Raw genomic sequence first — 72,089 nt, 5'->3', positions numbered from 1 at the left:
GGTGGAGCGCAAGGGACACACAAACAATAAGAACCATCGAAGAGCCAAAACAGAGTCTACATGTGCCGCTGAATGCCAGTCTGCTGCTGAAAGACAGTTTGACATGTTTTCCAGTAAATACAAACATGCTGCGCAATTTTATACAAAAAATGTGACGATGAAGGGCAATATAAGATGAATACACTGCTGTCAGAGCGTTTCATAACAAGATAATCATGCGTAATCGTTATTAGCGTAGCGTCGCTTTAAACATTTCAGTATATAGCCACCACCACCGATCGCCTATGCTGGTTAACGCTCCGACCGTGCTGCCAACTCTAGCTCAAACTGGCGGCGAATACGCTCCGTGCGATAAAAAAAAAATGTTATTCGACATGAAAACACACCCACACGGTATAATGGTTCCAAAACATTAAACGTGACGAGTTAAAAGGGACACATAAAGGTCACACTGATGTGTACTCATTGACGCGTTTACCGCATAGCTGACGCCACATTGAGGCAAAAATAATTTGCGCCGTTTTTAAGAATGATTTCTATGTAAGTTTTCTTTACCCTTCGCGCCCAAGTTGTCACAATTATGCACTCGTATGGGCGCATTTGCTGGCTCTATGAGTTTACCCCTATACTTACCATTGAAGAAGACGCACAGCAGAGGCACGGGAAGGAGCGTGAACCAGAAAGTCTTTTCGGCGCGAGGACATGGGAGATACAACTATGCTTTAAGCACATGCAAAACCAGGTCACTGACATCCATAGAGCGGGAGAAAACATCTCGAGAGACACTTTTGTCCCATCTGCTCTCGCAGATGTCGGCCCATTGAAGTGAGTTTTTATCGCACACTGCTAGAGATACATGCTTCATGCGGGTGTCTAAGCCGTAGAACGAAAATAACTTGTTTACAAAGCACTCCGCTTGGAAGCACGTGACTGATAAAAAAATATTAAGTGGTAGAATTTTGTCCGTCGGCTTGGTGTTTTTTGTATGTCCGCTAGAGGGGTTCAGCTAGAGGGGTTCAGCTAGTGCAGGCGGTTATTTTGGAAACTGAGCTTGTCACACACATAGAACGTCATCTCTCGTGTGAACACTCGGATTCCTGCTGCGGCACGTATCCTTGAATAATTTTTTGGCTGTTACGAGCCTAAAAGCATACCGTTGTTACCTACCTTTTGCGGTGGTGAAACTTGTGCAGGTACAGAACTACATGGGCTTACTCCGTACGATGCTCTCCTGCGCTCCGACTCGGCAGTCGAGATATTTTAACGTTGAAGCAGTTATCTGACGGAGAGCTAGGGTGCGATCTTGTACGCGCTCCAAAATAGAACGGAGGCCGTTCGTTCCACCGAGCCAAATACGATTCGTCAATTTGAACCGTGCCGAACGCCATGGCGTCAATTGTGACGTGATATCTGCTGTCAATCATTATGTGTCGTCTGCTATCGGACGAACGGAACGGAACATACCGCCTATTTCGTGGCGTAAAGAACGAACCGCCTCCGTTCTATTTTGGAACGCGTGCAAGATCGCACCCCTAATCGGTTACGCGGGTGTCTTTTCAGGCCTCGCGCAGTAGCGACGTCACAACCAACTAGATAAAAAAGGCCACTGTCCGTGGTGTCGGAAGAGGAGAAAGATAAGTTTAGACGGAAAGGAAGAAACAAACTTGATAAACATACTGCAGAGTGTTCTCACGTTAGAACAAACTCACTTTTTTGTTTGCCTTATCCTGTTTATTGCACACATATAATTGAATGAAACCAGCTAAAGCACGCTGCCTCAGCGCGTACAGTCCTGCTTATAGTTTGTGGCAGAATGCATGCGCTTTCATTTTGATGATGAAATTGCGACGAATGCCTTTTTGTTGCGTAGTAATTCATAGGTAGGTATAAGACTGTCTTTTTGTCCTTGTCATCTTGAAATTTTTGACTTTCTGTAATGACAAAATTACGGAGCTGCACTGTGGCAGCAAGCCATAGAAAAGTTGCAACAGAAGCCCTAAAGAAGTCTGAAACCATGTTTTTTTTTCAGGTTGGTCCCCTCGGAACTTAAAAAATTCTTTTCGCAGAGCAGGCTATCTTTCCCCATTCCCTGGAAGTTTATAGCAGCAGCAAATTGTCGACAGCTTCGGACAACAAATTTTCGCGCCTGGAAAGCTCGCGCCCGCATCTTTATTAGCTCTTCCAGCGATATAAATGGGCGAGTGGTGGTTGTCGAATTATGCCTACGGTGAGGTAACGGTTCATTCTTCGTTTACTGGCAGCTCTTTTCAAATGTTTGCCTCCAACTTGCAGTGAAGGGGCTCTGCACTACATTGTAGCAAGTCCACGATAGAGACAAGCACTGAAAATATCCAACTCATGCAACTAGAAACGACGAGGATGAGATATTGCCAGATATCCCAGTGTCTTACGATAACTCCAGGTCACATGGCGCTCACACTTTGTGGAAAAGGGGGATGTACTACGTGTATTGCGGTGGAAACTGTAGCGTTTGAGGCTTGATATAATCTTTATTATGATTCTTTATTACATTTATTTTACAGCACTTATTATTTTATTCATCTCTCCCAGCACACTAAATCTGCACGCTTAGAGTGTCGCCTGGCATCGGCGAAAACGCCGAGAGTAAGTGGGGCTATACTAATACAGGTACAATCAAATTAGGAAGACCCTCTAAGCTTTAAGACGCTTCTTCACCAGAACGGGAATTGGCCTCCCTGAAGGGGAGGCCAAGGGAGACCAACGACTCATTCGATTAACCAATGACCCTCAGTCCCGAGCACTTGCTGAGCATCTGCCCAAGGCGGCGGTCACACCTGTAATGCAGCAGAGGGTGCTAAGGATCTCTGGACCTAGACAGGCCGCCAATAGAAACTGACCCTTGCAATGTTTAACACCCGAACTCTCTCGAGTGAAGCTAGCCTAGCAGGACTCTTTGAGAAACCACCAGGCATTGTTTAAGATATCAATCGGCTCAGTGAGGTTAGAAGAACTGGTGAGGGTTATACAGTGCTGACAAATGGCCACGTCCTCTGCTATAGAGGACTACCAGATAAGAAGCAGTTCGAAGTAGGCTTCCTAATTGATAAGGACAGCACGTAACTCTGACTAATTATACAGCATTATTGAGAGGGTAGCAGTAGTCATAATAAGGCTGAATAAGAGGTATAGAATAAAGGTAGCACAAAGCTATGCTCGAACATCCAGTCACGATGATGAAGAAATAGAACAGTTCTATGAAGATGCTGAATTAGCGATGCGAAAAGTGAAAACTCAGTATACAGTAGTCATGGGTGACTTCAATAGAAAATTGGGGGAAAAGCATGCAGGTGAACAAGCAATTGCCAACTACTGCGTGGATTCTAGGAACACGCAAGGAGAGATGTATGTAGAATTCGCCGAAAGAAATAAGCTGCGAATAATGAACACCTTCTTCAGGAAGTGTGGGAGCAAAAAGTGGACCTCGAGAAGCCCCAATGTTGAAACAAGAAATGAAATTCGTTTCATACTTTGTGCCGATCTCAGCACAGTGCAGGATCTACAAGTGTAAGATACGGTAAAGGGCAGTGATCACACGTTAGTGAGGGCTAAGATTCACCTCAATTTAATGAGAGAAGCAGTTAAATTTGTCAAGAAGAAAGAGCCAACCTAGACGCAATAAAGGTAAAAGTAGGCCAATTCACAGTGGCACTTACAAACAAATATGGAGCCTTAGATTAGAGAGATGATGATGACATAGAGGTAATAAATGAAACCGTAACTAGGCTAGATGCAGAGGCAGCAATTGAAGTGGGAGGCAACGCACAAAGGCAAGCTCTCCCAACTAACAAAGGACCTAATGAAGAAGCGACAAACAATGAAAGTGCCCATCTCAAGAGATGGTCACTGGTCAGCAAGGCGGAAATAAGGGATATTCGAAATCATAATGCGACAAAGACTGAGGAAGCAGTAAAAAATAGGCGCAGCCTGAAATAGGTGAGAAGGAAACTTGGTATAACACAAACCAAGATGTATGCACTGAAAGATAAGCAGGGTAATATCATCAGCAATCTTGAATATATAGTAAAAGCAGCGGAAGAATTCTATAGTGACCTCTACAGTACTATGAGCAGCCACGATAGCTCCATTCGAAGCACCGATGAACAGGTTGCCCACTCCTCCTATAACTAGCGATGAGGTCAGAAGGGCCTTGAAGACATGAAACGGGGAAAATCGACAGGAGAAGATGGAATAACAGTCGATATAATCAAAGATAGAAGAGATATAATTATTGAAAAAGTGTAAGCTCTTTATACGAAGTGTCTACAGACTTAAGAGTCTCAGAAAACTAGAAGAATGCAAAGAATACTAATCCACGAAAAGGGGGACGCTGAAGAATTGAAAAATTATAAGCCCATTAGTTTACTTCCAGTATTATATAAAATATTCACCAAGATAGTCTCCAATAGAATAAGGGCAATAATGTACTTTAGGAAAACGAGGGAACAGGCAGGCTTCAGGAAGGGATACTCTACAATGGATTACATCCATGTCATCAATCAGGTAATCGAGAAATACACAGAGTACAATCAGCCTGTCTATATGGATTTCATAGATTATGAAAAAGCATTTGATTCAATAGAGATACCAGCAGCCGTAGAGGCATTACGTAATGAAGGAGTACAGATCACTTACGTCAATATGTTTGAAGATTTCTACAGATTGCACAGCTGCCTTAGTTCTACAGAAGAAGAATAGCAAGGTACTTACAAAGAAAGGGGTCAGGCTAGGAGACTCAATCTCTCCAATGCCATTCACTGAGCGCTTGGAAGAAATATTCAAGCTAATAAATTGGGAAGGCTAAAGAGTAAGGATTGACGGCGATCATCTCAGCAATATTCGGTTTGCAGATGACATTGTTCTGTTCAGCAACACTGGAGACGATTTACAACAAATGATTGAGAGCCTTAATCGAAAGAGTTTAAGAGTGGGGTTGAATATTCATATGCAGAAGACACAGGTAATCACGAATAACCAGGCAAGGGAACAAGAGCTCACGATAGCCAGTCAGCCTCTAGAGTCTGTGAAGGAGTACGTTTACCCAGGTCAATTAATCACCGGGAACGCTGACCACGAGTAGGAAGCTCACAGAAGAATAAAAATGAATTGGAGCGCATACGGCAGGCATTGTCAGCTCCTCACTGGAAGCTTAACATTATCATTGAAAAGGAAGGTGTACAATCAGTGGATTTTACCGGTACTGACATATAAGGCAGAAACGCGGAGACTGACAAGGAAGCTTTAAAACAAGTTAATCACCGTGCAAAAGCGATAGAACTAAGAATGGCAGGCTTAACGTTAAGAGACAGAAAGAGAGCAGGTTTGGATCAGACAGCAAGCGGGTATAGCCCATATTTTAATTGACATTAAGAGAGAAAAATGGAGCTGGGCAGGTCATGTAATGTGCCGGTTGGATAACTGTTGGACCATTAGGGTTACAGAATGGGTACCAAGAGAAGGAAGACGCCATCGAGTACGATGAAACGAGTACGATGAGTACGAGCGATGAAATTAGGAAATTCCCGAGCGCTAGTTGGAATCGGTTGGCGCAGGAAAGGGGTAATGAAAATTGCAGGGAGAGGCCTTCGTCCTGCACTAGACATAAAATAGGCTGATCATGATGATGATGATAAATACACGTTTTTCACACGTTTCACGGCGACAGAAGTGAAGTTTCCCGAAAGAAAAGGGCACGAACAAAGCAAGCTTGCGTCCTTACTGGGCGCCATGATTATTTATTATCATTCTTCTTATTCTTGTTCTTAGTGTTGTTGTTGCAAGGAATTCTTGAATTATCAATATCGCCCTATTTTCACGCGTTACAAGATGTGTTGGCCCTGTTTTTGCTGGAATGAACAAGGCAGTTTATTTTCTTATCTGGTTATTATAGGGGTCGCGTCCTAAGGGATCAGTAGTCAAATGCCAAAGACTAATAATCAACGTCACTTTTCGCAGTTGAGAACATTTTCAAGGGCTGAAGGGAGGTAAAAGCGTGTCGTAAGTGCGGTGAAGGAGGTAGTTAGCTGCACTCGAGGAACAATAAGAGCTCTTGGTATCGAATTTTGCAGATATGTGGTGTTACGTTTCGCCTACAACGCGCGGTAATGCCGGCGCGGATGCAACGGACGCCGGGGCTTTGTTCAAAGCGGCGGACATTTTGGCCCGTCCGACGCCGCCGCAACGCCTACCCGCCAAGCGTGCCCAGGCGTGTTTCAGTGCCACGTGTCTTCGTGTGTGCGTGTGTGTGTGTGTGCCCTCGCTTGTCAAAGCGCGGCAGCCGGGGAGCGGAGTTCCCCGAATGAGGAGCCTGGAGGTCTCTCGGCTCAACTGTTCGCGCCGTCGTGTGGGTGAGGGTTGGCAATGCGTCACTACACTCGGTTCAGCAGGTCTCTCGGCCCGACAGTTCGCGCCGTCGTGGGCTCCTGCTGCGCCGTCCCGTGACCTTCATCCCGTGACCTTCCCTCCTTCCCTTTTTGACCGCGACGCCGAGGGTATAAGAGCAGCTGCCCCCGGACGCCAGAGGAGAGGCTCCGATTTGTACTGTTGAGTTACGTGCTCTCCCGTCTCTCCAATTCGGTCGACCTGACCGGCCGCTCTTTTGCTATGTTAGAATAAACAAGTTGTTCTGTTACCAGTCTTCTCATGCTTTGCCGGGACCTTCGGATGCTTCCAGTGCCCCAGGCCGCCAGGCCAACGCTACCCTTGGGGCGGGCTTGCGACCCATTGGCAATAACGGGCGTCAGCACCGAGACCCCAATAACTCGGGCCAGCGGTACGATTACAACATCTGGTTGCCAGCGGTGAGATCGCGACAACGGAGGCCAGCAGCGAAGAGATGCGGTTGAATGTATGCTGAGCAGCACAACGACCATCCGGGAGCAGCGCAACGAGCCCTGTGTGATGACTGGTTGCCTGCAGCGGAACGACTGCGCTGAAGTCTTGGCTGCAAGGTTTGGTGAGTGCGGGACTTTCTTCTTCTGAGTTTTGCCAGGCTTTTGTTAGTGTTAGAAACAGAGCTGGTAATTGTGGTTGTCGTTGCTACCGGGTTAGTTTGCGGCAAGACAATAGTAGGCAGTAGAGAAAGCAGCATTCAGAGCAGCCATGGATTTGAAGTCGTTGCGCAAACCGATATTACTGGAGCTTGCAAGAGAGTTGGGTCTGGATGTCTCAGACAAACTCAGAAAACCAGAACTGCTAAGGGCTATTCTTGAGTTAGAAGCTGAGGATGACGAGCTGTCGGATTGCCTTGAGACCATTGAGGAGCGGGCAAAAAGACATGAGCGCGAACTTATAGAACAGAAAGAAAAAGAAGAGCGTGAACACGCTTTGGAAATGAAGCGTCTCGAGTTAGAGATGGAACGCGCTCGTAATGGAAGTCAGGCACACGGTGCAGGAGAACGAGTATTGTTCAAAATGACTGACCTGATGCGGCCGTTTAAGCTTGGAGAGGACATTGGTTTGTTCCTGGTTAACTTTGAGCGAACGTGCGAGAAGCAGGGGTTCTCTCGGGAAACGTGGCCACAGCGCTTGCTCACTTTGTTACCCGGCGAGGCGGCCGACGTAGTCGCTCGCTTGGAGAGAGAGGAGGCAGAGGATTTCGACAAAGTGAAATCGAGTCTGCTAAAAAAGTACCGGCTGTCAGCGGAGGCGTTCCGTCGGAAGTTTCGGGAAAATGAGAAAGGCAGAAGTGAGTCATATACAGAGTTTGCGTACAGGCTTATGTCAAACATGCAGGAGTGGCTCAAAGAAGAGAAAGCGTTTGGTGACCACGAGAAAGTTCTGCAGTGTTTCGGGCTAGAACAGTTTTATAGTCGGTTACCTGAGAACGTGCGGTACTGGGTCTTGGATAGGCCAGACGTTAGTACGGTGGCTAGAGCCGCTGAGTTAGCCGAGGAGTTTGTGACGCGTCGGGCTCGCGGAGCTAAGGACGGTCAAAAGGGTGAATTTGGCTCCAAGTTTGAGAGGCCAAAGTTCACGCCCATGAGAGCAAAGGGGGACACACGTAGTTCGGATGCGAGTGAAAGCAGTCCGACCGAACGTAAGGAGACGGCGGCAACCGAAGCCGAACGCAGAAAGCGGTTCGAGATGAGGCAAGTGCGCGTGTGTTATACGTGTCAGAAGCCGGGTCACTTTTCGGCGCAGTGTCCAGAAACAAAACCAAAAGTGGTGTTTTTGTCATTATGCAGCACTGACGAGAACATCAAGCTTCTCGAGCCTTACATGCGAGACCTCCTCGTGAACGGGAAAGAGTGCCGAGTGCTTCGCGATACCGCAGCTACGATGGATGTAGTTCATCCCTCTTACGTAGAGCCCTATATGTTCACGGGCGAGTGCGCATGGATCAAGCAAGCAGTGGAAGCTCATAGCGTGTGTCTGCCGGTAGCAAAAGTGCTTATTGAAGGACCTTTCGGAGCACTTGAGACGGAGGCCGCAGTGTCATCTATGCTGCCCCCCCAGTACCCGTACCTATTTTCGAACAGGTCCGATCACCTCCTGCGCGAGAAGGGGCTTTTGTTTGGTGAGGCTAGCGTTCAGGCCTTAACCAGATCGAAGGTTCGGGAGCTCGCTGCAAAGGCGGTAGTTGCGGGGCCGACGTTGTTGAACGATGAGAAAGGGTCAGAGGCGCAGCAAGCTAGTATTCAGAGCACGCCCGAACGGGATAAAATTGAGCCTGTAGCGTTAAAGGCACCAGATACTGGAGAGGAAATTCCCGATGCGGGAAAGTTAGTCGAGCTTCCGGGACTAGGCTCAGTGACGAACAGGAAAGACACCGATCAAGTCATTAGTGACTTAATAAGTAAAGCATCGCTGTCGCCTGAGCAGAAAACCGAACTACACCAGCTCTTACAAGAGTTTCAAGGTCTGTTCTCTGAGAGGCCTGGCAGGACTTCTGTCCTTACTCATGACATAGAACTTACCTCCCCAGAGCCAGTACGATCCAAGGCGTACCGGGTGTCACCCCGCCAGAGCGATATTATGGAGGCTGAGGTAAAGAAAATGCTACAGCTCGGTGTTATTGAAGCGGGTGAGAGTGATTATACCTCCCCTTTGATTTTAGTTGAGGTACCGGGCAAGGAACCTCGTCCTTGCGTCGACTACCGCAGGCTTAATTCCATCACTAAGGATCAAATTTATCCGATCCCTAACATCGAGGAGCGCCTTGAGAGAGTGAGTAGCGCTCAGTTTATTTCCACCCTAGATCTTGTCAGGGGTTATTGGCAGGTTCCACTTACAGAAGAGGCTAGTAGGTATGCGGCGTTCATTTCACCAATGGGGACATTCCGTCCTAAAGTTTTGAGTTTTGGTTTGAAGAACGCGCCATACTGCTTTTCAAGCCTCATGGATAAAGTGTTGCGGGGACAGCAAGAATTCGCTTTACCGTATCTAGACGACGTAGCGATATTCTCCGCATCCTGGCCGGAACATATGGCGCACTTGCGGGCAGTGCTAACCCGCCTGCGCGATGCGGGCTTGACAGTCAAGGCTCCCAAGTGCCAGTTAGCACAGGCCGAGGTTGTCTACCTCGGACACGTGATTGGTCGGGGTCGTCGCCGCCCCTCTGAAATAAAAGTGGCCGCTGTGCGAGACTTCCCGCAACCGCGCACGAAGACCGATATTCGGTCGTTCTTAGGTGTCGCCGGCTATTATCAGAGGTACATTCCCAGGTACTCTGATATCGCGGCTCCCTTGACGGATGCTCTAAGAAAGACAGAGCCGCAAACAATCGTCTGGGATGAGACGAAGGAAAGAGCTTTTAGCGCCCTAAAGAGCGCCCTAACAAGCCAGCCTGTGCTACGATCGCCCGACTACACAAAAGGGTTCGTTGTTCAGTGTGATGCTAGTGAGCGAGGCATGGGCGTTGTACTGTGCCAACGGGAAAATGGAGAAGTAGAACACCCCGTCCTGTATGCTAGTCGTAAGCTGACCAATCGTGAGCAGGCGTATAGCGCCACCGAGAAAGAGTGTGCGTGTATCGTGTGGGCCGTTCAGAAATTGTCATGTTACCTAGCTGGCTCGAGGTTTATCATTGAAACGGGTCACTGCCCTCTCCAATGGCTGCAGACCATCTCTCCCAAAAATGGCCGCCTCCTGCGCTGGAGCCTCGCTTTGCAACAATATTCCTTTGAGGTGCGTTACAAAAAGGGGAGTCTCAACGGTAACGCCGATGGCTTAAGTCGAAGCCCCTAACGTGGGAATCAGCCTCAAAATTGCTTGTTACTGATGTTTTTCTTCCTGAGGCAGGATTTTTTTTAACTTATTGCTTTTGTGTAGTGTTTCAAAGTGATGATGTGCTTTTTAGTGCAATTTTTCCGATTTGTGGACGCGTTCTGAGTGCTGCTAAACTACTGTAAGGAACTAGGCAGCAGTATAAAAGGGGAAAGAGCCTGGCAGGGCTTAGTGAGGGTTGTGCCGTGCTTGCTAACTGAGCGGTTGACTTTTGGCGTGGTTCTAACGCTTTCCGGAAACGAGAACAAAAATGTCAACTCTCCCGAAGTCACTTTGCAGTGTCCTGTGTGCACCTGAACGTGAGAACGAGGCCTTCTCTGTGCGCTGCGCTCAAGAAACGCCCAAGGACGCCCAACTTCGGTTATGAGCATCATCGAGCGACATCCCTCCGGACAGCGGATGCAGTCCCCTGACCATCGGGATCTCCTTCCCCCGGCGGGGCGGTCTGTTACGTTTCGCCTACAACGCGCGGTAATGCCGGCGCGGATGCAACGGACGCCGGGGCTTTGTTCAAAGCGGCGGACATTTTGGCCCGTCCGACGCCGCCGCAACGCCTACCCGCCAAGCGTGCCCAGGCGTGTTTCAGTGCCACGTGTCTTCGTGTGTGCGTGTGTGTGTGTGTGCCCTCGCTTGTCAAAGCGCGGCAGCCGGGGAGCGGAGTTCCCCGAATGAGGAGCCTGGAGGTCTCTCGGCTCAACTGTTCGCGCCGTCGTGTGGGTGAGGGTTGGCAATGCGTCACTACACTCGGTTCAGCAGGTCTCTCGGCCCGACAGTTCGCGCCGTCGTGGGCTCCTGCTGCGCCGTCCCGTGACCTTCATCCCGTGACCTTCCCTCCTTCCCTTTTTGACCGCGACGCCGAGGGTATAAGAGCAGCTGCCCCCGGACGCCAGAGGAGAGGCTCCGATTTGTACTGTTGAGTTACGTGCTCTCCCGTCTCTCCAATTCGGTCGACCTGACCGGCCGCTCTTTTGCTATGTTAGAATAAACAAGTTGTTCTGTTACCAGTCTTCTCATGCTTTGCCGGGACCTTCGGATGCTTCCAGTGCCCCAGGCCGCCAGGCCAACGCTACCCTTGGGGCGGGCTTGCGACCCATTGGCAATAACGGGCGTCAGCACCGAGACCCCAATAACTCGGGCCAGCGGTACGATTACAACATCTGGTTGCCAGCGGTGAGATCGCGACAACGGAGGCCAGCAGCGAAGAGATGCGGTTGAATGTATGCTGAGCAGCACAACGACCATCCGGGAGCAGCGCAACGAGCCCTGTGTGATGACTGGTTGCCTGCAGCGGAACGACTGCGCTGAAGTCTTGGCTGCAAGGTTTGGTGAGTGCGGGACTTTCTTCTTCTGAGTTTTGCCAGGCTTTTGTTAGTGTTAGAAACAGAGCTGGTAATTGTGGTTGTCGTTGCTACCGGGTTAGTTTGCGGCAAGACAATAGTAGGCAGTAGAGAAAGCAGCATTCAGAGCAGCCATGGATTTGAAGTCGTTGCGCAAACCGATATTACTGGAGCTTGCAAGAGAGTTGGGTCTGGATGTCTCAGACAAACTCAGAAAACCAGAACTGCTAAGGGCTATTCTTGAGTTAGAAGCTGAGGATGACGAGCTGTCGGATTGCCTTGAGACCATTGAGGAGCGGGCAAAAAGACATGAGCGCGAACTTATAGAACAGAAAGAAAAAGAAGAGCGTGAACACGCTTTGGAAATGAAGCGTCTCGAGTTAGAGATGGAACGCGCTCGTAATGGAAGTCAGGCACACGGTGCAGGAGAACGAGTATTGTTCAAAATGACTGACCTGATGCGGCCGTTTAAGCTTGGAGAGGACATTGGTTTGTTCCTGGTTAACTTTGAGCGAACGTGCGAGAAGCAGGGGTTCTCTCGGGAAACGTGGCCACAGCGCTTGCTCACTTTGTTACCCGGCGAGGCGGCCGACGTAGTCGCTCGCTTGGAGAGAGAGGAGGCAGAGGATTTCGACAAAGTGAAATCGAGTCTGCTAAAAAAGTACCGGCTGTCAGCGGAGGCGTTCCGTCGGAAGTTTCGGGAAAATGAGAAAGGCAGAAGTGAGTCATATACAGAGTTTGCGTACAGGCTTATGTCAAACATGCAGGAGTGGCTCAAAGAAGAGAAAGCGTTTGGTGACCACGAGAAAGTTCTGCAGTGTTTCGGGCTAGAACAGTTTTATAGTCGGTTACCTGAGAACGTGCGGTACTGGGTCTTGGATAGGCCAGACGTTAGTACGGTGGCTAGAGCCGCTGAGTTAGCCGAGGAGTTTGTGACGCGTCGGGCTCGCGGAGCTAAGGACGGTCAAAAGGGTGAATTTGGCTCCAAGTTTGAGAGGCCAAAGTTCACGCCCATGAGAGCAAAGGGGGACACACGTAGTTCGGATGCGAGTGAAAGCAGTCCGACCGAACGTAAGGAGACGGCGGCAACCGAAGCCGAACGCAGAAAGCGGTTCGAGATGAGGCAAGTGCGCGTGTGTTATACGTGTCAGAAGCCGGGTCACTTTTCGGCGCAGTGTCCAGAAACAAAACCAAAAGTGGTGTTTTTGTCATTATGCAGCACTGACGAGAACATCAAGCTTCTCGAGCCTTACATGCGAGACCTCCTCGTGAACGGGAAAGAGTGCCGAGTGCTTCGCGATACCGCAGCTACGATGGATGTAGTTCATCCCTCTTACGTAGAGCCCTATATGTTCACGGGCGAGTGCGCATGGATCAAGCAAGCAGTGGAAGCTCATAGCGTGTGTCTGCCGGTAGCAAAAGTGCTTATTGAAGGACCTTTCGGAGCACTTGAGACGGAGGCCGCAGTGTCATCTATGCTGCCCCCCCAGTACCCGTACCTATTTTCGAACAGGTCCGATCACCTCCTGCGCGAGAAGGGGCTTTTGTTTGGTGAGGCTAGCGTTCAGGCCTTAACCAGATCGAAGGTTCGGGAGCTCGCTGCAAAGGCGGTAGTTGCGGGGCCGACGTTGTTGAACGATGAGAAAGGGTCAGAGGCGCAGCAAGCTAGTATTCAGAGCACGCCCGAACGGGATAAAATTGAGCCTGTAGCGTTAAAGGCACCAGATACTGGAGAGGAAATTCCCGATGCGGGAAAGTTAGTCGAGCTTCCGGGACTAGGCTCAGTGACGAACAGGAAAGACACCGATCAAGTCATTAGTGACTTAATAAGTAAAGCATCGCTGTCGCCTGAGCAGAAAACCGAACTACACCAGCTCTTACAAGAGTTTCAAGGTCTGTTCTCTGAGAGGCCTGGCAGGACTTCTGTCCTTACTCATGACATAGAACTTACCTCCCCAGAGCCAGTACGATCCAAGGCGTACCGGGTGTCACCCCGCCAGAGCGATATTATGGAGGCTGAGGTAAAGAAAATGCTACAGCTCGGTGTTATTGAAGCGGGTGAGAGTGATTATACCTCCCCTTTGATTTTAGTTGAGGTACCGGGCAAGGAACCTCGTCCTTGCGTCGACTACCGCAGGCTTAATTCCATCACTAAGGATCAAATTTATCCGATCCCTAACATCGAGGAGCGCCTTGAGAGAGTGAGTAGCGCTCAGTTTATTTCCACCCTAGATCTTGTCAGGGGTTATTGGCAGGTTCCACTTACAGAAGAGGCTAGTAGGTATGCGGCGTTCATTTCACCAATGGGGACATTCCGTCCTAAAGTTTTGAGTTTTGGTTTGAAGAACGCGCCATACTGCTTTTCAAGCCTCATGGATAAAGTGTTGCGGGGACAGCAAGAATTCGCTTTACCGTATCTAGACGACGTAGCGATATTCTCCGCATCCTGGCCGGAACATATGGCGCACTTGCGGGCAGTGCTAACCCGCCTGCGCGATGCGGGCTTGACAGTCAAGGCTCCCAAGTGCCAGTTAGCACAGGCCGAGGTTGTCTACCTCGGACACGTGATTGGTCGGGGTCGTCGCCGCCCCTCTGAAATAAAAGTGGCCGCTGTGCGAGACTTCCCGCAACCGCGCACGAAGACCGATATTCGGTCGTTCTTAGGTGTCGCCGGCTATTATCAGAGGTACATTCCCAGGTACTCTGATATCGCGGCTCCCTTGACGGATGCTCTAAGAAAGACAGAGCCGCAAACAATCGTCTGGGATGAGACGAAGGAAAGAGCTTTTAGCGCCCTAAAGAGCGCCCTAACAAGCCAGCCTGTGCTACGATCGCCCGACTACACAAAAGGGTTCGTTGTTCAGTGTGATGCTAGTGAGCGAGGCATGGGCGTTGTACTGTGCCAACGGGAAAATGGAGAAGTAGAACACCCCGTCCTGTATGCTAGTCGTAAGCTGACCAATCGTGAGCAGGCGTATAGCGCCACCGAGAAAGAGTGTGCGTGTATCGTGTGGGCCGTTCAGAAATTGTCATGTTACCTAGCTGGCTCGAGGTTTATCATTGAAACGGGTCACTGCCCTCTCCAATGGCTGCAGACCATCTCTCCCAAAAATGGCCGCCTCCTGCGCTGGAGCCTCGCTTTGCAACAATATTCCTTTGAGGTGCGTTACAAAAAGGGGAGTCTCAACGGTAACGCCGATGGCTTAAGTCGAAGCCCCTAACGTGGGAATCAGCCTCAAAATTGCTTGTTACTGATGTTTTTCTTCCTGAGGCAGGATTTTTTTTAACTTATTGCTTTTGTGTAGTGTTTCAAAGTGATGATGTGCTTTTTAGTGCAATTTTTCCGATTTGTGGACGCGTTCTGAGTGCTGCTAAACTACTGTAAGGAACTAGGCAGCAGTATAAAAGGGGAAAGAGCCTGGCAGGGCTTAGTGAGGGTTGTGCCGTGCTTGCTAACTGAGCGGTTGACTTTTGGCGTGGTTCTAACGCTTTCCGGAAACGAGAACAAAAATGTCAACTCTCCCGAAGTCACTTTGCAGTGTCCTGTGTGCACCTGAACGTGAGAACGAGGCCTTCTCTGTGCGCTGCGCTCAAGAAACGCCCAAGGACGCCCAACTTCGGTTATGAGCATCATCGAGCGACATCCCTCCGGACAGCGGATGCAGTCCCCTGACCATCGGGATCTCCTTCCCCCGGCGGGGCGGTCTGTTACGTTTCGCCTACAACGCGCGGTAATGCCGGCGCGGATGCAACGGACGCCGGGGCTTTGTTCAAAGCGGCGGACATTTTGGCCCGTCCGACGCCGCCGCAACGCCTACCCGCCAAGCGTGCCCAGGCGTGTTTCAGTGCCACGTGTCTTCGTGTGTGCGTGTGTGTGTGTGTGCCCTCGCTTGTCAAAGCGCGGCAGCCGGGGAGCGGAGTTCCCCGAATGAGGAGCCTGGAGGTCTCTCGGCTCAACTGTTCGCGCCGTCGTGTGGGTGAGGGTTGGCAATGCGTCACTACACTCGGTTCAGCAGGTCTCTCGGCCCGACAGTTCGCGCCGTCGTGGGCTCCTGCTGCGCCGTCCCGTGACCTTCATCCCGTGACCTTCCCTCCTTCCCTTTTTGACCGCGACGCCGAGGGTATAAGAGCAGCTGCCCCCGGACGCCAGAGGAGAGGCTCCGATTTGTACTGTTGAGTTACGTGCTCTCCCGTCTCTCCAATTCGGTCGACCTGACCGGCCGCTCTTTTGCTATGTTAGAATAAACAAGTTGTTCTGTTACCAGTCTTCTCATGCTTTGCCGGGACCTTCGGATGCTTCCAGTGCCCCAGGCCGCCAGGCCAACGCTACCCTTGGGGCGGGCTTGCGACCCATTGGCAATAACGGGCGTCAGCACCGAGACCCCAATAACTCGGGCCAGCGGTACGATTACAACAGTGGCGAAAAACATGGCCTATCCACATGAGTAGGTAAATGACCGTGGTGAAGGAACTGTATTTGCTAAATCTTCTTTTTAAGAAGTGTTTGAAAGCACTAATGTGTGGGCGACGTTCTAAAGAGGAGAGCCAAATGCAGCCATTATTATAGTGCGTGGCCTAATTTCAGGCAAATGAAATTCCCGTTGGAATTGCGCGACACAGCTTTGCTGTAAATTTGCCTGGGATTCTTCAAGGTTACGCAACTATTCTATCTTTTTGAAAGTTGTTTACAAAAATTTCATTAGAGATTGCGAAATTTACCTGTGTTAGTTTCAGGCAGCTTGATTTAAAAGGAGGAAAGGTTGCTCAGATGAACTCTTTCTAATTCTTAGCCTACATAGTCCTTGCAGCGAATAATGTTCATTAGTAACTCCAGAATTCTGGGGACAACGAAGAGCCTTTCTTAGAAGCTGATTATTTACACGCATGAGACACGCCACAGTCCTCGTGATGCTCTCGACCGGTGGTCATTTATAACTTCGCTTTGCATTTTACCTAACGTTCATAAACATTGTGTGTTCTCCTAGTCTAAGTGGTCTTTTGTCCCGCTCTGCGTAATGTTTATAAAAAAAGTTATGTGGATCACAAGCGCGGTTGAAATCTTTTTAAGCGAAGATTTCTGTGCTGTTTGCTTTGATCGACGGTAATTAGCGCGGATGTTGACGGCGAATCAAGCTATCAAGAGCCCCGATGCCGGGGCGCAGCTATGGGCTGTCCAGAGGGCCCACGATGCGGCGGTCGGGCATGGCCTGACTGTCCCAACGTGGGAGCGGCCCGCAGCGCGCTGAGTCGCGTACCTCAGGACCTTTATTAAAGTTTTGCATCCTTCCATCCATTGACGGCGAATGTTTAATTCATTACGCGTTTAGTACAATACTAGAGTGGTGAAATGATGTTAAACCTTACGCTACGTGCAAAACTGCTGTTTGTGCAACCCACAGAAATACGTGTTTGCTTGATGCGTTGTTGTGTGCCGTTGTTTAAAATCTCCGAGAAGGCTAGCTTTGTCACTGCCTCGCACGGCACTTCGCATCGTGACAGTGCTGTTAAACATTAATTGATAAAGGGGCGATACGTGCCCAACTACAATCGGATTATGAGGCACGACGTACCGGCAGACTCCATATTTATTTTTACCACTTGGAGTTCAATAACGTGCACCTCAATCTAAGTGCAAGATCATTCTTTTATTTCGCCATCGTCGAAATACGGCTGCCGCGGTCAGGATCAAACTCTCAGCTTCTAGCAATGTCTAAGCCACAAAGCTGCGTGTGCTATTCTTTACCTTTCTGTCTCCTCTTATCCTTTCCCGAGTACAGGGTAGCAACTTGGATACCTACAGTATCTTCCGGTTAACTTCCCGGCCTTTCACATCTCATTTATTTTTTTCTCTCTCTCTCTTTTCTCTCCTTCTGCACAAGCCTCAATAGCCGAAACTAAAAAGGAGGTGATCAAGTAACGGTCGAAGGAGATGCTAAAGTATGGTACAATTTAGGTTGCCAATGTACGCAGACTAGTAAAACAAGTGCTTCATTATTGGCTACCACAGATGCACGTGTATTCTGTGCACTTGACGGTTTAATGCCAACAAGACACAGTGCCCGCATGCCTGCGGTGTGGAAGGTCATACTGTTTGACAATGATAACGTTGAAGTGGGATGCTGAGATGTTATAAAAAAGTATACTGTGGTCACGGGCGATTTCAAAGCCCTGATTGTACGCATGCAAATTTTGCGATAGCAGAATACGGGTGCATGTAGTCATTTAAATAAGGAGCATATTCTTACAATTTGGTGCTGCGAAACTCGATGTTATAATGAAGGAAGCCTAGGAGCTCCATTTTTTATTTATTTATTCATTTATAATTTATATATTAGCATCACTGCATACTCCAAAAGAGCTTTATTGTTGTCAGGGTTCCTTACAAAAGGAATGAAAATATAGAATGAATCTTGAAAGTCGGCCGAATGTAATAAACTGTAGATATGTGCTTAATAAAGCCCGAAACAGGTTTGGTTGCAGGAGCAGCTGTCAAAGAAATAGTAAATAAATTACTCATCAATATTTTAGGAAGTCTCCACAGAAAGTGCACAGTTACCGCAATTCTTCGCATATAGGCGGTAAAATGCATACTAAAAGTTACAGATAGACAGCGTTAATCCCTACAGTGCTATTCAAGTCATTCCTACGAGAGGTACTAGAGATGCTGCATTAGGAATAAAATACGAAAGAGACCAGCAGGAAGCACCTCAAGAACCTATGTATTACAGACGATTGTCCCCAACACAGAAATGGTGTAGGTGAATTAATACAGATGATTGTTGTCTCAACCACGGAAGGTATGACATGAATTTTAAAGCACAAGAAATTTCGGCACGAATATGCATGAGTAGAGGATGTTCGAGGCGAAGGGTACTGGCAGAACTGTCCATAAAAGCTGAATGCGCCGTAAGAAAGTTCAGTCAGAGGATTAGGTAAGGGGGACAATTGGTCAGCACAGTAATAAGAACAGGAACTTGGCGGTCTGCGATACTGATACGGGAAGTACACATTTCAGTGACTTCAACAGTGCTACCATCGGCCACGCGCACCGCTCCAGTAGTAGGAGACGTGAGAACCTTCTTCAGTCGACGACGGAGGTTACAACTCATTATGCATACCTGGGCTCCAGAATCTATTAATGCCGTCAAAGGGACACCGCCGACGTGAACATCAAGCAAGCTCTGGTTCTTTGGGAGCGTCAGTGCAGAGTTTCGACACGACGAAGATAATGCAGCACTACCCCCTGGAGCCTGCATCGTCTAGTTTTCTGTCCGGGAGGGTCCATAATTTGGCGGCAACGGGGACCGACAGCGCTTAGGTGACGGTGGACGAGCAGGACGACTGTCATCGACGGATACGCCTGAGGTAGGAGGCATGCGGTGAGGCGAGTAACGGCGTGGGTCGGCATATAGGTGAGGAGACAAGGAAAAGGAGCTCGAATACGGCAACGTCCAGGAAGTTCGGCAGTGGCGAGCGACGTGGCCAATGCGGAGGCAAGGGAATCAAATGGGCTTGTAATAAGTAGTTCTCCACTCGGTGGAGTTGCAGTATCTGGGAGGGGAATACAGATCGCTGTGAGGCGGAGCTGTCGGCACCGGTCGGGCGTCAGGTCGGGAGACGGAGCAGGCAGCACGAAAACCGAGATTGGCAAATTCTCGCCGCACCACTGCCTTAATGAGAGAGATCACTGAGGCCGGTTCGTGAAAGGTGGGGTCAACTGGGTGTGGATGGAGTGGCGTAGGACTTGTAGCCTTGAGTTCGTGGTGCACAATATGTGTGACGTGCTCATTTAGGGGTGGTGAAGCTGGCAGGTCGAAGCAAGACGACGTTGTAGCCCTGTTAGGGAGCTGTGAGAACTGTGAAATGACGTGGTGGTTTTTGGCGACCTCAAAGCGGCGGCATTCCTTGACAATGACGTCGATGGTGGACAGATTGTTGCATACCAACAAGTTGAAGGCGTCGTACGCGATCCCTTTGAGTACGTGGTTGACTTTGTCAACCTCAGCCATTTGTTCGTCGACTTTCCGGCAAAAGCAAGAACGTCTTGTATGTACGAGACATATGATTCTGTAGAAGACTGAACTCGGGTAGCAAACTCTTTTCTTGCAGCCAGCTGCCGACCGGTGGGATTGCAAAAGAGGTTGCTGAGCTTCTCCTTGAAAGCATCTCGGCTAGAGATCTCGTCCTCCTGTGTCCGGAACCAGACACGAGAATTTCCGCCCAAGTTGAATAGGACATTCGCTAGCATAATGGTGGGGTCTCAGCTGTTGTTTTGGCTAACACGCTCATACAGGTTGAGCCACTCATCAACGCCGACATTATCTTGGCCAGACAATATGCAAGGATCGCGGGGTTTGGTAACAGTAAAGTACGTTGTTGGCGGCGTCGCAGGAGTAGAAGTAGACGAGGTATCGTCACCGGGAGCCATGGCGGAAAGCAGGACGGTGCGGCCGCTGCGGAGATCAGTGGCGAGGACGGGGAACGGCACCCTCTTCCAAAATGTGGCGCGAACGAAAGAATACCAACAGGAGACTATTTACAAAGTATAATTACAAAGGATAATGCAGCGCTGGCCAGTTGAGCTGACCGCTCGAGAGCCAGGGAGCCTTCGTCGTCTTCGTCGGGGTGCCCGCGTGCATTGTCACAAGAACCTCGCAATATGCATGTATCAATATGAACAAGAAATAAAAGACGGGTCTGCATTGATCCTTGAAGTGCGCAGTACACGCCGAGCTACAGGGAAGTCACATTTCTTAGCTGTAAGCAACAGGAAGTAACACACAGGAAGGGATCCGAGAGGTAAGCCCGGGTCCAATGTATACTTGCGGGTAAATGTTTAACGCGCTCAGTTTATCTGAGGGCAATTATTGAATCACTTTATCGACAACCTTGGAAAAATTTTGAAAAGTACAGTCCACGGTATGAACGCATTCAATATATACATGCGACACTTGCAGCAGACAGCTGGCTAGTTGTATTTTTGATAACTAATACAATGTCTAATGCACACATGTAAGCCGTTTCTGAAAGCTGTAAGTTGAGTTTCGCAGAAGATAAACTTGTGGAATACATGTTGCGTGGACTAGAAAATACTGCCATCTACTAGAAAACTAACAAGACAATAAAAATGACATGTTCATGCATTTAAGATGGAACTGACAAAAGTGAAATACGTCAAGAAATTGATTGGTTCCTTACTTTCACGTCTTCGACTGAAGAACCTAAGTCGTATGATTATAAAAATGCACTTGTAAAGGCGTTTATTAGTCACCGGCGTTATGGACCGACCAAGGAGCTCACGAAGATTCAAGGAATCAACCATACCATCTACGCATATGACATCACCATCTGGTGCGTCGGCGGGAGCGACGGCCAAGTTGAGGCCGCTATGCCGAGCGCCATCGATGCGACCGAGCGCTTTCTCCGCCCCACTGGACTCAGATGTTCTCCATCCAAATCTGAACTACTTCTCTACAAAAAAAGACCCAGAGGCGGTGGCCATCGTGATTGGAAGCCGGCGTCCAAAAGCGAAATACGGCTTTTCTCTGGTGACGGGTCCCGGTGCCCAGAGTGGGCTCGCTCCAAATATTGGCGATGTATATCGAGTCTAATGTTACCAATGGAACCGCACTCAGAAAGATTACCGCCAAGAGGGAGAGTGCTTTCGGCCTCATCCGGAGGATCGCCAACAGGCACCGGGGGATCAAGGAAGACAATCTCATCCACATTATACGTGATTTTTTTTCTCTGACACCTTTCATACTCGGCGGCCTTGCATAATTGGCATCATGCAGAGACGAATAAGTTCAATTCCCTCATCAGAAAGGTCTTCAAGCTTTCGCTCGGCTTACATGTAAGCACCCGGGCCGAAATCCTGCTCAAGCTCGGAGTCCACAGCACGCTCGAAGAAATAATCGAGGCACAAGAGCGCTCAACATGACCTCCGAATTCAATCAGAGTCGAAGAGAGAGTAGAGCCAAGGTTTTACTCCAAGCCTCCGGTAGGGACAAGGAAGCGCTGTTCGTAGACGCTGCAGAATACGAGGATCGGCGTGCTTTCTCAGTCGCTGCCCTCAATACGGACAAACAACTGGTCAGTTCTTGTAGTATACGTTGCAAAAACCCCGAGGTAGCGGAAGAGGTGGCGATAGCCCTAGCCATCGTTAACCCTGTTGCAGCTATACACTCAGTGACTCGCAGACGGCGGTCAGAAATTATGCACAAGGCAGAATGTCGCCGAAGGCTGAGGCTATACTCAAAGCCAACGCGAACTATGTCACCTCCGAGGAGACGGAGGAACGACACATTATATGGTTCCCGGCTCACACGTCCCCCGACACCCTACCTCAACGAGGAGGTCCATCGCGTCGCGCGAGGTCTCACATTCCGCGCCCGCGTAGAAGGATCCTTTTTTGGTGTTGGAAATCCAACGGAGGCATGGACAGAGAGGGACAGAATGACCAGGTACTGTGAAATTATTACCAGGTACTGTGAAATTTATCCGCCCCCTAACCCCAATCTCGACAGGGCCCAAGCGGTAGACTGGAGGCACTTACAAACAAAGACCTTCCCCAACCGCGTCCATCTCAGGAGGATATATCCGGCCATCTACTCAGACGATAACTGCAAACTATGTGGTAGGGCTCACGCATCTCTTAGGCACATTCTCTGCGAATGTGAGGTTATATGCAGAGAAAATGCAGTTTGCCCAGATGAAGCTGCGGCGCGAGGGACGGCTGCGTTGCGCAGCTCAAACCTTGAAAATCAACTATGGGCCATCCAGCAAGCCCGTGAGGCGGCGAGGAGACAGGATCTCCGGACGTCCTCGGGGGCGGCCTAGGCCCAGGCCACGAATTTGCCGGATTATCAATAAAGTTGTTGCCACCACCACCACCACCACCACAAGTGCGCTCACAGCTGTACAGGCTATCCAGCACCCCGGTGGCTCGCAAGATACTCGACGAGATAGGCCTCAACCCTGTCGACCAGTGCCCCGACGCGATGCGGATTGCCAGCCACATTATGTCGCAACCGCACATCGCGGCCATTCCCCGCAATGTGCACCCCGAAAACAACGTCGGCAGACGTCGGGCCACGGGGTACAGCTCTACTCGAGCCTGTCCACAACAACCACATTGAGACAAGCTTCGTGGATGCCGCGGCATATGTCCAACGCGAAGCATCCGCTGTCTCCATCGTCGACTCCGATTCCAGGCTCACTTGGGGCGCTACGGTACGCAGTTCAAGGGCCATGGTAGCCGAACAGGTTGCAATCGCGCTGGTTTTGTGCTCGATGGTCGCAGAGAGGCAATATATAGCGATTCCAAGGCAGCCATTGAGGCCTACCAAACCGGGATGGTTTGGCCCCTGAGGCCCTCCGCATTGTCTAAAGCACCAAAAGTATCTCTCCGCATTTTCTCACTTGGTTTCCTACTGACACGGGTTCAACTGAGGGATCTCCCTCTAACTCAACGAGGGCGCGCACGAGGCCGCGCGAGGGCTCACTGACCGCGCCGCCTGCGCAGTCCCACTGCCCGGCGGGGAACCCTTGCTCACGTTCAATGAGTTTACCATACACCCCGCCTTATGGAGAGTGCGGGCGGTGACGTTTCGACTTTTACAAGCCCGTGCGCATCCTAACCTTGCGGTTCTTCATGCAATATACCCTGAAAGGTATCCCGGTGTGGACTGCCCTGCCTGTGGATTAAGGGCAACATTGGATCATGTGCTATGGGAGTGTAAGCCATCGGCTCCTCCTTCAGCGAGGACAGGTGTGCTGCGCTCTTGGACAGCCCCGAACTCAAAGACCAAACCGTGGCTCTCCAGAGTGCACGCGATTGGGCAGCCAAGGTTGGCTTGGCGGTCACTACGTGGGACTAGTCGGGTGACGCGGGGTCTCCTCAGCGCCTTCGGTGGACCTAACAAAGTTATTTCACTCACTCACTTACTCACCAGTAGAGCAGGGCACGGCCTCCCAGCACGAGCAGCTTTTCTCGAGAGAAGGCGCTGGAGAACGTGACCCACTAGAAAAGTGGTGGAGAGGATGGCCCACTATAGTGTTCCTCTTCTTTGCTACGATTACCCGCGGGATTGAAAAGGGAGCCATCCGGCGACCTAACAGCTCTTCAGTATGACTGGATCATAGTACGACTTGAGGCCTTCGATGCTGACAATGTCTCGTCCGTGACGGCGCATGTCCGAACACGGTTCAATGGGTTCGATCACGTAGTAAGCGGGGATGAGCGCTCGACGATACGGTATATTCCTTCATACTCGGACGGTAGTTTCGAAGAGTCCAGGTGTAGCGGAAGGAACGGAAAGCCACACAAACGCTCCAGGAAGGAAGGTGCAGGCAGAGATGGTGTCACCACGAGTGCTCCTCTGGCGCTCTTGGTCATTGGTGGTAAAGGCCCCTGTGAAATCGCGGCACTCTTCAGCATGTCTTGCCGGGGCAGTAATGGGCGCACATTCAGATGCGTCCGGCCGGAATGGTAGCATTGTGTCGATGGTGCGGGATGGGTGCCTACCGTATAGGAAGAAAAGAATGACAACCATTTCAATCTGTGAACATGGAACGACAGCGAAAGCTGACGACAGTCAAAGCTCTCAAGCGAAAAGCAAAGGGCTTTCGCTGCCATTACATTTTCACAAAGTGGCGTGGTTGTCATTTCTTGCATTGCGAGTTTGCCGTCATTGCTTGTTCGGAGGTGGCCATGCTCACGATTGTCGTTTTCGTTCAGCAAAGCGAGAACGTTCTTCGTCGGTAGTCATTTCGCGACGGTGCCGTTGACATTTTCGTTGCTGTTCCCTTTTGCGCTCCTCGTAAGCCTGTTGTTCTTCGGGTGAACGAACTATATGTGCCAGCGAAATCGATGACGCAGCTGCTTCTAGCGCCGATGCCTCTCGTGCTTATATACTGCAATAACACTGACGTCACGCTATTATTCATGTCGAGCGTTCTAATCTGTTCCGCATTTTGACATCTGCGCCGCCGCACTGCGCCAGCATGGGTTTGTTAGAAATCGCTAAGTCCGTTTGTGTTGCCGGACGCTGAAAAACTACGGAAGCTTGGTCATATACAGCTTTCGTTGTAAAAGGGTCAAAAGCCCGTGGTGCTCTGATTAGCGGTGTTGTACGCATAGCTTACGAAGGGCAGAATGACGTCCCAATTTGTGCGGTCGGAGGCGACGTACATTGTAAATATGTTGAACATCTTGAAGGGGCAGCGCAATATGACCAATACAGAAGGCAAGAACACACAGGACAGCGCGGAGCTCACAACTGACTTTATTGGAAGGCATACACAAACTTATGTTCACAACCCATAGCCCCATTCTCTCCCATCGATGGCGTCATTATCAGTACGCATGCAAAAAACGCAAAACCCTGTAATCTAATGCTGCACTATGAGGCGGCTTAGAAATTCAAATTCACTGTCATACAAAGTTAAAGATAGCAAGCTTACAAACGCGACCAAGTTTTCTGATATAGTAAGCCTCAATAGTCTCCCTCGTGGTCAGATTTCTATGCGCGGGAAGTATTGTGGTTTTGTTTTAATATATAGGAGTGCACCCATGCTCAGAGCAATTCCACGCGACATGTGATTAGGCATTACCCCTTAGCGAATGCGCATATGCCAGGACAGTCTAATGTTCAGACAATCTAATATAATGTTCTGTACATTAGATTGTTCAGAACATTAGTTTCCGTGTCCGTGTCCCCTGCCCGGGTCCCGTGCATTACATGCACGTTAAAGATCCGCCGATGGTCAAACAACTCGAAGTCTCCACTACGGCGTGCCTCACATTCAAACCGGAGTTCAGGCGCGCAAGAAACCGCAGAACTGAAGACGATTCAGTTATGTGCAAGGCTACGTCTACTTTCTAGGCCGGATGTTGAGGTATCGCTTCTTTTAGTGTAATATTCAGTAGAAAACAGAGGCTATCATTGGGACATTTGTAGGGCAGTCCTCTTTGCGCTAAATATAAGCTGTTGTTTTATTTATTTATTTATTTCATCATCATCATCATCAGCCTGATTACGCCCACTGCAGGGCAAAGGCCTCTCCCATACTTCTCCAACTACCCCGGTCATGTACTAATTGTGGCCATGTTGACCCTCCAAACTTCTTTATCTCATCTGCCCACCTAACTTTCTGTCGCCCCCTGCTACGCTTCCCTTCCCTCGGAATCCAGTCCGTAACCCTTAATGACCATCGGTTATCTTCCCTCCTCATTACATGTCCTGCCCATGCCCATTTCTTTTTCTTGATTTCAACTAAGATGTCATTAACGCGCGTTTGTTCCCTCACCCAATCTGCTCTTTTCTTATCCCTTAACGTTACACCTATCATTCTTCTTTCCATAGCTCGTTGCGTCGTCCTCAATTTAAGTAGAACCCGTTTCGTAAGCCTCCAGGTTTCTGCCCCGTACGTGAGTACTGGTAAGACACAGCTGTTATACACTTTTCTCTTGAGGGATAATGGCAACCTGCTGTTCATGATCTGCGAATGCCTGCCAAGCGCACCCCAGCCCATTCTTATTCTTCTGATTATTTCACTCTCATGATCTGGATCAGCAGTCACTACCTGTCCTAAGTAGATGTATTCTCTTACCACTTCCAGTGCCTCGCTACCTATCGTAAACTGCTGTTCCCTTCCGAGACTGTTAAACATTACTTTAGTTTTCTGCAGATTCATTTTTAGTCCCAACCTTCTGCTCTGCCTCTCCAGATCAGTGAGCATGCATTGCAGTTGGTCCCCTGAGTTACTAAGCAAGGCAATATCATCAGCGAAGCGCAAGTTACTAAGGTATTCTCCATTTACTCTTATCCCCAATTCTTCCCAATCCAGGTCTCTGAATACCTCCTGTAAACACGCTGTGAATAGCATTGGAGAGATCGTATCTCCCTGCCTGACGCCTTTCTTTATTGGGATTTTGTTGCTTTCTTTATGGAGGAGTACAGTGGCTGTGGAGCCGCTATAGATATCTTTCAGTATTTTTACATACGGCTCGTCTACACCCTGATTCCGCAATGCCTCCATGACTGCTGAGGTTTCGACTGAATCAAACGCTTTCTCGTAATCAATGAAAGCTATATATAATGGTTGGTTATATTCCGCACATTTCTCTATCACCTGATTGATAGTGTGAATATGATCTATTGTTGAGTAGCCTTTACGGAATCCTGCCTGGTCCTTTGGTTGACGGAACTCTAAGGTGTTCCGGATTCTATTTGCAATTACCTTAGTAAATACTTTGTAGGCAACGGACAGTAAGCTGATCGGTCTATAATTTTTCAAGTCTTTGGCGTCGCCTTTCTTATGAATTAGGATTATGTTAGCGTTCTTCCAAGATTCCGGTACGCTCGAGGTCTTGAGGCATTGTGTATACAGGGTGGCCAGTTTTTCTAGAACAATCTGCCCACCATCCTTCAGCAAATCTGCTGTTACCTGATCCTCCCCAGCTGCCTTCCCCCTTTGTATAGCTCCCAAGGCTTTCTTTACTTCTTCCGGCGTTACTTCTGGGATATCAAATTCCTCTAGATTATTATCTCTTCCATTATCATCGTGGGTGCCACTCGTACTGTATAAATCTCTATAGAACTCCTCAGCCACTTGAACTATCTCATCCATATTAGTAATGATATTGCCGGCTTTGTCTCTTAGCGCATACATCTGATTCTTGCCAATTCCTAGTTTCTTCTTCACTGCTTTTAGGCTTCCTCCGTTCCTGAGAGCTTGTTCAATTCTATCCATGTTATACTTCCTTATGTCAGCTGTCTTACGCTTGTTGATTAACTTCGAAAGTTCTGCCAGTTCTATTCTAGCTGTAGGGTTAGAGGCTTTCATACATTGGCGTTTCTTGATCAGATCTTTCGTCTCCTGCGATAGCTTACTGGTATCCTGTCTAACGGAGTTACCACCGACTTCTATTGCACACTCCTTAATGATGCCCACAAGATTGTCGTTCATTGCTTCAACACTAAGGTCCTCTTCGTGACTTAAAGCCGAATACCTGTTCTGTAGCTTGATCTGGAATTCCTCTATTTTCCCTCTTAGCGCTAACTCATTGATCGGCTTCTTATGTACCAGTTTCCTCCGTTCCCTCCTCAGGTCTAGGCTAATTCGAGTTCTTACCATCCTGTGGTCACTGCAGCGCACCTTACCGAGCACGTCCACATCTTGTATGATGCCAGGGTTAGCGCAGAGTATGAAATCTATTTCATTTCTAGTCTCGCCGTTCGGGCTCCTCCACGTCCATTTTCGGCTATCCCGTTTGCGGAAGAACGTATTCATTATCCGCATATTATTCTGTTCTGCAAACTCTACTAATAACTCTCCTCTGCTATTCCTAGAGCCTATGCCATATTCCCCCACTGACTTGTCTCCAGCATGCTTCTTGCCTACCTTGGCATTGAAATCGCCCATCAGTATGGTGTATTTTGTTTTCACTCTACCCATCGCCGATTCCACGTCTTCGTAGAAGCTTTCGACTTCCTGGTCATCATGACTGGATGTAGGGGCGTAGACCTGTACAACCTTCATTTTGTACCTCTTATTAAGTTTCACAACAAGACATGCCACCCTCTCGTTAATGCTATAGAATTCCTGTATGTTACCAGCTATATTCTTATTAATCAGGAATCCGACTCCTAGTTCTCGTCTCTCCGCTAAGCCCCGGTAGCACAGGACGTGCCCGCTCCTTAAGACTGTATATGCTTCTTTTGGCCTCCTAACTTCACTGAGCCCTATTATATCCCATTTACTGCCCTCTAATTCTTCCAATAGCACTGCTAGACTCGCCTCACTAGATAATGTTCTTGCGTTAAACGTTGCCAGGTTCATATTCCAGGTTTATTTATTTATTTATTTGCAATACTGTCAGCCTGAACGAGACTATGGCAAGCGAGCATCGTATATAAAGTTTTAAACCAAGAAAATATACAGCTCATGCTATTAGATATATTAAAGAAGCAAGAGTGGGTATTGCAAGAATCACAACAACAATTAAATTCCAACATTTACGGTTAGAATAACAGTACTAGTACATTACAAATGTAGTATTGATGAAATGATGCAAGGAATACCAATGTAAGTGGTTCATGTAAAATTTCAGAAGTTAAACAGACTACAGCGTACGAGCGACCATAGTCGCGGATGGAGATGTATATCTATTGCACGCAAGAAAAAATAAATAAAACCACATGCTTTATGACGCACATAACGCATATAGTTGGCGTTATCTGCGTTTGATGTTTCTAGAACGTCTGCGAATGATGAACGTGACGGGGAGGGAAATGCTGCTATAACAACCTGTGGTGCCCCCTCGGGCATACTCTTCACTGGCCTGCCAGGATCGGTGGACAACATTGGTAACTGAGCCTGGCATCGAGTTCTTCCGCAGCCACGCTCCAGAGTACCAGGACGTCAGTGTGCATGTGGTGAAAGACGTCCCAAACCTCCTGACCGAGTTCAAGTACCTGTTTCAGCCAGGTGTAGGCACATTCGCCGATACGACGGCTGGCATCAATGTAACTGAGGGAGTTCGGCCTCGTTTCTTGAGGTCTCGCCCACTACCGTTCTTCCTGAAGGACGGTCAGCCAGGAGCTGCAACGGTTACAGTGAGAGGACATCCTTGTGCCCGTCAAGACGTCTGAATGGGCTACTCCCATTGTACCAGTCCTCAAGAGGATCAAGAGACGGCAGTATTAGGATCTGCAGTGATTTCAAGGTTACCATCAACCCCGTCGCTACCATCGATAAGTACCCGTTGCCCCGGATTCAAGATCTCTGGTCAGGCTTGTCCGGTGGACAGAAGTTCACCAAATTTGACCTCAGAGGTGCTTACCAGCAGCTGGTGCTGCAGGATGCCTCCCGGAGTTATGTCACAATATCGACAACTTTGAGGCTCTTCCAGTACACACGCTTACGGTTTGGCGTGGCTTCAGCCCCAGGCATATTTCTGAGGGAGATGGACAGCCTCTTCAGGGGCATGAGGCACGTGGTGGTGTACTTGGATGACATCTCGGTTGTTGGCAGTGACGATGGGGACCACCTGCAGAATTTTGACAACGTCCAGGCACGACTGGAGGACGCCGGTCTTAAGCTAAAGCTGGAAAGGTAGGTTTTCCTGGCTGCCAGTGTTGAGTACTTGGGACATGTCATTCCCCAGGCTGGCCTAGCCCCGGATCCCCGCAAAGTTGATGATGTGCTCAAGGCGCCTAAGCCCCAGAATAAGAAGGAGCTTCAGAGCTACCTCGGCTTCATCAACTTCTACAGGAGTTTCCTGCCGAAGCTGTCGGAGCATTTACAGTCGCTCCTTCTTCTGCTTTGAATGGTCAGCAGTGAGTCTGGAAAAAGGAGCAGGAGCGGGCCTTCCAGCGCAGCAAGGAGCTAATTACGAAGGCTCTCCAGTGCCGGTACACTTCGATTCTGCCAAGCCTGTCGTCCTGACTAGATGCTTCGCCGTACGGAGGGACAAGGATGGCCAGGAACGCCCTTTCTCATTTGCTTATCGTTGGCTTCATCCTGCAGAGCAACGCTACAGCCAGCAGGACAAGGAAGGCCTGGCCCTCATGTTCGGGGTCAAACCTCCACAAGTATCTGTGGGGCCGAAAGTTCGAGGCGGTCACGGACCGTAAGCCACTATTGGGGCTGCTGACGCCTGATAAGGCAGTTCCCGTACAGGCATCAACTCGAGTGGTATGCTGGGCCTTGAGGCTGGCAGCTTACAGTTACCAGCTGGTCCGCCTGGGAAAGGACCTGCGACCTGCTCATGCGCTGAGCCGTCTGCCCCTGCCAGAGGTGCCTGATGCTGTTCCAGAACATTCTAAAGTATTCATGCTGGAACACGCGTACCCGAAGGTGCTCTTCAGATGTGTGGTATCGCAAGCGACCAGCCGGGTCCCAGTCCTGCCTCAGGTGGTAAAGGTGGTGCCCCGTGGGGAGAAATTGGTTTAGCAGGCCTATTGCCACAAGGCAGCGGAGCTAACCTTGCAGCAGGGCAGCCTACTACGGGGTTCCAGGGCGGTAATTCCACAAAGTCTCCGGCCCAGGGTCCTGCAGTTGCTACGCGCAGGTCATCCTGGCGAGGAAAAGACTACGATGGTAGTCCAGTCCCACATTTTGTGGCGTCGCCTGGACCAGGACATCGCTCACATGGAGCAGGGCTGCCTTGTCTGTCACGAGCATCAGCGGGCCTTACGTCATGTGGAAAGCACACCCTGGCCGTTCCCACAGAGACTCTGGTGCCGCCTCTATGTGGATTTTGGGGGCTCTTCAAGGGCCATAACTTCAAGACAGTGGTGGACGCGTTTTTGAAGCGGGTGGAGGTTCTACCTGTCACAACTCCATCAGCAGGCACAACCATTGCGGTGTTGCGACAGGTTTTTGCTGCCCAGGGGTTGCCGGACGTCATCGTGTACGACAATGGTCCTGATTTTGCCAGCAGAGTACCTGGCCTTGCTGACGAAGAACGTAATCCTCCGGATGATTGTTCCGCTTTATCACCTACTTCAAACAGTGCAGCCAAGCGGGTGGTGCAAACCATCAAGGATAAGCTCAAGAAGAGCGAGACTGGGCATTTCCGGACGCAGATTGCCCGGGTATTTTTCTAGTACCAGACCACGCCCAACGATGTCACTGGCTATGCCCCTGTGAGCTCGTGCTGAGTCAGATGGTGAGTACACCTTTGGATGTCTTGCATCCGGGCGTGCGATCCACAACGCGCCTGAAGCAGCTGAAGCAGAAGTGGGCTGCTAACCGAGGGTGGCGTCCCTGGCCTTCGCCAGAGTCGGGAGCTCCACTTTTCGCCAGGAACTTTCGTCCTGGACCACCCTGGTCCGCCAGACAGGTGGTGTCTCCTGCCAGCGCCTCATCGCTGCTGGTCGCATGCTAGACGGGGCCACATGACACCGGCACGCCGACCATGTTAGGACTCGCCTCGGAACCTTGCTTGCCACTTCAGAAGTCCAACCCGCTGGAGGACTAGAGGCCACACCAGTCGCTTCCAGAGGAGCACTGCCCACCTCGGAGGCGGCAAGCGTTGCCAGTGGTGCGGCACCCATTGCGCCGGTGGCAAGTCCGGCACCACTTGCAAAGCCGACCACTGCGCACCCTCCGGATGGAGCGAGGCTGGCTCAGGCAGCACCCGGCGTTGTCATCCCCGTCCCGTCAGCATCGCTGCCAAGGTGGAGTAGTCGACCGCGGAGGCTGCCGGACCTTTACTCGCCTGGGTAGCAGGCATAATCGAGCCTGGTGTTCGGAATTTCGACGTTGACAAACTGGGGGTAAGGGGGTGTAATAAGCATGGGACGCCCCCTCAGGCGTAATCCTCGCTGGCCCGCCAGGTTCGGTGGCCTGCCAGGCTCTGCGCGCAACATTGGTCATCGCACCAATACGCATCGAGAAGGACAGCTATTCGGCGGTCAGTCATCGTTCATTACCACTATGCTGCGGGGCTTGTGTCTAACGAAGGGTGCCTCGAGCCCTCCCTTGTTCATGAACCCGGGCGGACCGTGACAGCAGCTGGGCGTTAAGAGGGTTCTATTATTGGACCGCACGTGGGAAAAAGAGAAATTTGAAAATGGTATTGTGAACGCTGTAATGGTTTCGTCTGGATTTTGCTATACACGTGAGGTCGATGAAGTAATGTATGTAGTTCGCTCTACCTTGAAGCGATCGTGCATTAGATGGTGGGCGAGTTTTAAACGAGCTTTTCTTTTCCTAACGGAAAGCGTTTTAAGGCATGTGCCGCCAAGGGAGTGCTTTCTGACTGCTTTCTTTCGCAGTGCCTTGCGTCTCAGTTATTTGTCAGCGGCCAACAGCAGCATACATTGCTAGCCAAGTCTTCGAGGGTTCGCCTTGAAAGATTCCCATTGTTAAAGCAGCACCTAGCAGCAAACTTCGTACAGAATGTTTAGAATTACAAACAAATGTTGATGAGTGTACAGTGCAAGCCTGGTCTCTCTAACTGTTGACTTTTAGACGACACTATTCCTGTAGTTCGAGTTCACCTGCCTTGAGTTTGTTTTATGCTTGGTCAAAGACGGCACATTAGCTGCCCCACGTGGTGTAGAACATGGACAAAAGCGAAATTTTATCAGATCCAGGTGCATTGCGTGGCTCCAATTGGTGTCATGATGACACTGAACGAAAAAATCGCCCATGTACAGTCTGATTCTTAGTTTCGAAAGTGCGCACTTCTGAATAATTCTTGATCGTCGTGGCACAAAATCTCATGGTAAAGTATACAATAATCGGCAAACAGACTCATTTTAACTGATATATTGACAGCAATATCATTTATAATAATCAAGAAAAGTAATGGTCCCAGGACCCGAGCCCTGAGGAACACCGGGCTCTACAGAGGCAGGGTCCGAACTGATTCCATCAATATATACTGTTTGATGCTTGAATGATAAGTATGCCGCTAGCCATGCGAGCAACGTATCATTTTTCAGAATAGGTTTAAGTTTCAAAAGCAGTTTTTGGTGGCACACTCTATCAAAAGCTTTCTCGAAATCCAGAAATATCATGTCTATTTGATTACCTTTATCTAATGCTGCTGCGAGGTCATGGACAATCTCTAATAACTGCGTTACAGTGGAATGTTTGCGACGGAAACCGTGCTGTCGGCTATCAATAATGCAGTTTTCCTCAGCAAAAGTGGAAATATGCGAGAAGATAATGTGCTCGAGTATCTTCGCACACGTACATAATAAGGAACTAGGCTTGTAGGAAGACACAAGAGACCGGTCGTCGGTTTTGGGTATCGGTGCGATTTTAGCATGTCTCCTATCGTTCGGAAGCTCAGCACAGGATAATGATTTATCAAATATGAAGCATAAGTGCTTTGCGCACCATTCAGCGTAACGGAAGAGAAAAGAAGCAGGAATGCCGTCAATTCCCGGCGACTTTCTGATATCTAGATTTAGCAGAAGTATCAGTACACCCTCTTCACTAATAGATAGATTATTTATTGCAGGAATTCCGTCAGAAGAATTGAATTGTGGAATTACGTCATCATCCCTTGTGAACACGGAACCGAAGTAAAGGTTTAATGCAGCCGCTAGGTCCCTTCGATCCGTTACAGCCGTGCCATTGATCATAAGGTTTGAAACCGATTGCTTCTTTGGCGACAAGTAACGCCAAAATTTTGCCGGTGACGCAATAAGAAACTCTTTTAAACATACACTCTGACAATGGTCTTTACTCTTTTTGATAGCATTCTTGAGAAGCAGTCACACTTCAGATAACTGGTGTGCGCCCTCAGGGGAAGGGCGTCGTAGAAACCGTTTCCTTGCTTTTTGACTTTACGGCCTGCACTGGCTATTTCTTTAGACATCCATGGCTTCCAAGTGCGCTTTACAACCTTTTTGTATGGAATGAAACATTTTCTGCAGTGCATGACTAAATTTTTGAAGAGCAGCCATAACGTATCAACGGATATGCCAGTGCATTCATATTGGGAAACAAAGGAAGAGAATGAATTGTCCAATGCATAGAGTACGTCCACATCACTGGTGCGAGAAAAATTGCGCACAGAGGTCTCCATCTGTTTCAGTTTTGAAACTTTCTTCAATTCCCTGACAAAGGACACTATTTTGTGGTCTGAAATCACGTCAAAAATGTGCACGCTCGGATTCATACGAGGAACTTTGTCATTAACGAGGAATAAATCTAAAGTTGACGCACTTCCACCCTGAACACGAGTAGACAGTTTCACTAATTGCGTTAAATTGTGAAGCAGAACAATGTCAACAAAGGGCTCCGCAGTAGTAGAGCGCGCATTTGGGAACTCATTATCCCAATCGACGTCTAGAACGTTAAAATCACCTGCCAACAAAATGTTACAAGATTGGTTCCTATATTCGCATAGAAATTCATTCTGATTTTCAAAAAATGCAGGGCTGCAGTTTGCAGGGCGATAAAATCCTGCAATTAAAAGATGAAAATCTTCAAGAATCACCTTTACAACAACGCTTTCCATTCCATCAGGGTCAGGTAGTCCGGGCACATTGAAGCACTCCGTAAAAAGTATGGCTACGCCACCACCTTGGGAATCTCTGTCGTTACGGTAAATTCCATACCCTGCTGGAGTGATTTCGACTCGTTGATACCACGATGTAAGCAAGTTTCAGTAATAATTATGATCTGTAGGCTATGTAACATAACAATACTTTCCAGATATGCTGTTTTGTTAATTATACTACGTGCGTTCACATTGAGACAATAAAATGTACTTCTAACAGGAGAGTCGGGTCAAGTTGTCTTCTCAGACGCGAGTGAACGTGCAACGATGGGCACTATTTTCGTTTGGGTACTGTCCCATTGAAACATTTCATTATCAATGCGAACTTTGTAGTATATCAACTTCACCTTTCCTCCCTGCCTTCTATTGTCAACTGTATTCTCCCACAAGTATTTTCTTACTTGCCTCGTGGCTGCCGAGAAGTCTTCACCAACAGATATGTTCTTTTCTTTTTTTAGCTTGAAACAGTTTTGAAGAACGTTCACTTTTTTCACGGTGATGAATAAGTTTAAGAATGACTGGCCTTCGTTTATCTGGTTTCTTCCTGCCAATTCTGCGTATCCTTTCTACGGAAGATACCTGTGCGCCTAGTGTAGGTTTGAACAAGCCATCAACCACATCTTCCATAAGTGACGTAGACGTTTCATCGCGAACAAACACAATTAGGTTGCCTCTCCTACTCCTGTCTTCAATGTCGACTAACTTTCTTCCCAGAGTTTTAATTGTTCTTTCCATATCAGCGATCCTCGTTCCTACCTCCTTTACTATTGCTGCTGATTCCTCCACCTGCTTAAGCTTTGCCTCGATTGCGTCCAGTCTTTCCTGCATACTCTTCTGACCACCCAGAAGTTGCAGTAGCAGCTCCTCAGTGTTCGGCCCGGGATTAACCTCGACATCACTACATAGCATCAGCAATGAAACCAAAATATCCTGTGCATACAGGTACACCGCACAGACACTTTTGGGGCACGCCGGCAGGACCAGGCAACGGTTGCTAGTTTTTACTGTGGAATAATTATTACTGACCTGCGCAAAAAGCAGGAACGGGTTTGACATGGTGTTGACCGGTGACCCGCTGACATGCCCACGGAAGTGATCAGCGTACGACGAGCTTTTGATATAGGTTGTGGCCGTGGAACTTGGGGGCGGTGCCGTCCAAGCGGCGACATAATTCAGAAGTCTTGGCGCACAGACTCCGTAAAGTCTGGCAGGTGTGGCACTTGTTGCTCCATTGGGTATGCGTGCCGGTCCAGTCAAGCTGAGTACAATCTGCGCAAAAAGCAGGAACAGGTATGGCATGGTGTTGACGGGTGGCCCGCTGACAATATCATGAGCGAATCGCAAGTTACTGAGGTATTCTCCATTAACTCTTATCCCCAATTCTTTCCAACCCAGGTCTCTGCATACCTCCTCTAAACACGCCTTGAATAGCATTGGAGAGATCGTATATCCCTGCCTGACGCCTTTCATTATAGGGATTTTGTTGCTTTTTTTATGGATGACTACAGCGGTTGTAGCGCCGCTATATATATCTTTCAGTATTTTTACATAATCATCATCAGCCTGATTACGCCCACTGCAGGGCAAAGCCCTCTCCCATACTTCTCCAACTGCCCCGGTCATGTACTAATTGTGGCCATGTTGTCCCTGCAAACCTCTTAATGAAATCCGCCCACCTAACTTTCTGCCGTCCGCTCCTTAGCTTCCCTTCCTTTGGAATCCAGTCCATAACCCTTAATGACCATCGGTTACCTTCCCTCCTCATTACATGTCCTGCCCACGCCAATTTCTTTGTCTTGATTTCAATTAAGATGTAATTAACTCGTGTTTGTTATTTCACCCAATCTGCTCTTTCTTATCCTTTAACGTTACACCCATCATTCTTCTTTCCATAGCTTGTTGTGTCGTCCTCAATTTAAGTAGACCCCTTTTCGTAAGCCTCCAGGTTTCTGCCCCGTAGGTGAGTACTGGTAAGACACAGCAGTTATACACTTTTCTCTTGAGGGATAATTGCAACCTCCTGTTCATGATCGGAGAGTGCCTGCCAAACGCACCCCAGCCCATTCTTATTCCTCTGATATTTCAGTCTCATGATCCATATCCGCAGTCACTACCTGCCCTAACCATATGTATTCCCTTACCACTTCCAGTGCCTCGCTACCTATCGTAAACTGCTGTTCTCTTCCGAGACTGTTAAACATTACTTTAGTTTTCTGCAGATTAATTTTTAGACCTACCCTACTGCTTTTCCTCTCCAGGTCAGTGGGCATGCGTCGCACTTAGTTCCCTGAGTTACTAAGCAAGGCAATATCATCAGCGAATCGCAAATTACTAAGGTATTCTCCATTAACTTTTATCCCCAGTTCTTCCCAATCCAGGTCTCTGAATACCTCTTGTAAACACGCTGTGAATAGCATTGGAAATATCGTATCTCCCTACCTGATGCCTTTCTTTATTGGGATTTTGTTGCTTTCCTTATGGAGGACTACGGTGGCTGTGGAGCCGCTATAGATATCTTTCAGTATTTTTACATACGGCTCGTCTACACCCTGATTCCGTAGTGCCTCCATGACTGCTGAGGTTTCGACTGAGTCAAACACTTTCTCGTAATCAATTAAAGCTATATATAAGGGTTGGTTATATTCCGCACATTTCTCTATCACCTGATTGATAGTGTGAATACGGTCTATTGTTGAGTATCCTTTAGGGAATCGTGCCTGGGTCTTTGGTTGACAGCAGTCTAAGGTGTTCCGGATTCTATTTGCGATTGCCTTAGTAAATACTTTGTAAGCAACGGACAGTAAGCTGATCGGTCTATAATTTTTCGTCTTTGGAGTCCCCTTTCTTATGGATTAGGATTATGTTAGCGTTCTTCCAAGATCCCGGTACGCTCGAGGTCACGAGGCATTTCGAATACAAGGTGGCCAGTTTTTCTAGAACAATCTGCCCACCATCCTTCAACAAATCTGCTGTTACCTGATACTCCCCAGCTCCCAAGGCTCTCTTTCTTTACTTCTTCCGGCGTTACTTGTGGGATTTCGAATTCCTCTAGACTATTTTCTCTTTCATAACCGTCGTGGCTACCACTGGTACTGTATAAATCTCTATAAAACTCCTCAACCACTTGAACTATCTCATCCATATTAGTAATGATATTGCCGGCTTTGTCTCTTAACGCGCACATCTGATTCTTGCCAATTCCTAGTTTCTTCACTGCTTTTAGGCTTCCTCCGTTCCTGAGAGCATGTTCAATTCTATCCATATTCTACTTCCTTATGTCAGCTGTATTACGCTTGTTGATTAACTTCGAAATTTCTGCCAGTTCAATTCCTGCTCTAGGGTTAGAGGCTTTCATACATTGGCGTTTCTTGATCAGATCTTTCGTCTCCTGTGATAGCTTGCTGGTATCCTGTCTAATGGAGTTACCACCGACTTCTATTGCACACTCCCTAATGATGACCGTAAGATTGTCATTCATTGTTTCAACACTAAGGTCCTCTTGCTGAGTTAAAGCCGAATACCTGTTCTGTAGCTCTCTCCGCAATTCCTCATTGATGGGCTTCTTATGTACCAGTTTCTTCCGTTCCCTCCTCAAGTCTAGGCTAATTCTAGTTCTTACCATCCTATGGTCACTGCAGCGCACCTTGGCGAGCACGTCCACATCTTGTGTTATGCCAGGGTTAGCGCATAGTATAAAGTCTACTTAATTTATAGTCTCGTCATTCGGGCTCCTCCACGTCCACTTTCGGCTATTCCGCTTGCGGGAGAAGGTATTAATTATCCGCATATTATTCTGTTCTGAAAAGTTTACTAATAACTCTCCCCCGCTATTCCTAGTGCATATGCCATATACCCGACTGACTTCTCTCCAGCTTGCTTCGTGCCTACCTTGGCATTGAAGTCGCCCATCAGTAGGGGGTATTTTGTTTTGGCTTTACCTCATTAAATTATGCTCCAATTTGCGGCGTTTCATCAGCAACTTCGTCACCATAATAGCGCCTTGGACGCAGCTTCTCGTGGGTAACCATGACCTCTTGGCCTGGCCGCCAGTTTGCGATGCCGCATTCCCGACCTTGCGTCGTCTTTTAACCTCACCCCCTATACTGCGACATTTTGACCCAAGCGCAGCGACAGAAATACGCACGGATGCCAGTGGCGTCGGCAGTGGCGCAGTTCTTGCACAACGAAAAACTGGCTTCGATGAATACGTTGTTGCCTTCGCTAGCCTCGCACTCACGAAAGCGGAAGCAAATTATTCCGTTACAGAAAAAGAATGCCTGGCTATCATTTGGGCCATATATTTGTTTCGTCCTTACCTCTACGACCGCCCGTTCGACGTCATCATGGACCACCACGCTGGCTGTCGTCCTTGAAATATCCTTCAGGTCGCCTCGCTCGATGGGCGCTTTGCGCTCTAAGATTATGATGTTCGAATGCTGTACCGCTCTGGCCGTAAACATTCGGACGCGGATGCCCTGTGTCGCTTCCCAGTGTCAGACCAGCCCAATCATCAGAAATTACAAATATGCGAGTCCTCCCTCACCGTCACGGATATGATTTCGGAGCAGCAGAAGGATCCATGGATTGTTGCTATGCTGGCTTTTCTGTGAGACCCATCCGCGCCTTCTACTGGCCGTACATTGCGTCGCCGAGCACACCACTTTGCTGTTCGTGACGGGCTCTTACACCACCCTAACTATCTCTCGGACGGCCGCAAATGGTTACTCGTGGTTCCTCGACATCTACGTTCGGACATATGTGCAGCGTTTCACGATGATCCACAATGCCCACAATGCGCACATGCAATTCGTTATTACTGGCGCGGGATGTTCCGATTCGTCCGCCAATATGTCTGTTCCTGCCTCGCTTGCCAGCACCACAAGAATACCCCTTATGCCTCACCTGCTCCACTGCAACCATCGCCTTGTCCAGGACGGGCCGTTGGCCAGGTCGGAGTTGATCTTTATGTGCCCCTTCCAAGTACTTCGGATGGCAGTCGCTGGGTGATAGTGGCCATAGACCATCTCACACGCTACGCCGAAACTTCGCCTCTGCCCTACGCATCTGCGCGGGATGTTGCCTGGTTCCTTCTCATCATCATCATCATCATCATCATCAGCCTGATTACGCCCACTGCAGGGCAAAGGCCTCTCCCATACTCCTCCAACTACCCCGGTCATGTACTAATTGTGGCCATGTTGATCCTCCAAACTTCCTAATCTCATCTGCCCACCTAACTTTCTGTCGCCCCCTGCTACGCTTCCCTTCCCTCGGAATCCAGTCGGTAACCCTTAATGACCATCGGTTATCTTCCCTCCTCATTACATGTCCTGCCCATGCCCATTTCTTTTTCTTGATTTCAACTAAGATGTCATTAACGCGCGTTTGTTCCCTCACCCAATCTGCTCTTTTCTTATCCCTTAACGTTACACCTATCATTCTTCTTTCCATAGCTCGTTGCGTCGTCCTCAATTTAAGTAGAACCCTTTTCGTAAGCCTCCAGGTTTCTGCCCCGTACGTGAGTACTGGTAAGACACAGCTGTTATACACTTTTCTCTTGAGGGATAATGGCAACCTGCTGTTCATGATCTGCGAATGCCTGCCAAACGCACCCCAGCCCATTCTTATTCTTCTGATTATTTCACTCTCATGATCTGGATCAGCAGTCACTAACTGTCCTAAGTAGATGTATTCTCTTACCACTTCCAGTGCCTCGCTACCTATCGTAAACTGCTGTTCCCTTCCAAGACTGTTAAACATTACTTTAGTTTTCTGCAGATTCATTTTTAGTCCCACCCTTCTGCTCTGCCTCTCCAGATCAGTGAGCATGCATTGCAGTTGGTCCCCTGAGTTAATAAGCAAAGCAATATCATCAGCGAAGCGCAAGTTACTAAGGTATTCTCCATTTACTCTTATCCCCAATTCTTCCCAATCCAGGTCTCTGAATACCTCCTGTAAACACGCTGTGAATAGCATTGGAGAGATCGTATCTCCCTGCCTGACGCCTTTCTTTATTGGGATTTTGTTGCTTTCTTTATGGAGGAGTACAGTGGCTGTGGAACCGCTATAGATATCTTTCAGTATTTTTACATACGGCTCGTCTACACCCTGATTCCGCAATGCCTCCATGACTGCTGAGGTTTCGACTGAATCAAACGCTTTCTCGTAATCAATGAAAGCTATATATAATGGTTGGTTATATTCCGCACATTTCTCTATCACCTGATTGATAGTGTGAATATGATCTATTGTTGAGAAGCCTTTACGGAATCCTGCCTGGTCCTTTGGTTGACGGAAGTCTAAGGTGTTCCGGATTCTATTTGCAATTACCTTAGTAAATACTTTGTAGGCAACAGACAGTAAGCTGATCGGTCTATAATTTTTCAAGTCTTTGGCGTCGCCTTTCTTATGGATTAGGATTATGTTAGCGTTCTTCCAAGATTCCGGTACGCTCGAGGTCTTGAGGCATTGTGTATACAGGGTGGCCAGTTTTTCTAGGACAATCTGCCCACCATCCTTCAGCAAATCTGCTGTTACCTGATCCTCCCCAGCTGCCTTCCCCCTTTGCATAGCTCCCAAGGCTTTCTTTACTTCTTCCGGCGTTACTTCTGGGATATCGAATTCCTCTAGATTATTCTCTCTTCCATTATCGTGGGTGCCACTCGTACTGTATAAATCTCTATAGAACTCCTCAGCCACTTGAACTATCTCATCCATATTAGTAATGATATTGCCGGCTTTGTCTCTTAACGCATACATCTGATTCTTGCCAATTCCTAGTTTCTTCTTCACTGCTTTTAGGCTTCCTCCGTTCCTGAGAGCTTGTTCAATTCTATCCATGTTATGCTTCCTTATGTCAGCTGTCTTACGCTTGTTGATTAACTTCGAAAGTTCTGCCAGTTCTATTCTAGCTGTAGGGTTAGAGGCTTTCATACATTGGCGTTTCTTGATCAGATCTTTCGTCTCCTGCGATAGCTTACTGGTATCCCGTCTAACGGAGTTACCACCGACTTCTATTGCACACTCCTTAATGATGCCCACAAGATTGTCGTTCATTGCTTCAACACTAAGGTCCTCTTCGTGACTTAAAGCCGAATACCTGTTCTGTACCTTGATCTGGAATTCCTCTATTTTCCCTCTTAGCGCTAACTCATTGATCGGCTTCTTATGTACCAGTTTCTTCCGTTCCCTCCTCAGGTCTAGGCTAATCCGAGTTCTTACCATCCTGTGGTCACTGCAGCGCACCTTACCGAGCACGTCCACATCTTGTATGATGCCAGGGTTAGCGCAGAGTATGAAATCTATTTCATTTCTAGTCTCGCCGTTCGGGCTCCTCCATGTCCACTTTCGGCTATACCGCTTGCGGAAGAAGGTATTCATTATCCGCATATTATTCTGTTCTGCAAACTCTACTAATAACTCTCCCCTGCTATTCCTAGTGCCTATGCCATATTCCCCCACTGCCTTGTCTCCAGCATGCTTCTTGCCTACCTTGGCATTGAAATCGCCCATCAGTATAGTGTATTTTGTTTTCACTCTACCCATCGCCGATTCCACGTCTTCATAGAAGTTTTCGACTTCCTGGTCATCATGACTGGATGTAGGGGCGTAGACCTGTACAACCTTCATTTTGTACCTCTTATTAAGTTTCACAACAAGACATGCCACCCTCTCGTTAATGCTATAGAATTCCTGTATGTTACCAGCTATACTCTTATTAATCAGGAATCCGACTCCTAGTTCTCGTCTCTCCGCTAAGCCCCGGTAGCACAGGACGTGCCCGCTTCTTAGCACTGTATATGCTTCTTTTGGCCTCCTAACTTCACTGAGCCCTATTATATCCCATTTACTGCCCTCTAATTCTTCCAATAGCACTGCTAGACTCGCCTCACTAGATAATGTTCTTGCGTTAAACGTTGCCAGGTTCATATTCCAATGGCGGCCTGTCCGGAGCCAGGGATTCTTAGCACCCTCTGCAGCGTCGCAGGTCTGACCGCCGCCGTGGTCAGTTGCTTCGCAGCTGCTGGGGACTGAGGGCCGGGGTTTGATTGTAGTGTTCATATAGGAGGTTGTGGCCAAGTACTGCACCAGGGTGGCCAATCCTGCTCTGGTGAGGGAGTGCGTTACCGGTTCTGGTCACCGGCATCAGGCCACACTCCAGGCCTGTTTATGCAATTTTATCAACACGCGGATTTATTATTATTATTTTTTTTTAATCCGGTGGAAAATTGCGCGGCACCGGGATTCGAACCACGGACCTCTTGCACGCGAGGCGGGTGTTCTACCTCTACGCCACCGCTGCACCTGGTTCCTTCTGCGTAACATCATACATCACCATGGAGGCGCCAGAGAGTTGCTGAGCGTCAGAGGCCGCGTCTTTCTGTCTGATGTCATAGAAGCCCAGCTCAAGGGATGCAACGTAATTTACCGCACCACTACTGCATACCACCCGCAAACTAATGGCATGACTGAATACTTTAACCGCACTCTTGGCGATATGTTACGCATGTACGTCGCATCTGACCGAACCAATTGGTACCGAATTCTACCCTTCGTGACGTACGCTTATAATACCGCCACACAGACCACTACAGGATTTTCCCCGTTCTTTCTTCTTTACAGACGGGAGCCTTCCTGCACAATGGATACCATCCTTCCGTATCGCCCTCACACAACGGAGGCTACTACCCTGTCCGAGGCTGCTGCAAACGCGGAAGAGTGCCGAAAGGTCGCCCGCACATTTACTTCGGAAGATCAGCAGCGACAGAAGCGCCTTCGGGATATTACCTCTTCTCCGGCACCCTATGCCCCTGACTCACTCGTCTGGCTTTGGGTTCCCGCTACCAGCCCTGGACTTTCACCCAAGCTTATGTCCAAGTATCAGGGTCCCCACCGTGACGTCAGTCAAACGTCTCCTGTGAACTATTTGGTAGAACCCCTTGAGCCGCCTTCCGATAAGCGCCGCCGAGGGCGCGAAATCGTGCACGTTCAGCGGCTCAAGCCGTACTTTAATCCACCTGTGCTATCTTGCCCGTAGGTCGCCGAGACGGCTCCTCATCTCCGGGGAGGCAATTGTAGTGGAGAAAAACGAGCAGCAGGCACTGCTTCGAGAAAGACGACGACAACGAGTGGTTGGAAGCCTTGTGCCTGTGTTGCCGAGGCTCTGTGTCCTCTCGCTGCGGTGCTCTGCTATCTGAGTGTTTTATCAATTGAACTATAACGCCTCTTGACAGTATCAGCACTGCCGCCAATTTATATAGACTGCCTCTAGAATCAGCCCACTTTACAAACTAACTTGCCTTGTGAAGGAATGTATCGTGAAACAGGGTCATGATTTGTCACCAACTCGCTCTTTCTTGAATCCTAAGTGTCCGGCATAAGCCGAAATTTGACAACACTACCTCCGGAATATGTCCAGTTTACTTCAGGCCTCATTATCACAGCCGTCAACCTCTCCGTCGTGGAAAAATTATGTGGGCGACATCCACAATCAAACGTTCACTCACCGTATTCTTCCAAAAAACGGATCGCTAATGCGTTTGAAGCCACTAGGACCGCGATGGTTGTTTCGGTTCCATAACTTTAGATAGCGCAACAGAGACGAAAAATGAAGAACTGCACACCACACTAGCATTTGGTCGGCTAGGCGAATAAACAATTGTGGCGCTTGTACTGTGACTTTTTTAGTTATCCGTCCCTCTTGAACTGTGACTTTTACCGGCACCGTCATCTTTTTCTCCAGGAGAAAACAGCGAAGAAATGCTGCTGCCTGATGGACGCTTCTGGCGTTACTTTGACGGGACGGGAAGGTTGACGAGACGACTGTTGGAATCGGGTCTTACACTTTCATTGTAGGTCGGCTACTTGTCGCGCCACCCCCGGCACTCACCCAGTTACTCTTGCGTGGCCTAAGTCCAGGATCAACACGCCTCACGAATAAAACGCACGAAAGTGGTCATGTCGCGAAGCGGGCAGGTAGGCCAATTATGCTGCACCTAAAGTGGTGATGCCAACGATTCTACAGCCGGCTGATACAGTTGACTATGGCAGGCCTCTCAGTCGAGTACAAGGCTAATTGTGGGTAATGTTGGTGACATTCTCAAAGGGAAAATGCATCGAGTCACATTTCACATTTGATATCATGTCAATGGCAACTCAACATTGCAATCCCCGAGTAAACATCGCTTAATGTAGTTCTCTGTTAAAAAAACTGAAATAAAAAGCGTTGTTCTCTGGTATAAATACAAGTTTTTTATTTTACTATATAAGCCGTTGTTGCCGTCTCCGCACATAAAGCTTCGCCATCCACATGACCGCAACGACAGCGTTTACTATAGCCACAAAATGAAGAAGGCCATCGTAGGAACCCAGGTGGTCCCTCCAGTAACCTGAAAAATTAGGATATAAATAATATAAAGAGCCCTTCCCAAAGTATTGTGTCTGCTAGCGTGTAATTTTAGATCGTGTAAAAAAGTTCGATTCGAGGCTACTAACAATATGCTCGACACCCAAATGCGTCCGTTGTATCGCAGAAATCAAGGGTCTGTACAAGTCATTTCATCCCACACTTACTTGCAAAAAAAAAGTGGTAAAACCGAATTTCATCGACAATTTTTGCCTGACATGAGTTCGCGTTTTGTTGCTATGAAAGATCACGGAGCATGCGCTGTAAGCATGGTACCAAGCCTGAATTCTGCTATCACCTAGCAAAAGGTAAAAATAAAATGAATGAATGACTAAATAAATATAAGAAACGAGACCAAAGAAAAAAATATAAATTTACTATCCTCTCAATTGGCTTTTTCGAAGACATCCCTAAGTACTGAGAGGCATAGTGTCGAAGATGATATCGCTGCAATGAGCGGTATGCGACCTTAAGTCGGTCTGATAGAGTGGTGAGCTTTCTGCTGCCAAATTGATTGCAGTTTACCTTTATCGTCACGTGGCATATCTGTCAGTGCGATCTCTGAACGATAACACTGCACTAGAAAACTCCGCGTTAGGATATTTTACTTGTTGTGGAGGGAAACTCCCATTTTCTTGGCCTCAGAAAATTCACCGTGTATGTTTTATAGAACCAAGAAAAAATTGAAAAAATTGTGACCATGAATTAAGCAGTAGAACAGAGGGATTGAGATAGCCAGCAGTAATAAATAATGCTAAACACTGCGGAGTCGTCAGCAGTTTCAATACCGAAGAAAGGCTGAAGGATTGTTTGCCAAGCTTTAACTACGATAGTCATATTCCCCTGACTCAATATAGTTTTCCCAAAAATCTGGGACCTCCTGCAGTAATACTATAACCATGCAACTCCAACATAACCGTTTCAACCAAGTTGACTTCACTTATAAAGAAGAAATAATAGTTGTATGGACAGTTACAAATGAGACCAGGAGAGCTTTGCAAGAGGCTGGTCAAAAAATGTGTGACAAGGACATAAAAAGAGACAATATGACAAACGATTCAAGAAATATTGCAATGCAGAAAATTGCGGTGATATGTGTGGTGGCTGATGACTTTCAGCGAAGCGAATAATTCATAAATTGCTAACAAAAAAGTAATCTATCCTAATGACGCTATAAACTAGTTAGACATTAGATACCAATTAGCTCGCCTTCGGCAATGTCGGGAATGATGAACAACGGCAATCTAAACAGATCGCTTCAATCAACCCCGGAACAGGCTTTTTAACATTCGTAAATAGATAAGTATTATTTTCTAAATCACGTAATTTCGAAGTTGGTGTAAAGTACCTAATATTTTGATATGTGACATTCCATGGGAGGCTTATGCCCCCTTCACCCAGTGCAGGGTTGCAAACCGGACGTGCGTCTTGTTAACCTCCCTGCCTTTCCTGCCTTCTCTCTCTCTCTCGCAGCAGTAACGGTAAATGCCGAAACATAGCAGTAAATGCCGAAACATAGCTAGACAACCAGGCTAACCTGGACTTGCAATCAAAATTAACCAAGGCTAACCATGGTATGCCTTAGCTTTCGCTACGTATATCCTGGCAAAGCCGAGCTAAGCCACTGCCAATATTTTTGGAAACAGGTTTGTGCGTTTCGTCACTCCTTTTCACCACACATTTCGTGGAGGTGTCGTTTTAATCTTACGCGACCTAGAGTTCCGAGGCGGACCTATACCCGGGTGGTAAATCTAAAATGCCGCGTGACGGAGAGGCTACGGCAACGGCGAGTGCAGCAGCGACCCCGTTTACTACAGGCACTCACTCTCAGCCCCGCTTGCGCCCGGTAAAACTAGGCTCACAACACGACCGACACGAATGAATCATCCAGAGCGACTATAAAGCGTCGCTAATTGACTTTACCTGAACCTGCAACCTCTACGCGTACTCTGTCCCTAACTCCACTAGGCTAGTAGACTTTCTTTTTCGGGGGGGGGGCTTCCTAGCCAATATAGCATCCGGGCAACACAATATTTTATGTAGAAGCACGCGTGGCGCATGCTCACGATTACATACGGCTGATTGTATTCTGCCTCACAGTTTAGAGGTCAGTTGTGCCCTTGAATAATGAGAAATACGTGCGCAGTGTGTTGGGTGTCGGGCCAGCAATCCACATCGCTTCCTATATATGCACTGTATTTGGTGACGGTGATGGTGGTATTTTTGAGAGACGCAAGGATAACGCAGAAAAAGCAGAGGAGGAGCGGGGAGAGAGAACGCTTGTGATTGGCCAAATCTAACATTTGAGAACACCCGCATAATTTGAGCACGCGTGAATCATTTGTGATACAATTTCACTACCAACTTGCGCGGCCATGACGTCACTGCAAAGGGAACAACCTCTCGTGTTCGCACACGTTGAATTTCACGAAAATACCGCCTCCCAACGACAGTCACTCCCTTGTCTTTCTGAAACTGTAGCACTGAGTTTCAGAATATATGATTTGACTGAATGACGGTGCAAATGCGCGGGATATTTTTTTCAGGCGTAAACCACGTATATTTGTAGTCAGCTAGCACTGTGCGCGCTCTTTCTTTCGGACGCAAATAGTTGCTATAAGATATTAGCCCAGCTTCAAGCATACTGAAGTACCATCTTGGGACAGGGAAGCTAGTGAAAGCCTACCCACTGTCGGGATTCCAGCGACAAAGGGAACGCTTTCACTAGCTTCCCTGTCCCAAGATGGTACAGCTCGGACTCTGAGCTCCAGCTCCGGCTCGTCCAACTGGCTGAAGAGGCTGCTGGGACCCAAGACCTCCCAGCCTGCATCTGAGGTGGCGGCACTCGCCCCCTGACCTGCGTGTCGGGGGTTGGGTAGATCACCTTATCCGTTGGACATTAAAGTTTATTCTATCTATCTATCCCTTTGTCGGCATGCGGGCGTCCATGGCCTAATAAAGAAAGCATTGGTTTGTTGCGCTGGGGATTATAGTTTTAAATCCACCATCGGGTACTTGTGATTCATTTAAATTTTTGAATTGATGAGACACATACCGATTAGTCAAACGTATGGGAAGTACACGAAGCAATCTGCGCATTGAAATTGTGTTTGAACCAGAAACTGACGCCATTTATTATGCATGGAGGATAGGCTACAGAACGTTTTCTTTCAGGGGCGTCTGAGATTCGAAGGCTTTCACAAAGAAGCTGTGCAGGCATCTTAATGCCACGTTCGTGTTATACAAAGCGTGGCTTGGGGAAGAAGTGCTGCTGTACGTTTTCGCGCTCTGTCTGGTCGCCACCTTCCTATTTTTGGAAAGAGCACTGGAAATAAGCCTTTTGTTTTCATAAAGTTATCTAAATATCGCTTCACGTGTGAAAACATATCTGGCAGGTTGTTTTGTAAAACTGGCATTAAGGATTTGAGTTCTGCAAGACTTCACTTACCAACAAGAAATGGTCTTGTGAGCAGGACGAGGCCACTACAGAAGGACACGCCACCAAGCAAGTGTGGCATTCGGTCCATTCCAAAGTCTTTAACGAGAAAAGGCGCGAGCAGAGTGATCCTCAGTCCGTTACTGACACCAAATAGCGCAGAGGAAGCCAGCATAAGCGGGAAATGCTCTAACCACACGAAGAGTTCTAGCGCCAAGAATTGGAGAATGAATCCGATTAGCATAACGCTCTCTAATGATAAAAAACCAGAGTCGATTATCAGGCCACTTAACGGCCTCGCCACAATGTCTGTCACTGCGAAGGCGTTCAGGAGAAAGACACCGCTGGATGAAGGGATCCCTCGGTCCACGGCAATGTCCACAGAAAGTAACATAAATGTCGACATTCCTAGCGCGATGACAGCGAAGGATATCGCACTCACGGCGAAAGGCACGCTGGCGAATTGTCTAACAATCAGAGAAAAACTTGGCTTGGCTGCGTTGTCCTTGTCCACTGATTTCTCATCTGACGAGAGCAATGGGACGGTCTTGAGGCCGGAGTCGTCGTTCTGACGGAGTGATACTTCAGCGAACATTGTTTGGTGCGCGGTGCCGTTCGGAATTTCGGCGTCACCGGGAAAGTACCCATTCCGCGTGTCACCTGCAGGCAGGAGATGATTATTCGGAATCTTCTCATTGTCCTTGACAGGACTGTGCACCGTTTCGCTGAGTAAACGCTTTTTCAGTTTTGTCCACTCCGGACTTTGGACGGCGAGAACCGGAGGAAATGCGTTTAGAACCATGCCACCGATTAAAAGGAAGGTGCCATGAACCCCATAATTTACTCGAAGGAGCTCAGTCAAGGGGGGCAAGTAAGCGCTGTTGATGCACATGGCCGTGTAAATTACGCTGCACGCTGTTGCACGGCGTTTCTCGAAGTGCTGGGACACGATGACGGTAACGGCCACGTGAACGCCACACACCGCTGTTCCTAAAAAAAGAAATAACATACAAGATCGGTGGATTAGATTAGCTGCTTTTATGCCTAAGGAAAGCAGTAATATATTATTCGCAGTCCGTTCAGTCATTCCGTTCTACCACCTCACCCATTCGTGTTTGTCAAGTTAAAGATACTTAGGACTCGCATGGCTATGGTAATGCTTTGGTATGAATTCAGGCTTAAAACTACGACCCCCCCCCCCCCCCCCCCCATTTCCAGCATAACGTTTTCAGAAAGCAGGTATATTCATGGGAATAAAGGCAAGTACTACAAAAGTGCATTCTTAAAATCTCTTCCAACAGCGTTCCATGCAATACCTTAATTTTTATCTCTGTTGATGTAAATGACGTACATGACGTCATGAGGTAGACGGCTTGTGGTAACCAGCTTCTTATATCTCGCGCCATATGAAGTGAGGTACACCATAGGCGCTATAACATAAAGCTATACCAAACTTTTCTATTTCAATTTTGCAATCGGCCCTTTGCGATTGGTCAAAAACTTTTTGAACCACTCCCACTTCGCCTGTCTGTCTCGCGACGTCATGAAAACCGCGATAGCTCCCTATCCGATATGCGCGTACACACTGAATACGCATTATTTGACCGAACAAAAGAAAAATGGGTATTTTTTATTCGACGCCTTTTCGTCATTAGCGCTCGGCTGTGGTCAAAAGTTTCCGTGCTGCGCCAACTTCACCTGTCTGTCACGCGACGTCACAAAACCGCGAAAACACACTGCGTCAAAGTGACGTGTACGCGTTAAAGATGCATTAATATGCCGAAGAAAACTGAATTTTTTTTCTGAATAGCCGTGGGGTGCCCCGTTCCGAAAGGAATAAAAGATGGCATCAGCCGACCGTTCAGGCACTGGCTACTGGCACCTGCCTTAGAGCCTGGGTTTATTTGCGTACAATAAAGCTTTTTCCATGGCCGTGTAACGTTTTCAAGCACTTTCGGCACGTTTACGGCCTCGCTCTGCCAACTTCTTTGCTGATGATCCCTTTTAGCGGCATCCTTAACATTCCGTTGCATTCCGCCGCGATGTTTGACTTACCACCTCAAGCTAAGTAAGGGAAAGCGGACCAATCGCAGACGCTGGTACCACCCTCTTCATACGGTTATCGACTTTCAGTGCACTGGCTCGGTCCCATCGAATCCCTCTCCACTTGAGCGTGCTCTTCGCCTCTTCAATTAGATAATACAAGCCGCTCCCTGTATGAAATGTTATTCGTTTTTAAACAAACAAATCTGACCCCCTATAACAGAGGAGAGCGATTGATTGGTCTATTTAGACAACCCTACGGGTGACCGCCGGATGCTTGCGCCGGTGGTTACGCATATTTGACCTCAGGAGATTTGAAGAAAAACATATTGGAATAGTTTTTCTTTATAGGGCCCCAATTCTGCAATCAGTTCTCCGCTATTGGTCAAAACCTTTTTGGACCACAGCCACTTCGCCTGTCTGTCACACGACATCACGAAAATCGCGATAGCTTGCCATGTGATATGACGTGGACACACTGATTATGCATGATTGGACCGAACAAAAGAAAACTGGTTATTTCTGACTCGACGCATTGTCGCCATTAGACCTCGGCTATGGGTAAAAAATTTTAGGGTTGCACCCACTTCACCTGCTTGTCACACGACGTGACAAAACCGCGAAAACTCACTGCGTCAAAGTGACGTATATGCGTTAAAGATGCATTAATATGCCGAACAAAACAGAATTTTTTTCTGAATAGCCCTGAGTTGCCCCGTTCAGAAAGGAATAAAAGATGGCTCCCACCGGTCGCTCAGCCACTGACTACTCGCACCTGCTGGAGAGCATGTGTTTATTTGCTTACAATAAAAATTTTTGCGAGGCCGTTTAATATTTTCGAGCATTTTCGGCATGTTTATGACCTGGCTTTGCAAATATTCTTTGCGGAGCAGCCTTTTCATCCGGTTATTGAATTTCAGTGCACTGGCTCGGCCCCATTGAATCCCTCTCAACTTGAGCGTGCTCCCAGCCTCTTGTCAGGCAATTATATAAGAGAAACTGCTACTAAGTCTGGGCCGTGTTATTCGTTTTTAAAGCAAACAAAAGTGACCTCCTATAAATGAGGTGACCGTTTGATTGGTCTCTTCAGACAACTCTGTAGGCGAACGGCCGATGCTTACGTCGCTGGTAACGCAAATTTGACGTCACGAGATTGGAATAAAAACATTGGAATAGTTTTACGTTATAGGGCCCCATATTAATGTAAAAGCGGCAGCAGCCACGTTACCAAAACTTAACGCTGCTTAAACGAGTATGAGATACTTGAGCATAGAGTGCGGTAGTGGACACATTTCTTGTAGGTCTTTCCACTGCACAAGATTTAATCATTTTTGTGGTTTTGTGCGGCTGCTTGTTACGCTCGACTTGTTTGCCAATGTTCATGAATGTTTAATTTTATTACACATTTCTTATCTTCGTTGTTTTCGTGATGCATACCTAATACTTTTGATTTGTATGGATTAAGATGTTCTATTAAAGCGTTCGCTGGCATGTGTTCAGAACGTGTTTTCTTGGCATGTTGTTAGAAAAACCTGCTCTTGTGTTGTATATAAGCCCACCTACTTAGACCAGAGTTATGGCTCACAATGTATGTAAATAAACAGAATAAAAAAAACATACCATCACAAGTAAGGTATAAATACACGATCGTAAGGCATGGCAGGAGGAAAACGAGCAGGTACAGAAGTCCATATGCATATTGCACTTGGTGCTAGTGAACCATCGAAAATAAGCTCTTCCTTCAGTGCATAACTCTCAAGTTACATCTATGTTTGAACTACGCCATCTGCCTTTTCATAACATTGCCGTCACCACTACTCGTATTTTGTTCGTTTCTCTTCATTTACGCAGAGAAGTTAGCCATATATGCGCTTATCAATTGGACATTATTTAGACCGCTTGCTCACCGCAATCAGTACTCTAACAATTTTAAGTAGGGTACTAATTCCGTCCCTGGTTAATTGTCATCTTTTTGTGAATATCTTGGTATATTTTGTGCAATGCTTTCGTATGTACAACGAAACTATTTGGCCTAAGCTTTTATTATCATTTTACGTGTAGTTCATGTAAAATTGGTAGCATTAAAACTGAGATTGCTTCACACTTTCTGTTGCTTGAAAGGCAGTCTAGCAAATAAAAAGACCACCCAAGGAGGCGCAGGAAACCGACCATCTAGGGCCACCGTCCTACAATCTCAAACGACGTTCTTAATAAAACAATGTCGTTTAAAAGCACCTACGAAGCGCTAGTGCATAAAAAACTTCTGCGGTAATTTACATGCATTGGCGCGCGAGAGATTGCCTTGAAAAAAGGCAAGAAACATAGTCAGTGCGCATGCGCAAGACGCAGACAAGGAGTTTTAGGCTTGCAACAATATGCGATATATGTCGGCACTTTATATATATATATATATATATATATATATATATATAAAGCATTGGACCAAGTCTTACTTGATGACGATGTGCTAATATTTGCCCTGATGTACATCTCACATTAACGAGAAAGATTGAACGATAAGTTGCTGCTGCTTCCTAGGTCGGTTGGCGATTCGAAAGCTCTAGGCATAAACTTGGAAATGTTTGGCTGAACTTGAATCTCCTTGGTAGCTGACGGCAAGTAAGTTAGTCGACACAAGTAAGCGCAATATTAATCTGCTAGGTACGTTCGTCTACTACTCAGATTTAATAAAACCATAGAACGCGTGTTGTAAGGCAATTCCTTTTTGTCCTTTATTTGATAATTTGTACTAGCTTTTCCTATAATCCTCAGTCGCGCCACAATCAACCAGACGCAAACAGAGAGCTCGAACCTCTGCGTTAAATTTCACAACTTCTACGGTACCCAAAGCTGGCGGAAGCAAAGTTCCTTGAAGCGCCAAACATTTGACGACCATATTGTCAATTCTTTTAAAATGAACGGCAATCTTTGCCTCCTTCGTCCTGTGTTATTGCGGTTGGTGGCTGTCGGTGGTCCGCGGTTGATGGTCGACGGTCGGACTAGCGACAGAAAGGAGGCGATGGATGGGCGCATGTTCTCGCGTGACCGTGGTCCGGGGTGGCCCGGGCCAGAATCCGGTAGGAAGAGCGGAAAGGAGACTGTCGCGTGTGGGGTTTCTTTGTTTCGTTCGATCTTTTGTTCGGGATATTTAAGCTAGATGTACAGTAATCTTCCATGGTTTGGGCGCATTTCCCTTTTCTCAAGTTGCGTTCGTGAGTAGCTTTAGCATGTTTCGATTATATGGTAAAGTATTGTACAATTATTTATAGTTTTTTAGAGCCTTAGCGTGTCATTAATCACGCTGGAAGTCCTCGGGGAGGTCTTTGTAATGCTACACAATATTCACCCCACCGGGCAGCACTTCTGGCGTCATTCACAACGGTTATGGTATTTCAGCTTTTCTTGTAAAACCAAGACATAGTAATGGCAAGTCCGAATTCCCGTAAGCGTTATTCGCCAAAGTTTTTCTCTTTATTTCATATTCAGGATGGCAAAAAACTAATGAGCTGAGTGATATGCGAACTGGATGTTGCCGATATCCATTTATTTGGAACATTTGTATGTGACAGTTAAGGCACTGGTAATATTGAGAGAACATGAAAAGATGAATTAAGTGCTACACCATAAGTGAGAAAGGATAAGGCGAACTGGAAAAGGGAAAAACAATGATAGAGAGGATGGGTGAGAAGGACTGAGGAAGGGAGAGAGAAATGAAGGGCAAAAGGCAGGGAGCTTAACGTACGATGTGCTCGGTCGGCTAACCCGCACATTGAGAAGGAGAGTGGGATAAGCGTGTATTAGAAGGAAACAAGGTAAGAAAAATGAGAAAGTGGCGAGTAAACAATGAAAAATAAAGTGCCAGAGATTTCTTAGAACACGTGCGTTTACTACAAAGATGAAATGTGGTCAAAAGTGACCGCCTGAAATTGACCAATAATTGCGAAACTGCTTGCGGCACTGGGCAGCTCAATTCCGGAGAGAGCTCAAGAAGTGCGAAAAGGGTACATTGCTCCGACGTTACTCTATAGAATACAACGCGCATAAGCGGTGCGTCCTTCATTCGAAACTTATAGTCAGGATAGCGTTGAGCTAAGTTTCGCGTGATCTTCCTTGATTGGGTAGTTGCGTTCAACGTCAGTGTCCCCCCCCCCCAAAAAAAAAGATATATAAGGGCTTGCTCACCGTGGACAATTCCGAACAGGATATTTAAAGCGAATATGCTGTCAGCGAAGAAACAAGCGCAGACTGAAGCGCCTGCTGTTAAGGTCGACACGAGCAACACGACTTGACAGGAGCACCGGCCGCAGAGAAACCCCATGACTGGACCTAGAAAAAATAGCGTTCAAGGAAGTTACACACATGATAAACTTTTGCTATAGCTATGCTGAGCAAATAATTTCTGAAAAATGGTCCCAGAAATGCTCGCACTCCCTCTCCATTAGCCACAGTACTGTCAGATGAGGAGTCATCTAAGCCCACTGCCTCCCTTCTGAAATGTGCGAATGCGCCATGGTAACCGGCGAACGGGTACCACAGACTCTAGGAAGTGCGAACTTTTACGTGTTCAACATAGCTGGCAAACTCATCAACTCCTCTCAATGTACAGTACTCGCGAAAACAAAACGCGACAGCAGGACCAGTGCGACAGTCGCAACAGTCGGCTCTGCGGTCAACCAGAGACCCGCTCAAGTGCGACCAGATGCAGAAATCCTGCTTTAAAGAACGCTGTCATGCTCGCGGTATACCACAGCGTAAAAACTTGCTTCCACAGGCTCCTACGGACCGTTAGACTATCGCGTTTTATTCCGGGTGTACCGTATAAACCAATATAATTTGAGAGTGCAACACTCCGTCCAAATTACCTACCAATGTATGAGATGCGTGAATGAGAGATCGCTTCCACGTACCTGCCAAACAAGCCAGGCTGTTGGTCAGCACAAGTGGCCACGACGCTTCCTGCCTGCTCACACCGTATATGTGTACGATGCCATAGAAGAGCACACCCACCGAATGCTGCGCAGTCATCACCATGGTCAAGGATATGCTCAGAAATACCGCCGTCACCCAGCTGCGTCTCGAGTCCAGCCCGAACGATGGGTCGCTCTTCAAGGAGTCCAAAGCCAGCGCCATGGGTCCACTACCTGGTGCACACCGCAGCTGCGATGCTGGGTTATTGATAAGATGAATGCTTGTTAAAAAAATGATGTTGCGTTACAAACGGCGTTTGATTACATTTTCGGTGACAGATACCCCACGCGTTCTGGCCGTAGAAATATTTTGCGCGTTTTGTTAATAATATTCGAATCTGGCAAGTTGTTTTTTATCGCGTGATTCGTCATCGGTCTGTTAAGGCCGGTTCCTATGTTCATCTCCCATACTTGCTGGTAGCATATGACACATGCAAGACTTCGAATCTTCTTGACCATTTCCTTTGTGACTTGTCTGTGCTTTCAGCATAGATGTATCTCCTGTTTGAATTTTTTCCCTCTTTGCATCATATGTAACCAATCCTGCCATCTTTTTCAAGATGTAGCAGGTAAACCTAATAAATTAGCAAAATAAACGTCAAAGTGTGTACCGAATGGTGCAACTAACCAATAATTATGGTATCTCGATCATCGCTGCCTGTGAATCTTTCATTACAATGGTTACAATGGCTCGAACAACAATTATTCGTTAATCTGGAGTGTAATTCGAAGCCTTACACCCCCTGAGAGCCAGGGAGTTGTCCTCATTCAGAAACTGAACGGGTCCACTTGAACAGGGACTAAAAAGTAAGCAATCGCGCAAGCCGAAACTCATCAGAATTTGTATTTACGGTGTTAACAGTGAATTTAACAGTGAACTTTAACAGTGAATTTGAGGTCCATGCATTTTCTAGCATATAATACTACAAACTGAACGAGTTTGTAAACAGGGCTGAAGTACCTCAGACAGGCTGGCCAACGTTTCGATAGGAGGACCTATCTTCGTCAAAGGCCTTTGACGAAGATAGGTCCTCCTATCGAAACGTTGGCCAGCCTGTCTGAGGTACTTCAGCCCTGTTTACAAACTTTATACCACAGTGTGCTATTCCATCTCTCAGCCCCTTTCTTGTTTTTAAACTGAACGATATTATCCATGTGCTTTTTAACAAGAAGAGCTTGAGCCAAGTGCCTGACTGCACGTTTTTGTAAGATTTATTAGCCGATATTTAGCAGGAGCAGTATGAGCAGGTTCATGACTCTTCATGGCATGAGCATGTTCATGGCATGTTCATGACTCATGAAAAAGAGAATGAGCGCTGGTGTTCTTTGAGTATCATGAATTGTTAACTCTACTCGTGTCTTTGGGGGCGTAATTTCTAAGGTTTATTTCTTTTAACGACCCCACTTAGGTGTATAAGAAAAAACTTTTATACGGCTTAAAATACCAGAGCACTTGATTATTCCTACTAATAAAGCAATAATTTTAGGCAGGATCACATAATCGCAAATGCTGGTGGGAGTGGATGAACACTTTGTCTTTCCTTTATTTTCGTGCTTGTGCACTGATGAGTATTCATTAGCTGATTATGTGGGACCTGTTGAGCACCTTTGTTGTACTATGTACTCTGTTAGGAGTGTTGTAGTAAAATAAAATTGAGCCTGGTACGGGAAATCGATTGCATATCTTATCATATCGATATGTCTGTTGTTTCCTATAAAATAGTAAACATAAATAAAGTATATTAAAAATTTATTTAAATGCAATATATAAAAATTAATAGTAAATATTTAGAAAGAAGTATTCCAATGAGCAGCTCTTGTCACTGGGCTTATTGGTGCATACTCAGTCAATACATAGGGACACCACCTGGTACACGGAAGAAGAGAGACGACACGCCGAGTGCTGTGGTGGGTATTCATGAGAACCACTCATAGATTTTTAGAAGTTTAGTAGGATCTTTTGTGTTGGGCAGGATGGCAAAAACTAAAATATAGAAAGAGTACCAAGTAGCAATGGTCACGATAAAAACAGTAGTATCGGCACTGGATTGCACGGCATGTATATTACGTCTTTCAGGACTGTCACTACCATAATTAGAGAGAATAACAAAAATGCAATCCAGAAAAAGGGAATGACAATACCATGGGATGCGACCACATGGTAGCTGTAATGATATATGCTGCAAAACAAACTGAATTGTGGATAAAAGTAACACGAACCTATGTTAGCATAGTTGCAAAGCTAACTACGTGAGGAAATCGACACTCTGTTCCACTTGACGAAGCTATACGTTCGGTTTTGTTCTTATGACACCGTAACAAGTAAAGCGCTGGTGAAGACGGCATAAAGAACGAGGGCTCTTGATAAGTCATCCTTTTTTGTCCAAATTTTTTGAACCACTTTATACGTACTATTATGCATCGAACTCTCGGCTGATCGGGAGGGATCGGAAAATGGGATATACGCTGATGAAGCGTAATACGAAACACTTTAAACTAGAACACCTTACTGGAACAGTGTTCGTAAAGAGATGGCAAAAGACGAGAGATGGTTTATATGCTGCTGAGCACGTGACGTATGGTGCGATATTATAATATGGTATGCTGAACTTTATTGAGGTTCTGAAGATCAATCTTTAGGTTGACGCAGGTGGCTACCACGTCGGGACTTTAAAGTTTAACTTTAATGCCGCATCACGGGCCTTCTGGACGGCCTTTACCTGATCTACAAGAGCTCCGCTATGAAGGACTCATCTCCACCAACCTCGTTCCTTGTCATAGTCTGTGAAAGTTACAGGACACTGTCAAAGCGTATGATCCAGAGTAATGACACCATTACACTTCTCGCACGGGATTGGTACCTTTCCTTCTGGATATTGCTTGTTAATAAAGTTTGGACTCGGATAAGTTCTTGTCTGTAATAATCTAGGAGTCGCCGCTTTAGCTCTATTGACCTTAGAGTGTGGCCCTGCCAATTCCCTTCTGTTCATGTAGTAACGCTTCCTTATTTTATTATATGAAAGGAATTGGTCCCTGTTCTCCTCATGAATATTATTATGGCCCTCGTCGCGTACCGCACGCATAGTATGTCCTCGTCCAGATGCGTTAGACATCTTGTTGACATTCTTCCCAGATGGATCGACAGACCCCATGTGTGTAGGAAACGAGCGGATTTCGATACCTTGGCTGTCCATCTGACCGATCAGCTGGGCAGCCCTTTCGGTTACAAAGCCTTTGGTAAAGGGTCCAATAGCCATCTTATAGCTACTGCAAATTCGAATCCATTTATTATTCTTCAAAGCGAACGCTATCGTTAGTTCTATCGCGACTGTCATGTTTTGAGTTGTGATCCTTACAGCATCCCGAGCGAGACCATGTGCATCTACCACTACTGCCGTAAAGGCTTTTTTTCCACTGACTCATGCGGTATCTACAAAAGCAGCATGCTCTCTGTCGTGTTCTATCTCTTGCAGGCATTTTGATGCGGCCACGGCGGCCGCATCAAAATGCGGCCGCCGTGGCCGGGATTAGATCCCGCTACCTCGTGCTCAGCAGCCTAACACCGTGGCCACTGAGCAACCACGGCGGGTATAAAATGGTATCTGTAGCTTTCTTTGCATTTAGGAGGCCGCGTGCAAGCTTCTCGTCAGCGGCGCCTGATAGCATTGAGTTTTGATAGATAAGCGCGCAAGAAGACTCCCGCTTCAATACAAGCCTCGCATAGCTCGTTTTGATGGTGGGAATATGTTTCTTCGCAGTATTGATTCTACACTAACGCATTATTGTATGAGGTCAATGTGAGATGGGATAGCGTTGCAATTTTTTAGACTGCACTACATTCGCGATGAGCCCGCATTTTTAAAATTCTGAGTAGTCGGGATGAGTCCACAATTAAATCTGCCCACAGCTAATGGCATATATACTACTGTACTTTCAGCATTGAGTAAGAAAACGCCCAGATAGCCACCAGAATGTAATCAGAAAAAAACTTGGTTGGACTCGATAATAACATTTATCAACAACTTGGCCGATCACAATGACAAAATTAAAAAAAACAACAACAACCAAACAAACATAGTGAAAGAATGGCAGCAGGAATACAAAGGAACTCACCGCTAGGTAGAAATTCAATGAAAGGAAGAAGTGGCTAATATGTGATGTCCTTGTGTTATCGTGCTGGATATGACTTCATTGACGGCTACAAAAGAGAAAAAAATGGGGAGAGGAAGGGCGAGCTTTAAAACCGCAATGTATAGCATATGGTCTATTATGCGATATTGCGAGGGCCATGCTGCATGCTTCGCAAAAATACTTCGCTCTGGCGTTCACTGCAGCGTTGTCTAGAAATCTGTAAAAATTTCTTACTCCTTTTAAAATATATTACAGGGCCGTTGAGGAGACACAGATGATCAACGATAATCCAGCAGGACAAGGTGTGGATAAATGGACGAAACAGAAAGGGTGTCCACGTTTCTGGCGGAAAGAAACTGCTTTCTCGGAGAGGCCTAAGATAAGAACTTGATAAGAGAATGCTGCCTAGCGTTGTCACCCAACGAGACGGTTGCCGCGTTTTCGCGTGTATCTTATCGTTTCACAGCACACCTTTCATTTGCAAAACCAGCTCAATGCAAAGGCACACCACGCACAAAAGTGTGGTATTCATGTCAGATCTTCGGCAAATATTCCACAAAACCAAACGCCAATGCGCAACTCCGCAATGCGAACCGTGGTTGGTTTTGGTCGATAACGGTTCGCACAAATAGTAACTTTCCTGCACGGAATGGATTGTGTTCTTTTGCGATGTGTTTGGACCTGATGCGCAGTGCTGCGCATGGTGAATATCTTCTTTTATTAACTGTTGACCCGCGTTCACTTAAAATGGTTGATTGAAGAGCGGCACTTGCCTTATGGTACATATCCGGTGCCAAGTATACCCACAGGAACAGCCCGTTACCCCGCGACCCAAATTGGTGTCAGAGGCGATCACTGCATAGCGGCACGTAGCCAGTGGTACATCTCCAGGGGCAAATAGCTTGACACATGTGTTCGCCGGACCAGGTCACGTTTCCAGAAATGCTAGTTGTCATTAAAGAGGTTAAAGAGCTCTCCGTTACCCAGCGCCGCATGCTTAGTGTCCCCTGGTTCACATATACAGTGGCACATGCCAAAGTTGACCTAAAGTACGTTTGGTAAAAATGGGCACATACCCAGTTGCACGCACCTTCAAAAATGACCCATCAGTTTATTCTACTCGACCTTCAGTATCTGCCCGCATTTTTATGCTGCAATATCTCGGAAGAGTGTGGAACAAGTGTATGTCTATTACGATGCATGTCAAAGGACAAGCAAGATAATGTTCAAAAGATAGAACAATTGCCTTATTTCTTCACAAAAGTAAGCTACCACTCAAGATAATGCAGAGAGCGCTAGAAGGAGGAGAAGGTAAACACAGGGGTCGCTTTCTTTAAAAATCCTGACGATTAAAATCTAGCGTAATATGCAGCCAAACGAAGCATAGATGTAATTAGGAGTTGAAATTGAAATGTGCAACATAATGAGGAAAAGGGTAAATAAAAATGGACGAAAGATAACTTGTCGCCAGTGCGGACCGAGCCACAACCTTCGCTTTACGCGGGCGATACACTACAGCGAAGGCCATCAGTCCATCCACGTGGCTGTTTATGCGCACTGGATCTCGGCCCAGGAGTGTTAGCCAGCGCCACTCAGAGCCGTGGCAGGTGGATGGGGAGGAACTTTTTTTTTTTTTGCGCCGTAGCGCTAGGTAAGAAACGAACTTAAAGCGGCAGGCTCGCGGTTAATAAAGCCTCACATGCTACCTAATGCCATCAAGGCTACCAGGCTCGAGACGCCTGTTATGAATTAATAAAGACAAGGGCAGCAAAGACTTCGATTTTCATTGTCACATTAGTTATGACTAATTACCTAATCAATCATGACAGAACAATTCACCAGCGCGCGTAAAGTGTCGACGAACCAGAGACATTGGTCTGATCACCGTAGGTCTCTTTCCTTTTTTTTTTGTTTTTGTTTTAAGGCAGCTTGGTCTACGTTGAGTCGAATATACGGTAAGTGCCCTTATGGGAGAGGCGGTAAGTAAGTGCATTATAAATTCTGGTGCCCAGATAAATAAGGAATATATTAAATTCGCTCATTTTTTTCGCTATTCACATTTGGGTCCAATTTGCAATAGTGAAGTTGAAGCCAGGCAGTAGTGAAGTCCTAATTTACTAAAGGAAGTTGTAAGGCACTGCTGAGGTACCCTGGCTTAAGGCTACTGGCATGATAGTTCTGATTATTCCTTTTTCTTTTGCGTTAAATGAATATCCTAGATTTTTAAAGTCTAGCAAAAGAAATATTGACGAGCCTCTGAGCAGCCTAAATGTTTTATTGCGATAGCTTTTGATCAGCCAGCTTCTGCTCCATTACGCAGGACATGATGTAGTGATGTCATATCAAAGTATAGGATCACGTGGGAGCAGAAGGCTGCGACGTTTTCACCCTCCTGCTGGCTTGATCGCCTCGTATGCTGCTACTCTATGGGAGGGTCGATGCAGAAACATAGTGGACTACGGAAATAACCGGAACTAGAGGTGGTGGGAAGATCGTTGAGCAGCAGCAGAAAGAAACCTATACGTGTAGTCATATTATATCGCGTCGTAGAATTTATATCACAAAGACTGCATTAGATATATAATGATACTTACATTATTCTCATTCAGTGGTTACGCGGCCAGCCTTAATTAGCTATGCCTGATATTTTTTATGTGTGCTTGTGATGCCACTATGCTATATTAGGCTTACCCCGCAAGTAAATTGTGGGAGTTTCAATACTTTTTCGCTGCAAGATATGGATGTCTAAGATGAGTGATACTTGAGGATAGATTGTGACACGGCTGCGTCTAGATGGCGGACTTCATGACACTGAGTTGAAAGGCAGATTTTATCATTTCTTTCGCTGTGTAGAGTGGTGGGGTTAGAGTTACGGAAGACAGCGACTATTATTAGCTGAGATGAAGTAACCTTATCATTTCAGCTGCTAAAAGCATTGCAGCTTTGTCGCATCGCTGTCGCGCTCGGAACTATGTAAGGGCAGCTTTGTGCTTAAACGATGCATGTTAGTGCAACTGCGATGAGAAGTCTCCTCTAAAGCGACTTGGTGATCTTAATGACGTATTTCAACTCAGAGTAGCCTAGCTTTTTTAATTGAACTAATTGCCGGTTTGCATTTCAAAGCAAACTGAACAACAACAACAAAATAAACCGTGATGCATGAGGCAATTGGGGATGTTGAGTTTGCATGATCTTCCTGCTTGACATTCGCTCTATGGCGATGCATGATGCAGCCAATGCAGGATTCGCAAATATGATGTTTTGAGTTGCGCAACAATCATGATAGAGTAGGTAGAGCGCAAGGGACACACAAACAATAAGAACCATCGAAGAGCCAAAACAGAGTCTACATGTGCCGCTGAATGCCAGTCTGCTGCTGAAAGACAGTTTGACATGTTTTCCAGTAAATACAAACATGCTGCGCAATTTTAGACAAAAAATGTGACGATGAAGGGCAATATAAGATGAATACACTGCTGTCAGAGCGTTTCATAACAAGATAATCATGCGTAATCGTTAATAGCGTAGCGTCTCTTTAAACATTTCAGTATGTAGCCACCACCACCGATCGCCTATCCTGGTTAACGCTCCGACCGTGCTGCCAACTCTAGCTCAAGATGGCGGCGAATACACTCCGTGCGATTAAAAAAAATGTTATTCGAGATAAAAACACACTCACACGGTATAACGGTTCCAAAACATTAAACTTGACGAGTTAAAACGGACACATAAAGGTCACACTGACGTGTACTCATTGACGCGTTTACCGCATAACTGACGCCACATTGAGGCAAAAATAATTTAAGCCGTTTTTAAGAAGGATTTCTATGTAAGTTTTCTTTACCCTTCGCGCTCAAGTTGTCACATTATGCACTCGCATGCGCGCATTTGCTGGCTCTATGAGTTTACCCCGATACTTACAATGCATTGAAGAAGACGCACAGCAGAGGCACGGGAAGGAGCGTGAACCAGAAAGTCTTTTCAGCGCGAGGACATGGGAGATACAAATATGCTTCAAGCACATGCAAAACAAGGTCACTGACATGCATAGAGCGGGAGAAAACATCTCGAGAGACACTTTTGTCCCATCTGCTCTGGCAGATGTCGGCACATTGAAGTGAGTTTTTATCGGACACTGCGAGATATACACGCTTCATGCGGGTGTGTAAGCCGTAGAATGAAAATAACTTGTTTACAAAGCACACCGGTTGGAAGCACGTGACTGATAAAAAAAAGTAAGCGGTAGAATTTTGTCCGTCGGCTTGGTGTTTTTTGTATCTGCGTAAAAACGCGTCAAGTTGCACCTACGCTCGTTACGTATGTGCATGCAGGTGAATACGCTTACGCATTTTTCTTCTTTCTCTTTACAGAAGCAGAATATTTCAAGTGTCAGTTCCAGCTTCTCGTGTTAGTTCTGTTGGAGAATAAAAAAAGAGACTAAAGAAAAGGTGGGATGCAGCGCTTGCCTAATCTCCTAGGGCTTCAACATGAATCAAATGTTCTACAGTAATTATTCATGTTCGTATTTGAAAAGAAAAAAAAATCCTATTTTAGAATTTTCAAAACTAACAAACTATTTCGATGAAGCTGAAGAATAAAGTTTGTTTACTGTTACTCATATGCTAAACAAAGTATCCCAAGCTATCAGTAGTGAGCCAACGACAGACGTTACCGAGACTATGCACTCAATAGAAGGTTGTGCAGCCTTTGTTTTGGGTTTCTCTCCGCAAGCCTATATGACAAGCTGTGATTGTTAGTTGTGGTCTGTAATTTAGTCGCTTTGGTAGTGTAGCGATTTAGCAGGTTTATTTTTTTGCGCTAGAATATGTGATGCTTTTTTTCTGATGCTTCTGCGTGGCACAAGTTCTTCAACAGCTTTCTTTTCCGGAAAATCTGCTGACGTTTTTCTGTAGCCATTCTTTCTGAGATTCCTGGAGTGGCCATTTTACTTTCTCAGAAAGCTTGTGTGGAAGCAGGCTGTAAATTTATTGAAAGGCTATTCTCGCAGTTTTTTTTTTTTCATTTTGTTACGGAAGGATTAGAGAAGAGAGAGGAAGAAGATCGGAGACGCTGGCTGCTGTGTCTTGTTGGTGGTCACCCATCTTAGCTGTTCTGACTGATCCTGCATCTATATTGTAATTATAGTTTTATCTACTCGCAACATCCCCGTAACATATTGGTGGAGGTGCTGGGTACCACGACTGACAACGGAGCTACGCAGTGGACATCGCATGACTGTCCGCACCATGGATGACGGTGAGCACGCGGGATCAACGTCGTTGCCATCTCCAACGTCTCCGTCGCCAGCTACGTCACTGTAACCTTCGGTTGTCGTTGTGCAACCCAAGCACCCTGGCACTTTCTGCGGGACTGATGGCGCCGACGTTGAAGAGTGGGTCACCATGCACGAATGCATGAGTGAAATTAACAGATGGGACCCTACGCTTATGCTAGCTAACCTGCTGTTCTACCTAAGAGGCACGGCAATAGTGTGGTACGAAAACCACGAAGAGGAGCTATCCTGCTGGGATCAATGCAAAGAGAAATTGACAGAGTTGTTTGGCAAACCAGCTGGCCGTGATATTGTCGCAAAGCAGGAACATGCCTACCGTGCCAAATCCCCCACGGAGGCCTGCGTCTCATACATCAGGGACGTGCTGACACTTTGTCGTAAAACTGATCACGACATGACAGAAGCTGAGAAGTTCGGGAACGTGCTTAAGGGCATTGCTGACGACTCGTTTAATCTGCTCATATGCGAGAGCTGCTCTACAGTTGACGCGATCATGAAAGAGTGCCGACAATTCGAGAAGGCCAAAAGCTGGCGCGTCTCTCAGCCATTCGCTAGACTTGCCAACACTGCCGCAACGTCGACGTGTGCAGATCAACCCGCACAGCAGCATGCGTCGCCATCAAAGGACGTGGTGCGAATCGTTTGATGTGAACTGGATGCGATGGCGCCCGCAGCTTTATGTTCGCGTAGCCCTCATGCTACCACATTTTCAGTTCCCCTCGTGCAAGCCATCGTTTGCCAGGAACTTGACAACATTCGTTTACAGTCTGTGTGTGCTGTCGCCAATCGCAGAGCTAACGAACACCCTTCTACTATTTTTGCTCAACCCCGGCGCTTCTTTCCACGTAATCGCAACTCGACTGAGTGGAGAACTGCGTTCGACTAGCCGATATGTTTCACCTGTCGCTGCATTGGTCATGTCGCCCGATACTGTGGCAACTCGTGGCCCTCAACACCTCGCACGCCGACCAACCTCAGCCGTTTTGATAGAAGTACCCGCAATGTTTCGCCCACCATCGAATCTAACAGTGCCGCCAACTCTGCTCGGAACACGTGGCACAGCCGCTCACCATCTCCACGCGGACACCAGTCTCGTTCACCGCAAACACGTCGCCCATCTTCCCGTTCACCGCAGCCACGTCGCCTTTCGTCCCCTCTGGCTTTAGGCCGCACCCTTTCGGAAAACTACGAAATGCAGCCATTGGAGGTGGTGCTGCATTGCTGACTACTGCAGCAAATCCTCTGTCTGTGCCCACACGGACAAGTGTAATTGACATTAAAATAGACGGCGTACCTGTCCAAGCACTTGTCGGCACTGGAGCTCACGTATCTGTGATGAGTGCTACCCTACGTAGACGTTTAAAGAAGGTCCTAACCCCAGCAGCTGCCCGAGTGCTTTGTGTGGCGGACGGCGGCATACTGGTTGTTCTTGGAATGTGTACTACGCAATTAATTATAGCCGGCCGCCCTCCTTGTGTTTTCTTCGCTGTGATCGACAACTGCCCTAACGACGTTATCCTTGGATTGGACTTTTTATCCACTCATTCTGCTCTCATTGACTGCGCGACCGGCGTTCTTCAGTTAGAACTACCTCAGCTCGCCGATTCTCCCAGTACCGCCCCACCGCGCTTGTGCTCGCTTCAAGATGTGCGTCTCTCACCCGAGGCAGTTACTTATGTCACTTTGACCGCCAAGCATTGGGTTCCTGACGGTGAATATGTGCTTCACCCCTTCATTGACGTGCTTTTGAACCGGAACGTTGCCTTTCCGCATACGTTGGTCGCGGTTACTAATAACGACGTCGTTCTACCGCTTCTTCATTGCAGCCTGTGCCCTCAAGTGCTTCCGGCCGGCATGTTCTTGGTCAGCGTTTCTAGTGGTTGCGAATTTGACATTGAGCGTCTGAAGGCCGAGAGTGGCTTATTAGCGCCAATTGCAGCTGACAGCTCCGGTTCCTTGATGGGTGACTTCGCGAAAATGATTGCACCTGACCTCACCTCTGCACAGGCCACGGACATACGACTCCTGCTTGAATCGTACAGTGACATTATTGATTTCGGCGACAGGCCATTAGGCCAAATATCTGTTTTTCACTACCGTATAAATACTGGAGATACGAATCCTATTCGTCGGCGTCCGTGTCGTGCATCGCATGCTGAACGTCGAGTCATCCAATTAGAAGTGGACAAAATGCTCCGCAAAAGGGTCATCGAGCCATCAGCCAGCCGTTGGGCTTCGCCTGTCGTCGTGTGAAAAGAAATTATTCATCCTGTCTTGCAAACACTTTCTTTGTTCAAGGCACATAGTTTGCATTTTTCGCCCAAGTCGCAAATGCATGTGGCAAACATACGCTTCTCTCTTTGACTATTTGATATTCGGTGCAATATTCGATGGTAACTATTCGTATTCGGTTCGCATTCGAAAGATTAGATTTTCGTCATCCTGTTGTTTAGAAGGTAAACCAGTTGACGTCCGGTTTCCTACTCCGCGCAAACATGAAGTGTTCATAGTGAAATATTTAGCGCGCGCAATCGACAAGGACACAGTGAAGGGGGACACACGAGCGCTTACTCCCAACTGTTTAGTTTCCGAAAGATACAGAACATATATACCCCAGCTATCAGCGCGCCGTACGTGCAACAAAAGTCGTCATATTGTTCCCTCGGCTAACTTCACTTCATAGCACAATTAGCTTCACTAATTGCGCTATGTGTGTGCCGAGCAAGAGTGGCCTCTTGGCATGTACGGCATCCTACGTGCCCGCCTGACGTCCAAACATTATGTGGCTTCATGAAGCCGTCAATAGGACACACCAGAAGAATATGCCGAATAGTTGCGTCGCGTCTGTAGTGCGACACCATAAAGACTGCTTGCGTGTAGCGTGCAAGACACAGTGCGATGACACCAGCAGACGACTCTTCCTGGACTGGCGCAAAAGAGCGGATAGGACTACGGAGTTCCCCTGGAACGTGGTGAGACCGCTCGTGCCCACTGTCAAGAAGAGTGGTACGGCTCGGTGAATATTTTATTACAGAAGAGCACAACAAGCTTCTGCAGGTTGGGCCAAAGTTCGCACTGGAACCGGCTCTGTGTCCACCTGCAAAGCTGGCAGCATCGACAGCCGTCTTCGGACTGGTTCCTGAAGAAGGACGTGAAAGGTGTGTTTCTGAATGCGTAGACGGTATCGCGAAGGCAAATACTGCATATGTGAGTCGCAACCGGCTCAACCTAGTGGCAGGAGACTTGGTTTCTTCAAGGTTACGCGTTTCGACCGCCCAAAACAAAGGATGTTTTGTTCTCCTACTTGGTGGTATGTTTCGTCAAAAAGCTTGTGAAGTTTTGAATAAAAATTTCAAGAAAATGGATGTTAAACCTGCGAAAAAAAAAAAAACAACGTGCTATTGGGTTACTCCGTTCCCTCAATTTAGAAAGTCTATGTGCCCCATTCAAAAAGACAAAGGGCCTGCATCTTGAAGTATTTTCCTCATGTAAGACGCACAAAATTTGGAGAGCCGTTCAGAGCCATTGTTACTGAAAGAAGCACTTGGCAGCTGCAGGTAGCATCGCTTACCCAGAAACAGCTTTCCTCGTTAAGAATCCCCGATTCATTAGCAATATGTAATTCTGGGGCAACTGTACAATATTTGAAGGAAGACAAAACAAAGGGATGCGGCGCCTTCAGTGTTGACGTACAGGATTTATTTTACTCGATTCCCGACACCGAGCGGTTCAAATGTTAAAGTATGTATTGGCGAAGATAATGACGAAGTAAAATTTAGAAGTGACAGCGGAGTACCCGTCCAAAGCTTTAGGGAAGTACTATTCTTTTATCTTAGCTCTACTTTTGTTGGTTGGAATGAAGCAATGTATGTGCAAAATTCAGGTATATGTATAGGTACCAAGGTAGCCCCAATACTAGGCGACATTTTTCTAGCTCGTGTAGACCAAAGTATTAACAGTGCTTTAGGAAGCTTGGCAAACATTTTCCAATTTGTTGATGATTTTTTGGTAATTTTCGATCGGAATGAATATGGCTGTAATGTGTTTAATGTACTAAAAGTGTTTCGGGAATGTGGCCTAGTCCTTAAGTTTACCCATGAGATTGCCAATGAAAGCGAACTACAATTTCTAGATTTGTCTCTGCGAATGCTACCCGACCACACATGCTGGCTGTAGAGCCCTAGATCAAAAAAAGCCCATATTACAGTACAAATGAGGACATTCGAAGATTGTAAAAAGCGGAATTGCGGTGTCTTGCCTTCGGGCTGCTTTAGAAAAATCTTGTTGCCTCCGAATAAAAGAAATCTTTGCCAATGAGGTAACAAGACTAGCTTCAGTGGAATTCCCGGAACACATTATAGTCAGAGCAGCCGACAAGGTAATAAAACCTGTAAAGGGTGTACAACCCACAGATTCAAGGAACAGGCTGAGCCCGAACAGAAAGCACCTTGCGGTTGTACCTTACGTCCATTATTTTTCGCATGGGCTAAAGAATGTTGCCAGCCGGCATGGCGTATAAGTGGTTTTCAGCCCTTCCAACAAGGTGCAAAAACTGTGCCCAGCTATTTCAAATAATTTTGAAAATGGGGTAAAAAAATGCAGCTGCGGTCTTAAAGAAGTTCAAAAATTCACAAAGTGCAAAATAGGTGTTGTGTACCGGCTTCCGTAAACCTGTGGCAACATGTACATCGGACAAACCGGTCGGTGCATAAACACCCGTCTAAAAGAACACGAATGTTCTCTCGGTAAAGAAAACCATTCGCACTTGTCGGACCACTGCCATCTATGTCATTGTGATCCGGTGTTTTTTGACACTGATATTTTGTTTTCAGATAAAAACGAGCAAACACGTGAAATTACAGAAGCGTTTCATATCGAAAAGTGTGCTGAAAAAGGCATAAGCCAACCTTCAGTGGCAATCAATGACAATGAATTTGCATTTTAAATACTGGTTGAACTTTTTGAATCTGTTTTTAATCTGTTTCTGTTTCTACGGACGACTCTAGTTGCACATACGCATCGCTTATAGCTGGGGTTTTTATGTTCTGTATCTTTCCGAAAATAAACAGTTGTCAGTAAGCGCTCGTGTGTCCCCCATGCACTGTGTCCTTGTCGATTGTACGCGCTGAATATTTCAATATGAATTCGTACCAACTGGCCCAAATATTAGTTCTGCAGCATGACGTGGCTCGCGCGGAAATAAAACTCGTGAAATAAATAGAAGTAATTGCATGCACACGGGAAAATACAATCCAAGTCTATGAACGGTCTAAGTGAGCTGCTGACATGAGGTAATGCATTAATGACTTCGTTGCCTTCTGCGCCATCAACGGGCATTGCTGTGGTCCAGCGGTCATTGTTTTCGAATATGCACTTGAGTCCAGCCAGGTTAATACTGGTGGGGACGGTTTCTCAGTCGTACTAGTTCCTCAATCCAATCGTGAAGCGCTCTTGTTTTCCGTGCTTCAGAAACGTAACAGCGCCGACTTGGGCGAGGACATAAAGTGAAGAGCAATGACAAGCGAACTCTTTATCGCCTCTTCATTTTATATGATCGCCTGAAATAGAGCCATGTCATTTCGAATAATGCGTAGCACACTAGGAGCATTCTTGATTCATAAGATGCACACACTCGCTTGTAAAATAACAACCACTCATGTATTTATGTGCAAAGTGTGGCATGCGCTTCGCTTTACTTGGCGTTACAGTGTTGGCAGTGGTGTTATGTCATCAATGCATGAGTGTGAGTGCACTCGCAAGCTTTCGTTTTTATTTCCTTTTTTTTGGCTTACTGTGATATGGAAGTCACACACAAGATATTCGATGATTTCATCGCGACGCTAGTTGTCAGGCGAAGCATTGACAGTCACTCCAGTGAAAAAGAGAAAAGACTCGCTGAAGACCGCTTCGAGCCTTAGCCGACAGAGCAGGGTACCATCGCATCGATGGAGTGAGGGGCAGGCGGAGAGAGGGGTTCGGCTAGTGCAGGTGGTTATTTTGGAAACGGAGCTTGTCACACACATAGAACGTCATCTGTAGTGTGAACACACGGATTCCTGCTTCGGCACGCATCCTTCAGTACATTGTTTTTGCAGTGACGAGGGTAAAAGCATACCGTTGTTACCTACCTTTTGCGGTGATGAAACTTGTGGAGGTACAGAACTACACGGGCTCAATCCGTACGATGGTCTCATGCGCTGCGACTTGGCATTCGAGATATTAGACAGTTTTAGTTACACGTGCGTAGACGCTTTGCGTACGTAGAGCTTCTACGTGTCAGCAGTGCGCATGCGTACAACGTAGCGGGCGCGCGCGCGTCTCACAGACGTACGCGAAATTCAATTCTTTGCGTGCGTTTCTTGCGCACGTAGACAGCTGCGCGCGGGAGTTCCGCGAGATCACGAACAAGCGATAGCGGGCCGCGCGCGCGCAGACGACTTGCATCGAAACACGGCGACAGGATTGAATTGGCTACCGCCGTGTTCACATTTCCCGATAGATGTAGCTACGGGGTGCCTCTTGGCGTGCGTAGCGTACGTGTAGCTAAAAGCGTGTCAGATGGCGTGCACGTAAGGCACGTAGGCTTTTCACGTTTGCGTACGTGAAGCCTCCACGTACGTGTAACTAAAACTGTCTATTTTGACGTTGCAGCAGTTATCTGACGGAGAGCTAATTGGGTAGACGGGCATCTTTTCAGGACTCTCGAAGCAGCGACGTCACAACCAACTAGATAAAAAAGGCCGCTAACCGTGATGCCGACAGAGGAGAAAAATAAGATTAGACGGAAAGTAAGAAAAGAAACTTGATACACGCACTTCAGGGTGTTATCACCTTAGAACAAACTTGCTTTTTTTTGTTGGCGTTATCCTGTTTATTGCATACATGTAAATGAATGAAACCATTTAAAGCACACTGCCTCACCACGTATATTCCTCTTTATACTTTGTGGCAGAACGCAAGGGCTTTCATTTCGACGATGAAATCGGGAAGGAAGCCTTTTTGTTGCGTAGTAATTCATAGGATGCTATGAAACTGTCTCTTTGTCCTTGTCATCTTGAAATTTTTGACTTCCTCTAATTACAAAATTACGGAGCTGTATTGTGGCAGCAACCCCCATAGAAAGGTCGCATTTTAGTTGCAACACAACCCCCCTAAAGGAGTCTGAAACCATTTTCTTCA

At 47.2% G+C, this 72,089-nt stretch overlaps 2 protein-coding genes across 6 annotated transcripts in view; both read right to left on the bottom strand.

Moving 5' to 3' along the window:
• The window catches only part of LOC129380198 (monocarboxylate transporter 3-like), a 16,683-nt gene extending 15,212 nt beyond the window's left edge, over nucleotides 1–1,471 (bottom strand). For 3 of the 4 annotated variants that reach the window (XR_011895827.1, XM_055072386.2, XM_055072388.2), the window contains exon 1: nucleotides 634–811. The gene's annotated coding sequence lies outside the window, so the exon portion shown is untranslated. Of the gene's footprint in view, nucleotides 1–633; nucleotides 812–1,167 lie in introns of those variants that run through there. The other variant, XM_055072387.2, reaches the window with a different exon arrangement.
• A 40,951-nt stretch (nucleotides 1,472–42,422) lies between these two features.
• On the bottom strand, nucleotides 42,423–63,980 carry LOC129380224 (monocarboxylate transporter 3-like). Of its 2 annotated transcripts, XM_055072389.2 has the most exons (6): nucleotides 63,539–63,980; nucleotides 59,600–59,684; nucleotides 55,427–55,684; nucleotides 54,702–54,845; nucleotides 48,489–49,466; nucleotides 42,423–45,023 (listed from the first exon to the last, which is right to left on the bottom strand). In XM_055072389.2, the coding sequence occupies exons 3-6, from the start codon at nucleotides 55,647–55,649 to the stop codon at nucleotides 44,896–44,898; spliced, it is 1,473 nt and encodes a 490-aa protein (XP_054928364.2). In that variant the 5' UTR covers nucleotides 55,650–55,684; nucleotides 59,600–59,684; nucleotides 63,539–63,980; the 3' UTR covers nucleotides 42,423–44,895. The 2 variants fall into 2 exon arrangements, with proteins under 2 accessions (XP_054928364.2, XP_054928365.2); XM_055072390.2 differs by lacking the exon at nucleotides 63,539–63,980 and having other exon boundaries at nucleotides 59,600–59,843.
• Between the last annotated feature and the right edge of the window lie 8,109 nt (nucleotides 63,981–72,089).

This window comes from Dermacentor andersoni, chromosome 7 (assembly GCF_023375885.2).
Source record: "Dermacentor andersoni chromosome 7, qqDerAnde1_hic_scaffold, whole genome shotgun sequence".
Lineage (NCBI taxonomy): Eukaryota > Metazoa > Arthropoda > Arachnida > Ixodida > Ixodidae > Dermacentor > Dermacentor andersoni.
Note: the sequence above shows the minus strand (reverse complement) of the source record. Positions and strands in the feature narration are given on the sequence as shown.

Excerpts from the sequence above, each read along its gene's own strand:
- LOC129380224 (XM_055072389.2), bottom strand. The coding sequence starts at position 55,649 with ATGGCGCTGGCTTTGGACTCCTTGAAGAGCGACCCATCGTTCGGGCTG. Across the intron at positions 54,846-55,426 it reads CAGCCTGGCTTGTTTGGCAG|GTCCAGTCATGGGGTTTCTC; the intron begins GTACGTGGAAGC and ends TATTTTTTCTAG. Across the intron at positions 45,024-48,488 it reads CACAAGACCATTTCTTGTTG|GTTACTGGAGGGACCACCTG; the intron begins GTAAGTGAAGTC and ends CTAATTTTTCAG.